Source organism: Ciconia boyciana, chromosome 16, assembly GCF_034638445.1.
Source record: "Ciconia boyciana chromosome 16, ASM3463844v1, whole genome shotgun sequence".
Classification (NCBI taxonomy): domain Eukaryota; kingdom Metazoa; phylum Chordata; class Aves; order Ciconiiformes; family Ciconiidae; genus Ciconia; species Ciconia boyciana.
Genome location: NC_132949.1, coordinates 14,498,714 through 14,568,647, shown reverse-complemented (window position 1 = coordinate 14,568,647; position 69,934 = coordinate 14,498,714). Strand labels below are relative to the sequence as shown.

Below are 69,934 nucleotides of genomic sequence, written 5' to 3'. Positions count from 1 at the left end.
CAGCTGTCTTGACTCGTGCCCCATGCCACTTCTCTCTCCGCTGAGCTCCCAGGCACTGCCTGTTCTCAGAGGAGCCAAGCTGGAGGTCTGAAAGGGCCTGACAGCTGATGCCCTCTGCTCCCTCCCGGTCTTGCAGGGTCTCCTCCCTCCGCGAGACATGGCGTGCTACAGCCCGTGCCTGCCAGCTGCCTGCGGCCCAACCCCGCTTGCCAACAGCTGCAACGAGCCCTGCGTCATCCGGTGCGCCGACTCCAGCGTTGCCATCCAGCCCTCGCCGGTCCTGGTGACGCTGCCGGGCCCAATCCTCAGCTCCTTCCCTCAGAGCACAGCCGTGGGATCCACCGCGTCGGCTGCCGTGGGGAGCTCTCTCAGCGCTGCCAGTGTGCCCATCGCTTCTGGGGGCTCCCTGGGGCTGGGGGGCTTTGGGTGGTCCGGTCTGGGTCGTGGGCTCTGCGGGCCTCTGGGACGGGGCAATCTCTTATGCTGAAGGCCGTATATTGCCTTCCCGTGGCTGAGCACCGGGAGCCTCGAGGAAAGCCCTGGAGCCAGCCCTGAGAGCGTGGCCATGATCCGCAGAGGACCCCAGCTCCCACCGCTCCCACTGCCTGGAGGAAGGGGCCTGCGCTGGCCTTCCGTCTCTTCCCAAGGAAGCCTCTCTCTTTCCCCTCTTGCTCTGCTTTGCCTCACGCTCCCCACCAAATAGCTCCTCCTTCCTTCCGTAGCAATGGCTCTAGGAGATACACGACTGCCAGAGCCTTGAAGGGGAATTGGAAAAGAAGCATCCCTGGCGTGGAGGTTTTCCTTCAGATGGCAGCACTTCTCTGAGCTTTACTCAGCCTCCAAAATGCATTGCTCAATCTCTCGCCTTTTCCATTGTGCCTTGATTTTCTCATTAAAGACATTGGGCATCAGCTTTGCAAGAGAGTCATGTTTCATTCTCCCCTCTTCTCCAATCCCAGCCAGCTGAGCGTCCAAAGAGTTCCTCGCTTGCTAAAACTAGGGCTTTCTCCCTAGTTCCTGGCTTTGAGAGAGCCTCGTCTTTCGCCCCTGACATCCCATAGCAATGGAGACAAGGCCAGCTTGGGGTGAGAGCTCTTGTGGAAGGAGCCCCATTACTCATCGGCACCCCTCGAAAGCCACAAAACACAGAATGAAGGAAGCCCGAATATTGATAGAATCAGAGAATCGCCCGAGTGGCAGGGACCTCCAAAGATCATCTGGTCCAAGCTTTTGTGGGAAAGGGAGCCTAGATGAGATTATCTAGCACCCTGTCCAAGCGCATCTTGAAAACCTCCCAGTCATGGGGACTCTACCACGTCCCTGGGGAGGCTGTTGCAGTGAATGATTGTTCTCACTGTAGAAGATGTCTTTCTTATATCAAGGTAAAAGCTCTCCCAGTTGCTCCCTGTCCTCTCCATGTGGCTCTTTGTTAAGAGAGAGTCTCCGTCCTCTTTGTAGTGGCCTTTAAGTACTGGAAAACTGTGATGAGCGCAGGGGAAGAGCATGATAGGACAGCAGGAGACTCGGTATGGAATGTTTGGGGAGAGGAAGCAGAGGTGGGGGAAGGGAGGGTTCAGGGTGGTCCTGGGAGGAAGAAACGTGAGAAAACTAGAGGGAAGATGGGACAACATGGCTGTCACTCAAGAATTGGTTGCTGTTCGGGATGCTTGCCTGGCCATGCCCTGCTTCGGATCAGCGCAGCCTGTCCTGTGTTCTTCTTAAGTTCTATTCCTAACTCTTCTCCCTGGTGAGGGGCTCTCTATTCTGTGCGTATGTGTGTGTATGGAAGCCTAGGGGCCAGCAACTGGAGTCAAACCACAGGTCGCCGTGGTTCCTGTCTGGGTGGTGCCAGTCACTGGAGTGGGACCAGAGGTCATTGGGACTGTTTGTCTGGGGTGCCGGCACCTGGACAGACCGGGGTGAGTGGAAATAACGTGCCAGCAAGTGGAGCGTGTGAGGGTCTGCAAGTCAGTGTGTGATTGCTCTCGAGTATCAAGCCAGATGCTGCAGCGAGTGGGTAGAGCCGCTTGGGAGCCACGTATGGGCGTGTGCCTCTAAGGGTGAGGTCACAGAAGGAGTAGGCTACAGGAGGCACCAGAGGGTCCTGGCCAACTGCCAGAGACCCCATAGGGCCTGTTTGTGTCTGTGTGCGAGCCTCTAGGGGCGAGAGAACCGGAGGAGCTGGCTACCAGAAGGACCAGGGTGTCCAGGCCAACTGGAGCCAGGCACCAGCTACAGGGTAGAGGGGCTACAGTCTCAGCCCAGCTGATGGAGGGATCCACGTTGTACAGGTGTGTAGTATTTTCCCACTCACAGACCTTCCTTGTCATCAGCCAGGAAGGGGACCTGGACGAGGCTCTCGGTGCCCATTGTTGAGTGCTGAGTGTTTCTGCCTGGCTTGGATGGGTGTGGTCGGCCATGTGTATCGGGGTTGTATGCATGGATCTGTGTGTGTGTGCCTCGTGGGAGGCACGCTCAGCCTGGCTGCTGGCCGGGCCTGGGGGCATGGAGCTGTGGCAGCCTGAGCTCTGCTGGGCTGCTGGGTTCAGCAGCCACCGAACAGAAAGGGATCCTTCTGGGCCGTCCAAACCGCCAGGCTCGCTTGTCGATGAGAAAGCGTTCTGCTCTTCTTCTCTTCCCTGAGGCTGGCCAGGGAGATTAAGGTGCTAATGAAGAAGCTGACCTCTCCACAGCAGGCGGCCCCTTTCTCGTCTCCCACGGCCTCTCCCTCTGGATTCAGACCCAAGTGGGCTGGCAGTGGGGGCAGTGGTCCCCTCTACCTGGCTCGCAGGCCTTAGGGATATGCGAGGCTGGCGGGGAGGTGGGTAGGGGGGTGGGGTCAGCAGCATTGTGAGCTCTGAGCCCCTTGGCCAAACCCCAGTCTCTTCTTCTCTCATCTTGTTTGCATGCTGCTGTGTCCAGGCACGCTGCTCGCAGGTGCTGATCGCCGTGAGCCACGAGGCATCCTTGGAAGTGCAAAAGTACTGGGCAGCACGTCCAGAGGAGAGCAGGGTGGGGAGAGCAAGAGGCCTGGTTAAGGGCTTAGTGTGTCTGAAATATGAGGGGAGGCTGTGAGAGCTGGGGTTCTTCCCATACCTGATGGCAGGGAAGGAAGAGGGAGCCAGCCTCTTCTCAGTAGTACCAACTGCCAGCGCAAGAGGCAGTGGGCACAAATTAAAACACCTGAAATTCCATCTCAAGGCAAGAAACCGCTTTCTTGCCGTCAGGGGTGTGACACAGTGGACCAGGTTGCGCAGAGAGGTTGTGGAGTCTCCATCCCTGGAGATACTCAAAACCAACTGGACTATGTCCTAAGCAACCAGCTCAAGTTGACCCTGCTGGAGCAGTTGGCTTGCACTAAAGGATCTCAGGAGGTCCCTTCCGACCCCAACGATTCGGAGATTCTGTGAAGAGACGAGAGCAATGCCTCCCATAAAAGAATATCTTGCTTGAAATGTTCTGTGACAGAAAGTGGTTTACGCGTATTTTGTTTTTCGTTCCGCGGCTGGTTGAGCCTTCCTGAAGGCAAGGTAAACAGCATCCACTGCTCTTCCCTTCTCCGCCAAGCTCGTCACCTCACTGCAGAAGGCTACCAGCTTGGTTAAGCATGACTTCTCCTTTGGAAATCATAAATGCTTACTACTCCCAGCCGCTTTCCTGTGGTACCTGTGTTTGGAAACTGCTTCCAGGATGGTTTGCTCTATCATCTTCCCAGGGGTTGAGGAGAGGCTGACCATCCTGTGAGTTCCCTGGATCTTCCTTCTTGCCCTTTTTGTTCCTCTTGCCTATGTGGAGACAGAAGAGGTTGAGGTGTGTCCTGAGCCACTTCAAAACCTTGCAAGTTCTTTTCAGGCAACTCTCATCTCAAAACAAAGGCTTACTTGGGGGCACACATGGAGCTGCTCACACTCAGAAACTCATAAACTCTGACCATCGTTGGCCTGGCCGACGAGGATGGGATTCGAACCCACGCGTGCAGAGCACAATGGATTAGCAGTCCATCGCCTTCACCACTCGGCCACCTCGTCAGCATGTGGCTACTGCTGCTCCTGCCACTGCTGCCGCTGTTGCTGCCACTGCTGCTCATCTTGCTGCTCCTGCTGCTGCTGCTGCTGCTGCTGCTGCTCCTGCTCCGGCTCCAGTTCCAACTCCAGCTCCAGCTCCAACTCCAGCTCCAGCTCCAACTCCAGGTGCTGCTTCTGATGCCTACAGCTTTTTATACTCTTTGACATGGGAGAGAGGAGCCAGCCTCCAGCTTTTGCCTTTTGGGACTGGTCCACTCTCCTGACAGCTGGGCTGAGCTCCGGGGACTTTGGGAAATAGGTCTCGGCGTTCACATCAGAAACCGACTGAACAGCAGAGCCCCACGCTCCTTCCCGGGAAGGAACACCAGAGAGTGACCGCAGAGCAGCCCAGCACCTCCAAAAGACGTGAGCCTGACTTTGAGATTAATTTGTCACCAGCCACCTTCCCCTCACATTCTGGAAGGATACCACCAGCTCATATGGACAGGAGTCACTCACACTTGACTGGTGGACTTTTCACCAGGACAGAGCACGTGCCTCAGGCTTGGCCATGGCACCTCTGTGCTGTTCCCCCGGCGCTCACCCAGGATCTCATCACAGGCTGCTTCTCTCCCAGCACAGCTAACAGTCAGGAATGAAGAGGGAGCTGAGGGACACCAGCCCCACTGCACACAGCTCCTCTTACCTGCCAGAGCTCCAGTGCTGCAGAGAGTTGAAACAACTGAGCCCAGACCTCTCTGTGCCTTGAAGGTCAGACCTTGAGCTGGGGGAAATGGTGCCGAGGCCAGGCTTGCTGCCCCTGCTGGATAACAGAAAGGTGGGTACGGGATTGCGCACCGTGGGATGGACACCGATGGCAGGGCCCTGGCAGCCTCTCTTTCTCCTCCGCCTGGTTAATTCCTGTCCTGGACAAAGGGGAGCAGTGCACAGCCTTGGGGGCTGGGGCCAGAACCACTTGCACCCTGGTCACCCCAAGTAGTTTCTCCTAGCCCCAGCCCACCCCGTGGGCCCGCAATTGCGGAGACATGTGAACAAGGAGAACTGACAGATTCAGGATGGCCTCCAGGGCAGGAGCCCATGGCAGGAGGGAGGCCAGGCCTGGGAAATGCCATGCTGTGCCGAGCTGCTTCCCCCGACTGCTGGCGCTCCCGTTGTGGATATGAAAAGTTCCTGGGATTCACTTTCTGGGTTCTTAACAAAGACTTTCCTAGGAAAGTAGCCACGCCCATCATTGGCTCTCATTAATGCAGCATTTGGTTGAGCCCCTGCTGTAATCAATGCAGCACAGGGACATTCAACAGAAAATAGGGGCTTCCTTCATTCTGTGTTTTGTGGCTTTCGGGGCGTGCCGACGAGTAATGGGGCTCCTTCCACAAGAGCTCTCACCCCAAGCTGGCCTTGTCTCCATTGCTATGGGATGTCAGGGGCGAAAGACGAGGCTCTCTCAAAGCCAGGAACTAGGGAGAAAGCCCTAGTTTTAGCAAGCGAGGAACTCTTTTGGACACTCAGCTGGCTGGGATTGGAGAAGAGGGGAGAATGAAACATGACTCTCTTGCAAAGCTGATGCCCAGTGTCTTTAATGAGAAAATCAAAGGACAATGGAAAAGGCGAGAGATTGAGCAATGCATTTTGGAGGCTGAGTAAAGCTCAGAGAAGTGCTGCCATCTGAAGGAAAACCTCCACGCCAGGGATGCTTCTTATCCAATTCCCCTTCAAGGCTCTGGCAGTCGTGTATCTCCTAGAGCCATTGCTACGGAAGGAAGGAGGAGCTATTTGGTGGGGAGCGTGAGGCAAAGCAGAGCAAGAGGGGGAAAGAGAGAGGCTTCCTTGGGAAGAGACGGAAGGCCAGCGCAGGCCCCTTCCTCCAGGCAGACCATGGCCGCGCTCTCAGGGCTGGCTCCAGGGCTTTCCTGGAGGCTCCTGGTGCTCAGCCACGGGAGGCAATATATGGCCTTCAGCATAAGAGATTGCCCCGTCCCAGAGGCCCGCAGAGCCCACGACCCAGACCGGACCACCCAAAGCCCCCAGCCCCAGGGAGCCCCCAGAAGCGATGGGCACACTGGCAGCGCTGAGAGAGCTCCCCACGGCAGCCGACGCGGTGGATCCCACGGCTGTGCTCTGAGGGAAGGAGCTGAGGATTGGGCCCGGCAGGGTCACCAGGACCGGCGAGGGCTGGATGGCAACGCTGGAGTCGGCGCACCGGATGACGCAGGGCTCGTTGCAGCTGTTGGCAAGCGGGGTTGGGCCGCAGGCAGCTGGCAGGCAGGGGCTGTAGCACGCCATGTCTTGTGGAGGGAGGCGACCCTGCAAGACCGGGAGGGAGCAGAGGGCATCAGCTGTCGGGCCCTTTCAGACCTCCAGCTTGGCTCCTCTGAGAACGGGCAGTGCCTGGGTCAGGTCAGATCTCCCTGGCAAGTTCCTTTCTGTGCCAAGAGTGACCAAGGCAGGTTGCTGCACTACGGATGGGGGGAAGCACGTCGTGTCCGGTTAGACGGTACTGGTCGTCCAGCCTCAGACTTCAGCAGAGCCACTGCTCCAGAGGAGCCGAACTGACTCCCTCTCGGAAGGGAACAAAGCCTTCCCTCTTCCCTCACCACCTCACCTCCCAGAAGAGGGAAGCACAGTGTATTTTCAAGCCTGGACCACGTATCAGAAGGACCACGCGCAGAAGGGAAGCAGTCCCCCTGCCAGAAATCCTCCCAGCAGGAAGAGAAGGAGTGAGTTCAGACTTACCAAGTTCACCGTGGAGAGCAAGGGAAGAGATATGGATGGAAGGGCCTGGAGTGGCACGGGCTTTTTATATGGTGAGCCGGCGCCTCAGGAGACCTGGAACACACCTTCTTTGTGAAGCACGTCAACAAAGAGCAATTTGAGGCTTGCAAAGCACAGCCAAGAGATGAAGAACTTGTCTCTTTCATCTGAAAGGTCTGGCTTGCATTTCCCTGTTGGGTGAGAGCACAGTGATTCATTAGATGCTGGCTCCTCAAAGCAGCGGTCATTTGGGGTCCCATGCCAGTTCCCAGGAAAGGGTTTCCTTAGCTCCAGGCCCTGTGTGTGGCTTGTGCACATCTTTGTTGGGCACGTGACTACCACGCTCAGTCAGGCCTTCAGCTGTGGAGCACTCCTGATGAAGGCCACTCACGTGGGCCTCCTGTTGAAGGGCTGAGGCTGACCTTGAGAAACACCAGGCCCCACAGGGCCATGGAAGGACTCAGCAATCAGCCAAGCCCCGGCTGGATGCCTGTCCGGCTGAGAGACACGAAGAGGAGGGGACTCAGACCCCCAGAGGTGGTTGGAAGGTGAAGGACAAAGAAGGAGATGGGAGATGCAGAGAAGCACCACTGTGTGAAGGGATGGGGGCACTGGGACCATTCCTAGAGGTGGCCAGGTAGCTCTGTGGGGGCCTCAAAACAAAGGAAAAAAGGGGAAGAGAGGAAAAACAAGGTCTCGTTCTGTGGAAATCTGTCAATGCTCATTCTCAGAATTCTCATGCTCAAAGTGGGTAGTCAGCCCCAAGGGTGCAAGGTCAAAGTGGCTGAGGAGTAAACTCATAGCATTTGCCCGAGGGTGCTTTTCACTTTTGGTTGCCTTGCCAGGCCTGGGAAGGACATGTCCTCTTGTGGCTGCAGTTCAAAGCAGAAGGCATCTTGCGGAGCAAGGATGGGCCTGTGCTGTCCGCTTCCTGCCCTCAGGTGTTACCACATGCCTGCTGAGGCAGGTGGATGCACGTGCCCTCTCCCGCTGCCTCAGCTTTGCTCAGGCGCAGCAAAGGCCGGGCTCCTCATGCAGTAGAGGAATGCCTCCCCACCCTTCCCGCATCCAGCAGCGGGGCAGGATGGCAGGCCAAGGAGGAGAGTAGCCCAGCGATGGTAGTCACTGCCTGCTGTAGCGGAGCTGTGATGGGCTGTGTCATGCTCCTGCCTGGTGGCAAAGGAGGCTACGTGAGGAGCAGAGTGTCTGTCCTGGCGTCTGCTCCTCTTTGCACGACCTCTCAATTGCCAGAAGGGAGAGCAGAGAGGGAGGAGCAGCAAGGCTGTACATCAGGAGTTTGAGCGCTCAGCCATTAGTGCACTGGCCGGGAACAGAGCAGCCATAGGGCAGGTCATGCCATCTGGGGAGTTTCCCTCGGGGTTGGTTCCTGCTGGCAGCTTCCCCTGCGCAGATTGCTGTGGGCACCCCGCGCCTCTTCTGCGGGGCTGGGCCACGTCGCAAAAGGCCACATCTCAGGGCTTTGGGGGCTGGAAGAGATGGGCAGCCACTTCCCTGCCCTTCAGCTGGGGACACGCTGGGGCTCGAGTGCCTCGCAAATTCCTCTCAGAGCCTCAGAGCCTTTCAGGAGGGTGCCTCACTGGCTGCTTTGTCAGTGCACTTCCAGTTGCACCTGGAAAAGAGGCACGGGTGGCTGCCTCCCAGCCTGGTGCCGTAGTGACTCCTGGGACCTGTTTCTGCCTGTACGGAGTGAGCACGTTTCTGCCGTGAGCTGTGGCACTGGGTTGACTGTCCCGGCAGGACGGCACTACAGCCCAGGCAGCTCTTAGGGCCGGTGACACGCGCCTGGCCTTTGAGCTCCCCCCAGACCTTTCCAGACCGGCACAGTCTCCACCATGGCTCACACGGCAGCAGGGAGCACCATCTGGTGCCACTCAGTGGCTGCAGCCTCAGTCCGGTGCTCTGTCACACCGGCCTGTCAAAAAAAGCAGGCTCCCCAGGCCCTGGACACATCGTGTTGGCAACTTTCCTTGATTTGGTCTGCGCTCCACAAACGTCCGGGAGTGGGAACGTCAGGGCATGTCCGTGCTGTCCTCTTTTGGCTGCTGTTTCACCAAGGAGCCTGACAGGATTTCAAGGAGTCACCAAGTGGTTGGGCAAGACGCTAACAGCCATGACAACACTGTACAAAACCTGCATTTCTGCAGGAATGGGGACATGAGGTTGCGCCTAGGGTCCTCTGCACGCCTGAATCCCTTTCCCCCAGAGCCCCTGATGCCAGTGCCTGGATGATTCGCACCAAGGTGGAGCTGAGGTGTCTCATAGTGCCTCAGCACTTTTTGGTGACTCCGAGGTGGTCTGCTGGTGCCACCTCGCAATTCAAGGGCCCTGAATGTGCCAATCCATCCCTGAGGCAGGGAAAACAAGCCAGACCCTCTGGGTCAGTGACCTGAACAAGCCACCCGGCCATGATGCAAAGGTGAGTGTTGTTTGGGAAGACTGTGCCAAAGCAGACGGGTCCACTTGGTGATGGCTCACTTTCGGGCATGAGTCAGCAGGCTCCTTCATCGCTGTCCAGGGCCACGTTGAGCCTTTGCTTCTCCTCGGGACAGTAATGAGTAAAGTCCTGGCAGGCAAGGCAAGGGCTGTGCAGTTCCCAAAGAAAACACTCTGGCCTTTCCTGACCGAAGCAACAGCTGAACTGCTGGGCTCCCTTTGCATGGCTGGAAAGTGTGTGCCTCACCGAGGCCTTGGGGGAGCAGAGATCTGCCACCGAGAAGCCTGATCCTCTCCAGCAATGGCCTGTGTCCCCGTCCCTGTACACAGCGGGGTTTCTCTCCAGATCGCAGGAGGGCCTTGTTTGACGACCACCTTCCAATCAGCCTGGGGATCTGAGTCTCCTCCGTTCTCTGTCCTCAGCAGAACAGCCATCCTGCAGAAGCTTGGCTGGGCTCTGAGCAGGCACAGGTATTGCTCAGGGTCGGCCTCAGCCCGCCAAAGAGAGACCCTTCTGAGCGGCCTTCAGGCGTGCTCCACAGGCAAAGTCCTAAGTAAGTGGTGGCCATGTTCCCCAGGAAGGGCAGGACGCGCACAACACCTACTCCTGGCCTGAATCTGCTGCAAGGCTTCACCAGCAACTGGCATGAGACCTCCAACGAGCGTTGGTCTGGGGAAGAAACATAATTGCTATCAACCAAATCACTTCAGTGCTGCCCAGGATGAAAAGGGAGCCAAGCATTTCTGGCAAAGGAGGCATGTCTTTCGTCGACCAGCAGAGCTTTGAGAAGCCAAAATTGCTGTTTCTCAACATGCTTCATGTTTGTGTCATTTTTCAGCTCCCCTGGGGCTCTGGGCCACAGTATAAAAGCGTGCCCAGCTCCCAGCTCCTCCATCCTCTCCTCGTGCCTTCCTCCGCTCTGTGAAGGTGGTAAGTCTCAGTTCATTTTGCCTCTTGTCTCCTCGGTTGGCAGGACAGTTTTTGTGGAGAGGGCTGCATGCATTTTGCCTCCCTCATCCTGGGTGAACAGTCTAGGATGTGAAACAGGGCATTGGTTGGTTTCTTTGCCAGCTGTGGTTCTTTCCAAGGCGCAGGACGTACGGCCAGCACTCTCTAACCATCACCTGGGCACTTCCTCCGTCATCCGCAGTTTAGCAATGCTCCTTTGCATTATGGGCATGACGAGGAGCTTCCTCAGGAGAGCTTGTCCCACCATAGACATCTTCTTCCGTAGTGGCTGCTGTCTTCAGGCACCCTGTTGCGTTTACTCAGACATGTCCCCTCCTGAGAGAAGTGGGTGAGAGGAGCCTGCCCTGACAAGACCAGGGGTCTCGAGGGCGCGGGGTGGGGGAAGAAGGAGACCCATCTGGCTGAGTGAACAAATCGATGCTGGTACAAGGGCTGATGATCAGGAAGTACACAGCCTGATGCCAAGAAGAGGGAGCCTCTTGGTCTGCAGTCAAAAATCTTTCCCTGACTAAGGCCACAGCATCAAGGCTATGCTCAACCCGTCTGAAAACCTGGCATCCATTTCCTCATACTGGGAGGGGACTTACTGAGGACTCCCTCTGCGGCACCTTCCCTAGCAAGCCTTCAAGGCTGAGCAGAAGGGTTGTTGTGAAATATCCTCGTAGCCTGCAGACCTCGTAGCCCTTGGTAATGGAGCAACTGGAGGCAGCAGAGTGCCTCCATGGGGCAGGCGTGCCTGGGAGTGGCAAGGCTGGCTGAGGTATAGGCTGAGGTATAGGCTGCGAAGGAGCTTGACTTGCACAGGCGGAGCTTCCTTGCGTTTGGGCAGACCCTCTCGGATCACCCTTCAGTTGCAAACAAATAACCACCACAGGCCCACAACAGTCCCAGAAACCCCCTCTCTGCAGACACTGGCGGTCCATCCACTGTTGGGCCATGCCACTGCTTCTGCCTTTGAGAATGTTTACCAAGTGGGACCCTGCATTTCATGGGGCGTTGCAAGTAACTCCGGCCAGATGAGCCCGGCTCCTTGTGGGTGAGACATCCCAGGTGGGTGAGAGAAGAGGTCTTCAGTTACGGCAGGCTGTGACCAGGCAGTAGGGAGGTTAAGGCAGTGGAGAGGAGGCTGCATTGTGGTGTTCTGCCAAGAACATTGTGAGCCCTCCTGCCGGACACAGCTGTCTTGACTCGTGCCCCATGCCACTTCTCTCTCCGCTGAGCTCCCAGGCACTGCCTGTTCTCAGAGGAGCCAAGCTGGAGGTCTGAAAGGGCCTGACAGCTGATGCCCTCTGCTCCCTCCCGGTCTTGCAGGGTCTCCTCCCTCCGCGAGACATGGCGTGCTACAGCCCGTGCCTGCCAGCTGCCTGCGGCCCAACCCCGCTTGCCAACAGCTGCAACGAGCCCTGCGTCATCCGGTGCGCCGACTCCAGCGTTGCCATCCAGCCCTCGCCGGTCCTGGTGACGCTGCCGGGCCCAATCCTCAGCTCCTTCCCTCAGAGCACAGCCGTGGGATCCACCGCGTCGGCTGCCGTGGGGAGCTCTCTCAGCGCTGCCAGTGTGCCCATCGCTTCTGGGGGCTCCCTGGGGCTGGGGGGCTTTGGGTGGTCCGGTCTGGGTCGTGGGCTCTGCGGGCCTCTGGGACGGGGCAATCTCTTATGCTGAAGGCCGTATATTGCCTTCCCGTGGCTGAGCACCGGGAGCCTCGAGGAAAGCCCTGGAGCCAGCCCTGAGAGCGTGGCCATGATCCGCAGAGGACCCCAGCTCCCACCGCTCCCACTGCCTGGAGGAAGGGGCCTGCGCTGGCCTTCCGTCTCTTCCCAAGGAAGCCTCTCTCTTTCCCCCTCTTGCTCTGCTTTGCCTTACGCTCCCCACCAAATAGCTCCTCCTTCCTTCCGTAGCAATGGCTCTAGGAGATACACGACTGCCAGAGCCTTGAAGGGGAATTGGAAAAGAAGCATCCCTGGCGTGGAGGTTTTCCTTCAGATGGCAGCACTTCTCTGAGCTTTACTCAGCCTCCAAAATGCATTGCTCAATCTCTCGCCTTTTCCATTGTCCTTTGATTTTCTCATTAAAGACATTGGGCATCAGCTTTGCAAGAGAGTCATGTTTCATTCTCCCCTCTTCTCCAATCCCAGCCAGCTGAGCGTCCAAAGAGTTCCTCGCTTGCTAAAACTAGGGCTTTCTCCCTAGTTCCTGGCTTTGAGAGAGCCTCGTCTTTCGCCCCTGACATCCCATAGCAATGGAGACAAGGCCAGCTTGGGGTGAGAGCTCTTGTGGAAGGAGCCCCATTACTCATCGGCACCCCTCGAAAGCCACAAAACACAGAATGAAGGAAGCCCGAATATTGATAGAATCAGAGAATCGCCCCGAGTGGCAGGGCCCTCCAAAGATCATCTGGTCCAAGCTTTTGTGGGAAAGGGAGCCTAGATGAGATTATCTAGCACCCTGTCCAAGCGCATCTTGAAAACCTCCCAGTCATGGGGACTCTACCACGTCCCTGGGGAGGCTGTTGCAGTGAATGATTGTTCTCACTGTAGAAGATGTCTTTCTTATATCAAGGTAAAAGCTCTCCCAGTTGCTCCCTGTCCTCTCCATGTGGCTCTTTGTTAAGAGAGAGTCTCCGTCCTCTTTGTAGTGGCCTTTAAGTACTGGAAAACTGTGATGAGCGCAGGGGAAGAGCATGATAGGACAGCAGGAGACTCGGTATGGAATGTTTGGGGAGAGGAAGCAGAGGTGGGGGAAGGGAGGGTTCAGGGTGGTCCTGGGAGGAAGAAACGTGAGAAAACTAGAGGGAAGATGGGACAACATGGCTGTCACTCAAGAATTGGTTGCTGTTCGGGATGCTTGCCTGGCCATGCCCTGCTTCGGATCAGCGCAGCCTGTCCTGTGTTCTTCTTAAGTTCTATTCCTAACTCTTCTCCCTGGTGAGGGGCTCTCTATTCTGTGCGTATGTGTGTGTATGGAAGCCTAGGGGCCAGCAACTGGAGTCAAACCACAGGTCGCCGTGGTTCCTGTCTGGGTGGTGCCAGTCACTGGAGTGGGACCAGAGGTCATTGGGACTGTTTGTCTGGGGTGCCGGCACCCGGACAGACCGGGGTGAGTGGAAATAACGTGCCAGCAAGTGGAGCGTGTGAGGGTCTGCAAGTCAGTGTGTGATTGCTCTCGAGTATCAAGCCAGATGCTGCAGCGAGTGGGTAGAGCCGCTTGGGAGCCACGTATGGGCGTGTGCCTCTAAGGGTGAGGTCACAGAAGGAGTAGGCTACAGGAGGCACCAGAGGGTCCTGGCCAACTGCCAGAGACCCCATAGGGCCTGTTTGTGTCTGTGTGCGAGCCTCTAGGGGCGAGAGAACCGGAGGAGCTGGCTACCAGAAGGACCAGGGTGTCCAGACCAACTGGAGCCAGGCACCAGCTACAGGGTAGAGGGGCTACAGTCTCAGCCCAGCTGATGGAGGGATCCACGTTGTACAGGTGTGTAGTATTTTCCCACTCACAGACCTTCCTTGTCATCAGCCAGGAAGGGGACCTGGACGAGGCTCTCGGTGCCCATTGTTGAGTGCTGAGTGTTTCTGCCTGGCTTGATGGGTGTGGTCGGCCATGTGTATCGGGGTTGTATGCATGGATCTGTGTGTGTGTGCCTCGTGGGAGGCACGCTCAGCCTGGCTGCTGGCCGGGCCTGGGGGCATGGAGCTGTGGCAGCCTGAGCTCTGCTGGGCTGCTGGGTTCAGCAGCCACCGAACAGAAAGGGATCCTTCTGGGCCGTCCAAACCGCCAGGCTCGCTTGTCGATGAGAAAGCGTTCTGCTCTTCTTCTCTTCCCTGAGGCTGGCCAGGGGAGATTAAGGTGCTAATGAAGAAGCTGACCTCTCCACAGCAGGCGGCCCCTTTCTCGTCTCCCACGGCCTCTCCCTCTGGATTCAGACCCAAGTGGGCTGGCAGTGGGGGCAGTGGTCCCTCTACCTGGCTCGCAGGCCTTAGGGATATGCGAGGCTGGCGGGGAGGTGGGTAGGGGGGTGGGGTCAGCAGCATTGTGAGCTCTGAGCCCCTTGGCCAAACCCCAGTCTCTTCTTCTCTCATCTTGTTTGCATGCTGCTGTGTCCAGGCACGCTGCTCGCAGGTGCTGATCGCTGTGAGCCACGAGGCATCCTTGGAAGTGCAAAAGTACTGGGCAGCACGTCCAGAGGAGAGCAGGGTGGGGAGAGCAAGAGGCCTGGTTAAGGGCTTAGTGTGTCTGAAATATGAGGGGAGGCTGTGAGAGCTGGGGTTCTTCCCATACCTGATGGCAGGGAAGGAAGAGGGAGCCAGCCTCTTCTCAGTAGTACCAACTGCCAGCGCAAGAGGCAGTGGGCACAAATTAAAACACCTGAAATTCCATCTCAAGGCAAGAAACCGCTTTCTTGCCGTCAGGGGTGTGACACAGTGGACCAGGTTGCGCAGAGAGGTTGTGGAGTCTCCATCCCTGGAGATACTCAAAACCAACTGGACTATGTCCTAAGCAACCAGCTCAAGTTGACCCTGCTGGAGCAGTTGGCTTGCACTAAAGGATCTCAGGAGGTCCCTTCCGACCCCAACGATTCGGAGATTCTGTGAAGAGACGAGAGCAATGCCTCCCATAAAAGAATATCTTGCTTGAAATGTTCTGTGACAGAAAGTGGTTTACGCGTATTTTGTTTTTCGTTCCGCGGCTGGTTGAGCCTTCCTGAAGGCAAGGTAAACAGCATCCACTGCTCTTCCCTTCTCCGCCAAGCTCGTCACCTCACTGCAGAAGGCTACCAGCTTGGTTAAGCATGACTTCTCCTTTGGAAATCATAAATGCTTACTACTCCCAGCCGCTTTCCTGTGGTACCTGTGTTTGGAAACTGCTTCCAGGATGGTTTGCTCTATCATCTTCCCAGGGGTTGAGGAGAGGCTGACCATCCTGTGAGTTCCCTGGATCTTCCTTCTTGCCCTTTTTGTTCCTCTTGCCTATGTGGAGACAGAAGAGGTTGAGGTGTGTCCTGAGCCACTTCAAAACCTTGCAAGTTCTTTTCAGGCAACTCTCATCTCAAAACAAAGGCTTACTTGGGGGCACACATGGAGCTGCTCACACTCAGAAACTCATAAACTCTGACCATCGTTGGCCTGGCCGACGAGGATGGGATTCGAACCCACGCGTGCAGAGCACAATGGATTAGCAGTCCATCGCCTTCACCACTCGGCCACCTCGTCAGCATGTGGCTACTGCTGCTCCTGCCACTGCTGCCGCTGTTGCTGCCACTGCTGCTCATCTTGCTGCTCCTGCTGCTGCTGCTGCTGCTGCTGCTGCTCCTGCTCCGGCTCCAGTTCCAACTCCAGCTCCAGCTCCAACTCCAGCTCCAGCTCCAACTCCAGGTGCTGCTTCTGATGCCTACAGCTTTTTATACTCTTTGACATGGGAGAGAGGAGCCAGCCTCCAGCTTTTGCCTTTTGGGACTGGTCCACTCTCCTGACAGCTGGGCTGAGCTCCGGGGACTTTGGGAAATAGGTCTCGGCGTTCACATCAGAAACCGACTGAACAGCAGAGCCCCACGCTCCTTCCCGGGAAGGAACACCAGAGAGTGACCGCAGAGCAGCCCAGCACCTCCAAAAGACGTGAGCCTGACTTTGAGATTAATTTGTCACCAGCCACCTTCCCCTCACATTCTGGAAGGATACCACCAGCTCATATGGACAGGAGTCACTCACACTTGACTGGTGGACTTTTCACCAGGACAGAGCACGTGCCTCAGGCTTGGCCATGGCACCTCTGTGCTGTTCCCCCGGCGCTCACCCAGGATCTCATCACAGGCTGCTTCTCTCCCAGCACAGCTAACAGTCAGGAATGAAGAGGGAGCTGAGGGACACCAGCCCCACTGCACACAGCTCCTCTTTTTACCTGCCAGAGCTCCAGTGCTGCAGAGAGTTGAAACAACTGAGCCCAGACCTCTCTGTGCCTTGAAGGTCAGACCTTGAGCTGGGGAAATGGTGCCGAGGCCAGGCTTGCTGCCCCTGCTGGATAACAGAAAGGTGGGTACGGGATTGCGCACCGTGGGATGGACACCGATGGCAGGGCCCTGGCAGCCTCTCTTTCTCCTCCGCCTGGTTAATTCCTGTCCTGGACAAAGGGGAGCAGTGCACAGCCTTGGGGGCTGGGGCCAGAACCACTTGCACCCTGGTCACCCCAAGTAGTTTCTCCTAGCCCCAGCCCACCCCGTGGGCCCGCAATTGCGGAGACATGTGAACAAGGAGAACTGACAGATTCAGGATGGCCTCCAGGGCAGGAGCCCATGGCAGGAGGGAGGCCAGGCCTGGGAAATGCCATGCTGTGCCGAGCTGCTTCCCGACTGCTGGCGCTCCCCGTTGTGGATATGAAAAGTTCCTGGGATTCACTTTCTGGGTTCTTAACAAAGACTTTCCTAGGAAAGTAGCCAGGCCCATCATTGGCTCTCATTAATGCAGCATTTGGTTGAGCCCCTGCTGTAATCAATGCAGCACAGGGACATTCAACAGAAAATAGGGGCTTCCTTCATTCTGTGTTTTGTGGCTTTCGGGGCGTGCCGACGAGTAATGGGGCTCCTTCCACAAGAGCTCTCACCCCAAGCTGGCCTTGTCTCCATTGCTATGGGATGTCAGGGGCGAAAGACGAGGCTCTCTCAAAGCCAGGAACTAGGGAGAAAGCCCTAGTTTTAGCAAGCGAGGAACTCTTTTGGACACTCAGCTGGCTGGGATTGGAGAAGAGGGGAGAATGAAACATGACTCTCTTGCAAAGCTGATGCCCAGTGTCTTTAATGAGAAAATCAAAGGACAATGGAAAAGGCGAGAGATTGAGCAATGCATTTTGGAGGCTGAGTAAAGCTCAGAGAAGTGCTGCCATCTGAAGGAAAACCTCCACGCCAGGGATGCTTCTTATCCAATTCCCCTTCAAGGCTCTGGCAGTCGTGTATCTCCTAGAGCCATTGCTACGGAAGGAAGGAGGAGCTATTTGGTGGGGAGCGTGAGGCAAAGCAGAGCAAGAGGGGGAAAGAGAGAGGCTTCCTTGGGAAGAGACGGAAGGCCAGCGCAGGCCCCTTCCTCCAGGCAGACCATGGCCGCGCTCTCAGGGCTGGCTCCAGGGCTTTCCTGGAGGCTCCTGGTGCTCAGCCACGGGGAGGCAATATATGGCCTTCAGCATAAGAGATTGCCCCGTCCCAGAGGCCCGCAGAGCCCACGACCCAGACCGGACCACCCAAAGCCCCCCAGCCCCAGGGAGCCCCCAGAAGCGATGGGCACACTGGCAGCGCTGAGAGAGCTCCCCACGGCAGCCGACGCGGTGGATCCCACGGCTGTGCTCTGAGGGAAGGAGCTGAGGATTGGGCCCGGCAGGGTCACCAGGACCGGTGAGGGCTGGATGGCAACGCTGGAGTCGGCGCACCGGATGACGCAGGGCTCGTTGCAGCTGTTGGCAAGCGGGGTTGGGCCGCAGGCAGCTGGCAGGCAGGGGCTGTAGCACGCCATGTCTTGTGGAGGGAGGCGACCCTGCAAGACCGGGAGGGAGCAGAGGGCATCAGCTGTCGGGCCCTTTCAGACCTCCAGCTTGGCTCCTCTGAGAACGGGCAGTGCCTGGGTCAGGTCAGATCTCCCTGGCAAGTTCCTTTCTGTGCCAAGAGTGACCAAGGCAGGTTGCTGCACTACGGATGGGGGGAAGCACGTCGTGTCCGGTTAGACGGTACTGGTCGTCCAGCCTCAGACTTCAGCAGAGCCACTGCTCCAGAGGAGCCGAACTGACTCCCTCTCGGAAGGGAACAAAGCCTTCCCTCTTCCCTCACCACCTCACCTCCCAGAAGAGGGAAGCACAGTGTATTTTCAAGCCTGGACCACGTATCAGAAGGACCACGCGCAGAAGGGAAGCAGTCCCCTGCCAGAAATCCTCCCAGCAGGAAGAGAAGGAGTGAGTTCAGACTTACCAAGTTCACCGTGGAGAGCAAGGGAAGAGATATGGATGGAAGGGCCTGGAGTGGCACGGGCTTTTTATATGGTGAGCCGGCGCCTCAGGAGACCTGGAACACACCTTCTTTGTGAAGCACGTCAACAAAGAGCAATTTGAGGCTTGCAAAGCACAGCCAAGAGATGAAGAACTTGTCTCTTTCATCTGAAAGGTCTGGCTTGCATTTCCCTGTTGGGTGAGAGCACAGTGATTCATTAGATGCTGGCTCCTCAAAGCAGCGGTCATTTGGGGTCCCATGCCAGTTCCCAGGAAAGGGTTTCCTTAGCTCCAGGCCCTGTGTGTGGCTTGTGCACATCTTTGTTGGGCACGTGACTACCACGCTCAGTCAGGCCTTCAGCTGTGGAGCACTCCTGATGAAGGCCACTCACGTGGGCCTCCTGTTGAAGGGCTGAGGCTGACCTTGAGAAACACCAGGCCCCACAGGGCCATGGAAGGACTCAGCAATCAGCCAAGCCCCGGCTGGATGCCTGTCCGGCTGAGAGACACGAAGAGGAGGGACTCAGACCCCAGAGGTGGTTGGAAGGTGAAGGACAAAGAAGGAGATGGGAGATGCAGAGAAGCACCACTGTGTGAAGGGATGGGGGCACTGGGACCATTCCTAGAGGTGGCCAGGTAGCTCTGTGGGGGCCTCAAAACAAAGGAAAAAAGGGGAAGAGAGGAAAAACAAGGTCTCGTTCTGTGGAAATCTGTCAATGCTCATTCTCAGAATTCTCATGCTCAAAGTGGGTAGTCAGCCCCAAGGGTGCAAGGTCAAAGTGGCTGAGGAGTAAACTCATAGCATTTGCCCGAGGGTGCTTTTCACTTTTGGTTGCCTTGCCAGGCCTGGGAAGGACATGTCCTCTTGTGGCTGCAGTTCAAAGCAGAAGGCATCTTGCGGAGCAAGGATGGGCCTGTGCTGTCCGCTTCCTGCCCTCAGGTGTTACCACATGCCTGCTGAGGCAGGTGGATGCACGTGCCCTCTCCCGCTGCCTCAGCTTTGCTCAGGCGCAGCAAAGGCCGGGCTCCTCATGCAGTAGAGGAATGCCTCCCCACCCTTCCCGCATCCAGCAGCGGGGCAGGATGGCAGGCCAAGGAGGAGAGTAGCCCAGCGATGGTAGTCACTGCCTGCTGTAGCGGAGCTGTGATGGGCTGTGTCATGCTCCTGCCTGGTGGCAAAGGAGGCTACGTGAGGAGCAGAGTGTCTGTCCTGGCGTCTGCTCCTCTTTGCACGACCTCTCAATTGCCAGAAGGGAGAGCAGAGAGGGAGGAGCAGCAAGGCTGTACATCAGGAGTTTGAGCGCTCAGCCATTAGTGCACTGGCCGGGAACAGAGCAGCCATAGGGCAGGTCATGCCATCTGGGGAGTTTCCCTCGGGGTTGGTTCCTGCTGGCAGCTTCCCCTGCGCAGATTGCTGTGGGCACCCCGCGCCTCTTCTGCGGGGCTGGGCCACGTCGCAAAGGCCACATCTCAGGGCTTTGGGGGCTGGAAGAGATGGGCAGCCACTTCCCTGCCCTTCAGCTGGGGACACGCTGGGGCTCGAGTGCCTCGCAAATTCCTCTCAGAGCCTCAGAGCCTTTCAGGAGGGTGCCTCACTGGCTGCTTTGTCAGTGCACTTCCAGTTGCACCTGGAAAAGAGGCACGGGTGGCTGCCTCCCAGCCTGGTGCCGTAGTGACTCCTGGGACCTGTTTCTGCCTGTACGGAGTGAGCACGTTTCTGCCGTGAGCTGTGGCACTGGGTTGACTGTCCCGGCAGGACGGCACTACAGCCCAGGCAGCTCTTAGGGCCGGTGACACGCGCCTGGCCTTTGAGCTCCCCCAGACCTTTCCAGACCGGCACAGTCTCCACCATGGCTCACACGGCAGCAGGGAGCACCATCTGGTGCCACTCAGTGGCTGCAGCCTCAGTCCGGTGCTCTGTCACACCGGCCTGTCAAAAAAAGCAGGCTCCCCAGGCCCTGGACACATCGTGTTGGCAACTTTCCTTGATTTGGTCTGCGCTCCACAAACGTCCGGGAGTGGGAACGTCAGGGCATGTCCGTGCTGTCCTCTTTTGGCTGCTGTTTCACCAAGGAGCCTGACAGGATTTCAAGGAGTCACCAAGTGGTTGGGCAAGACGCTAACAGCCATGACAACACTGTACAAAACCTGCATTTCTGCAGGAATGGGGACATGAGGTTGCGCCTAGGGTCCTCTGCACGCCTGAATCCCTTTCCCCCAGAGCCCCTGATGCCAGTGCCTGGATGATTCGCACCAAGGTGGAGCTGAGGTGTCTCATAGTGCCTCAGCACTTTTTGGTGACTCCCAGGTGGTCTGCTGGTGCCACCTCGCAATTCAAGGGCCCTGAATGTGCCAATCCATCCCTGAGGCAGGGAAAACAAGCCAGACCCTCTGGGTCAGTGACCTGAACAAGCCACCCGGCCATGATGCAAAGGTGAGTGTTGTTTGGGAAGACTGTGCCAAAGCAGACGGGTCCACTTGGTGATGGCTCACTTTCGGGCATGAGTCAGCAGGCTCCTTCATCGCTGTCCAGGGCCACGTTGAGCCTTTGCTTCTCCTCGGGACAGTAATGAGTAAAGTCCTGGCAGGCAAGGCAAGGGCTGTGCAGTTCCCAAAGAAAACACTCTGGCCTTTCCTGACCGAAGCAACAGCTGAACTGCTGGGCTCCCTTTGCATGGCTGGAAAGTGTGTGCCTCACCGAGGCCTTGGGGAGCAGAGATCTGCCACCGAGAAGCCTGATCCTCTCCAGCAATGGCCTGTGTCCCCGTCCCTGTACACAGCGGGGTTTCTCTCCAGATCGCAGGAGGGCCTTGTTTGACGACCACCTTCCAATCAGCCTGGGGATCTGAGTCTCCTCCGTTCTCTGTCCCTCAGCAGAACAGCCATCCTGCAGAAGCTTGGCTGGGCTCTGAGCAGGCACAGGTATTGCTCAGGGTCGGCCTCAGCCCGCCAAAGAGAGACCCTTCTGAGCGGCCTTCAGGCGTGCTCCACAGGCAAAGTCCTAAGTAAGTGGTGGCCATGTTCCCCAGGAAGGGCAGGACGCGCACAACACCTACTCCTGGCCTGAATCTGCTGCAAGGCTTCACCAGCAACTGGCACGAGACCTCCAACGAGCGTTGGTCTGGGGAAGAAACATAATTGCTATCAACCAAATCACTTCAGTGCTGCCCAGGATGAAAAGGGAGCCAAGCATTTCTGGCAAAGGAGGCATGTCTTTCGTCGACCAGCAGAGCTTTGAGAAGCCAAAATTGCTGTTTCTCAACATGCTTCATGTTTGTGTCATTTTTCAGCTCCCCTGGGGCTCTGGGCCACAGTATAAAAGCGTGCCCAGCTCCCAGCTCCTCCATCCTCTCCTCGTGCCTTCCTCCGCTCTGTGAAGGTGGTAAGTCTCAGTTCATTTTGCCTCTTGTCTCCTCGGTTGGCAGGACAGTTTTTGTGGAGAGGGCTGCATGCATTTTGCCTCCCTCATCCTGGGTGAACAGTCTAGGATGTGAAACAGGGCATTGGTTGGTTTCTTTGCCAGCTGTGGTTCTTTCCAAGGCGCAGGACGTACGGCCAGCACTCTCTAACCATCACCTGGGCACTTCCTCCGTCATCCGCAGTTTAGCAATGCTCCTTTTGCATTATGGGCATGACGAGGAGCTTCCTCAGGAGAGCTTGTCCCACCATAGACATCTTCTTCCATAGTGGCTGCTGTCTTCAGGCACCCTGTTGCGTTTTACTCAGACATGTCCCCTCCTGAGAGAAGTGGGTGAGAGGAGCCTGCCCTGACAAGACCAGGGGTCTCGAGGGCGGGGGTAGGGGGAAGAAGGAGACCCATCTGGCTGAGTGAACAAATCGATGCTGGTACAAGGGCTGATGATCAGGAAGTACACAGCCTGATGCCAAGAAGAGGGAGCCTCTTGGTCTGCAGTCAAAAATCTTTCCCTGACTAAGGCCACAGCATCAAGGCTATGCTCAACCCGTCTGAAAAACCTGGCATCCATTTCCTCATACTGGGAGGGGACTTACTGAGGACTCCCTCTGCGGCACCTTCCCTAGCAAGCCTTCAAGGCTGAGCAGAAGGGTTGTTGTGAAATATCCTCGTAGCCTGCAGACCTCGTAGCCCTTGGTAATGGAGCAACTGGAGGCAGCAGAGTGCCTCCATGGGGCAGGCGTGCCTGGGAGTGGCAAGGCTGGCTGAGGTATAGGCTGAGGTATAGGCTGCGAAGGAGCTTGACTTGGACAGGGGGAGCTTCCTTGCGTTTGGGCAGACCCTCTCGGATCACCCTTCAGTTGCAAACAAATAACCACCACAGGCCCACAACAGTCCCAGAAACCCCCTCTCTGCAGACATTGGCGGTCCATCCACTGTTGGGCCATGCCACTGCTTCTGCCTTTGAGAATGTTTACCAAGTGGGACCCTGCATTTCATGGGGGCGTTGCAAGTAACTCTGGCCAGATGAGCCCGGCTCCTTGTGGGTGAGACATCCCAGGTGGGTGAGAGAAGAGGTCTTCAGTTACGGCAGGCTGTGACCAGGCAGTAGGGAGGTTAAGGCAGTGGAGAGGAGGCTGCATTGTGGTGTTCTGCCAAGAACATTGTGAGCCCTCCTGCCGGACACAGCTTTCTTGACTCGTGCCCCATGCCACTTCTCTCTCCGCTGAGCTCCCAGGCACTGCCTGTTCTCAGAGGAGCCAAGCTGGAGGTCTGAAAGGGCCCGACAGCTGATGCCCTCTGCTCCCTCCCGGTCTTGCAGGGTCTCCTCCCTCCGCGAGACATGGCGTGCTACAGCCCGTGCCTGCCAGCTGCCTGCGGCCCAACCCCGCTTGCCAACAGCTGCAACGAGCCCTGCGTCATCCGGTGCGCCGACTCCAGCGTTGCCATCCAGCCCTCGCCGGTCCTGGTGACGCTGCCGGGCCCAATCCTCAGCTCCTTCCCTCAGAGCACAGCCGTGGGATCCACCGCGTCGGCTGCCGTGGGGAGCTCTCTCAGCGCTGCCAGTGTGCCCATCGCTTCTGGGGGCTCCCTGGGGCTGGGGCGGTTTGGGTGGTCCGGTCTGGGTCGTGGGCTCTGCGGGCCTCTGGGACGGGGCAATCTCTTATGCTGAAGGCCGTATATTGCCTTCCCGTGGCTGAGCACCGGGAGCCTCGAGGAAAGCCCTGGAGCCAGCCCTGAGAGCGTGGCCATGATCCGCAGAGGACCCCAGCTCCCACTGCTCCCACTGCCTGGAGGAAGGGGCCTGCGCTGGCCTTCCGTCTCTTCCCAAGGAAGCCTCTCTCTTTCCCCCTCTTGCTCTGCTTTGCCTTACGCTCCCCACCAAATAGCTCCTCCTTCCTTCCGTAGCAATGGCTCTAGGAGATACACGACTGCCAGAGCCTTGAAGGGGAATTGGAAAAGAAGCATGCCTGGCGTGGAGGTTTTCCTTCAGATGGCAGCACTTCTCTGAGCTTTACTCAGCCTCCAAAATGCATTGCTCAATCTCTCGCCTTTTCCATTGTCCTTTGATTTTCTCATTAAAGACACTGGGCATCAGCTTTGCAAGAGAGTCATGTTTCATTCTCCCCTCTTCTCCAATCCCAACCAGCTGAGCGTCCAAAAGAGTTCCTCGCTTGCTAAAACTAGGGCTTTCTCCCTAGTTCCTGGCTTTGAGAGAGCCTCGTCTTTCGCCCCTGACATCCCATAGCAATGGAGACAAGGCCAGCTTGGGGTGAGAGCTCTTGTGGAAGGAGCCCCATTACTCATCGGCACCCCTCGAAAGCCACAAAACACAGAATGAAGGAAGCCCGAATATTGATAGAATCAGAGAATCGCCCCGAGTGGCAGGGACCTCCAAAGATCATCTGGTCCAAGCTTTTGTGGGAAAGGGAGCCTAGATGAGATTATCTAGCACCCTTTCCAAGCGCATCTTGAAAACCTCCCAGTCATGGGGACTCTACCACGTCCCTGGGGAGGCTGTTGCAGTGAATGATTGTTCTCACTGTAGAAGATGTCTTTCTTATATCAAGGTAAAAGCTCTCCCAGTTGCTCCCTGTCCTCTCCATGTGGCTCTTTGTTAAGAGAGAGTCTCCGTCCTCTTTGTAGTGGCCTTTAAGTACTGGAAAACTGTGATGAGTGCAGGGGAAGAGCATGACAGGACAGCAGGAGACTCGGTATGGAATGTTTGGGGAGAGGAAGCAGAGGTGGGGGAAGGGAGGGTTCAGGGTGGTCCTGGGAGGAAGAAACGTGAGAAAACTAGAGGGAAGATGGGACAACATGGCTGTCACTCAAGAATTGGTTGCTGTTTGGGATGCTTGCCTGGCCATGCCCTGCTTTGGATCAGTGCAGCCTGTCCTGTGTTCTTCTTAAGTTCTGTTCCTAACTCTTCTCCCTGGTGAGGGGCTCTCTATTCTGTGCGTATGTGTGTGTATGGAAGCCTAGGGGCCAGCAACTGGAGTCAAGCCACAGGTCGCCGTGGTTCCTGTCTGGGTGGTGCCAGTCACTGGAGTGGGACCAGAGGTCATTGGGACTGTTTGTCTGGGGTGCCGGCACCTGGACAGACCAGGGTGAGTGGAAATAACGTGCCAGCAAGTGGAGCGTGTGAGGGTCTGCAAGTCAGTGTGTGATTGCTCTCGAGTATCAAGCCAGATGCTGCAGCGAGTGGGTAGAGCCGCTTGGGAGCCACGTATGGGCGTGTGCCTCTAAGGGTGAGGTCACAGAAGGAGTAGGCTACAGGAGGCACCAGAGGGTCCTGGCCAACTGCCAGAGAACCCATAGGGCCTGTTTGCGTCTGTGTGTGTGTCTCTAGGGGCGAGAAAAACCATCCTGCCTATCGCTATCCTGGAAAATCCAAACTCCTGTTGAAGTTTGAAACTTGAAGCTTCAAGGCTGTCATGAGCTCCCAGTTTCATCATTCTGCTGCTTAGTCTCCTATGACCATGTCCTCCTCTTGACTGGGTGCCCTCCCCTCCAGTCCTGAGGAACAGACTGTTGAGGGGATCGTCACCATCTCCATGGGAAAGCTTTGTGCATTGTGGCCAGTTCCTTGCAGGAAGCACAACCACCCCTCCTCTGTCTTCTCTCATTGTCCTTTCTAAAAAGCTTCTCCACATCCATGGCAGCACTCCACTCATGCCCAATATCCCTCTCCACCTCTGTGAACCGTCTAAGACTGCAACAATGCAGCTGTGCAGGAACTTCACACTTCTCCTTTGTGTCTCCATGATGTGTGAATTTATGTTGCGAATGGTCTATTCGAGAGAATGGTCTATTCGAGAATGGTCTATTCTGAGAACTAGAGAAGTTCTTGGCTCAATTAGGGCTTAGGCCTTTACCTCCTTTGGAGCCTGTACGTACCAAACTACTGCTAGTTTGGTTAAGGAGTCAAGCACCTCCATCACAATCTGATGCTGTAGGCACAACAAAGCTGTTGGCACTACAAAGCTGCCGTGCCTACAGAAAGCTGTGCTGGTGTGGAAAGGTGAGAAGGGAAATTCCAGCCCAGAAGGCAGAGCTGTCCCTTCAAAGCAGCGAGTAAAAGGCCTCCCACTTTGCTCCCCTTTGCTCCTGCACCAGAAAGGTCAAGTCCTTACTGGAGGGAGTGGCAGCTCAGGGCACTTTGGGCTAGGAGGGATGGTTGGTCTCAAAGGTTTTTGCTTTTGCAAAAGGAAAGGGAACCTCCTTGCCGTTGGGGAATCCAGCACGCATCTCCCACAGCACTGGCGGGACACACCCCGTTGTGCTCCCAAGGAGAGGCCTGAGGGGGTCCGTTGTTCACTCATGCACAGTCCAGCCAAGGGCAAGTCAGAGGTGCTGGCCTAAGGTCAAAGTCTCTCGGAGGGGTTGGTTTGAATCCCACCCCTGACAAGCACTGGAAGTAGATGAGCCTTGAGACCTTAATTTTTGCTGTGAACATTTCTGCTCACAAGGCATTTCTGGTCCCTGGGGACACAGGGAATAACACATGGGAGGTTAGAGGGCAGGACACAAAAGCTCAGTGCCCTCCTGGGCTTCTTTACTGGAGCACATGAAGGAGAGACAGGCAGGCTGGAGGAGGAGGAGAGAAGGCCGGGTCCTTCCTGGTAGCTGAGGCCTGTAGCACGGTGGGGTGGCACCAGGACCTGTTTAGTGAGGCAGGCAAGGGATTTGCAGTGCAGAGCAGGAAGCATGCAGTGAGGGCCAAGATGCAGCCAAGAGGAGGCAGCAGCCAGGTGGGCCTCCAAGGGGGGACTGAAGTGAAGGCAGGTCATGGTAGGGGCCAGAGAGGATCGGCCGAGTTGGGTGCTGCTCTTCAAGGTGCCTTTAGCAGGGTCCCACTTGCGAGAGCCATGTGGGCAGGGCAGAACCTTTCCCAGGCTGAATCCTGACACACATGCTCCCCCACTGCACCAAGCCCCTTGTGGGGAAGGTGCGGAGGCCTCCCCCAGTCTGTCCCAGCCCAAAGACCAAAAACCTGGGAAGCTGCTTTTCTTGTGTGTCGGAGCAGGAGACCGATCTGCAGCCAACAGTGCTAAAAGGCTGCTGACACCAGGGGCAGGGCTGTGACACCTGAGCCAAATTTGGACAGCACCGCTCACAGAGGAGAAAGGTGAAATCCTGCATGGCAGAAGGACCCTTTTCCCTGGCTGGGACTGAAGCTCAGGCTGGTGCAGAGGGAGTGCAAATCCTGAGCACTGGAGCACCAAGATGGGGGGAGACCAGACCTTCCCACTCCCAGGGATGGAGAGCCACCTAGCCCCAGAGGGAGCAGACTCCAGCAAAAACACGCCAGGAGAAGCTGAAAAGGGACAAGTGCCAGTGCCTTTCTAGAGCACTCAACAATGACTCAGGTCACAGCCTGAGAGCACCAGACGGGGAGAGGGCTCCTGCCTGGGGAGCTCAGGAGCCTGATTGAGGGGGAAGGAGATGGGTACCACAGGCATGTAGACACTCACAGCAAATGGTACTGAGCCCTTCCCTGGGCTTGGAGACTCACTCCCCAAGAGCCCAAAGGAAGTAGGGAAGGAGGACTGAGGATGGTACAGGAAAGGCCTGGCTGTCCTGCCCCCATGATTGAGCTGCGGCTCTGCCACAATTGGGGCTGTATCAGCCCCTCCTGTAAACACCCTCCCATCTCCTTTCCTGTTTCCAGGGATCATGCACGTGACCTAGGGGAGGGTTAGGACTCTCCTTGTAGAGAGTCGGATCACTCTTCCAAAACACCCAGATGTGCCCTCTCCCCTTGCTCTCCCCACAGAGGCCTCTGGCCCCCCCAGCAACCTGCAGGGAGCAGTTCCACAGGTGCTTTGTGCATGGCGTGACTCTGCCTGATGGTCTCACCAGCTGCCCTGAGAAATCGGGGCTGGTTACTGCTGCTGCACTTCTGCACACAGTTCCAGCTTTCCAGGCCAAGTTACAGGTGTCATTCCTCAGGTGTCGAGCCTGACGCTGATCCCTTTCGTGTCTCCATCAGCAGCCTGGACAGCGGAGCAGACAACACTCTCGGCAAGTTCATGGACAACAGCAAGCTGGGGCAGATCTAAAGGGGGAGAAGATATGCTGGAGGGGAAGGCTGCCCTTCAGGGGGCCTTTGAGAACCCAAAAGAGAGGGCTGACAGGACACCTGCAAAGTTCAACTACACAGATGTGACATCCTGCAGGCTACTTAAAGCAATCCCATGGAATGGTGCAGGACAAAGCCAGACTGACCAGGCTGCAGCCCCACAGGAAAGGATCTGAGTCGTCCTGGTGAACACAGAGATGAGCTGGAGTCAGCAGTACAGCCTCACAGCAATGAAGGCCACTCACAGAGTGGCTGCAAAAGGGAGAGCACAACCAGCAGGTCAAGGGAGGTGATCATTGGCCCCTTTTGCCGCTCTGGGTTTTCTCAGCGTGACGTTCAGTGTCTTGTGTCTGCTCTGTTACCACCAGTATAAGAAGGACACTGACAAAGTGGTCAGCCACTAGAGGAGGCCATCAAGATGGCTAAGGGTCTGGAGCACATGGCATGCACCAAAAGGCTGTTTGGGCAGACCCTCCGGGATCACCCCTAAGTTACAAACACCCACCAGGTTATTTGTTGAGCCTTGAAAGAGAAAGCTGAGGAGGGGACACTGTGGTCTCCCTCAGGTGCCCACAGGGAGGCAGAGAGAAGGTGGAACCCAACTCTTCTCGGACGTGCACAGCAAAGGGACAAGAAGCAATGATTGCAAGTTGCAGGACGGGCAGGAGAAAATAAGTGCTCTTACCACAAGAGCAGATCAATAAGAGTGCAAGCTTCCCAGAGAGACTTGCAGCGTCTCCATCCTGGGAAACGTTCACAGCTTAGCTGGACAAGGCCTTCGGCAACCTGATTAAGCTTCCTTGGCCTTCCAAGGTATTGATTGGCCTTCCTTTGAGTAGGACTGATGTCCAGATGACCTCCAGAGGCCATTGCCAACCTGACTTCTGCTCTCAGTGCTGTGATACACAGGTGCCAGTTCACGCTTTGGCTGGAGTGCAGAATTTGTTACCTACCTTTCCCTGTCGCTTTGGCTCTGTGCAGTAGAGGATGCAGCAGCAGCAGCCCTGTGAGTACCACGGGCTCACGGCTTCACAGGTATCGCCACTGTCATCTCCTGATTGATCATGGCAGGGGCCAGAGTTGTATTTTCAGCCATAACTGAAAAAGTAAGCACATGAAATGCCTCTTTTGTTGCTCAGAGTTTAGTCCCCTTCATAGATGTGATGGGGGGTGTCCTTCCCCATCCCCAAAGAGCACAACCTCTTTGCTCACTCTAGATTTGACAAGGCAAGTTTTAAACAGATGAGCTTTAACTGCTCCCATTAGACACTGACCTCATTCTGTGCCTCCCTGCTGGAATACTACTGCATGCAAGGAAGGGGACATATTCAACACACACACACACACACGCACACACATGCATGTGCACACACACGCACACACATGCACAAACACACACACCTGAAGCAGGAAAATTTCTGCATGTAATGAGAGCAGGTCTGCGTGACAAAAGAACTTTTTTCACAGCAAAGGTAGACTGTATAGAAGTTATCAGGTTGACAATACCTGTGAAGAAGCCAGGGAAATACCTGCCAGTGCTCTGCGCTGCTGGTTACTCCAAGTGCCCTAAAGCAGTTGAAGTAGAAAACCAGACAATAAATCCAAAGTGCTGGGGAGTGCAATCTTCCTGATTTGGGCTTTTCTGTTCTTGTTTTAAAGGTATGAAATTGCTCCAATTGATTTGACAAGGAGGTGGCTGAGGAGAAGCATGCATAAACTTGCAATCCACTTTTGTTCTTCAGACCTGCCCCTCTCACAGAATACTCCTGCCAAGTCTCACTGAAGACCCTCTCACTGAAGATTCCTGCCAAGTCTCAACGCCAAGGGGAAGGTGTCTGGGAACTCAGTCAGGCCTTTGCTGGCTGCCTCCTGCCCTCAAGGGTTTCCAGGCATGTGCCCAGAGCTGGCACTCCAAGCCTGCTGAGTTAGGTAGAGAGGCATGCTCTCTCCTTTCCCCTCAGCTTTGCTCAGCCTCAGCAAAACCCAAGCTTCTCTGAGGCATCTCTTGGGCAGTTTGACCTTGGACAGCCAGTCTGAGCTTGTGTCAGCATGGATACCACACTGCCTTCCTGCTGGCCTTGCACACTGCCTGCCTGCTGGCCTTGAGGTAGAAGGAGTTGTGTTATGCTCTCATCTCATGGGAAAGGAGGCGGAGGGGCGAGAAAGGGTGTCTCTGTCCTGGCTTTTATCTCTTTGCGAGGTTCCTGAATTGCACTTTGCAGGGAGGGCAGAGGGAGAGAGGAGCAGAAGGGCTATACTCAACTTCCACTCTTACCCACAGCTTTTTTGGCACTGGGTGCTTGGTGAACATCATTGGTTAGAGCATGTAATAGGATGCAATAGGATGCAGGCTTTAATGGGACTTGAATTCTTGGCCAGTGGTTACGGGATGAGTGCTCTAACAAGTAGTCTGCACAGACTGAAGCTGCGGAGCAGCACACGAGCAAAGTGCAGCCTTTCTTCTCCTCTCTCTCTGCTGTCCCTTCCAGCAACTGATCTACCATCCTGTTGGAGAGCATAGACACACTTTTTCTCTTTTCCTCTTCTTCCCCATCAGGTAAGAGCATAATACAGGTCTTTCCAGCTGAAGAACAGCAGGCTTGCTGGCCCCCAGCTCGGCTGGTCACCCTGCGAGACCCAGCAGTGTGTTGCCCAGTCACCTCCAGGCTCACAGCCAAGGACTTGGCTCCCTAGGAGGACGTGCCACAGCAGGAACCTGAATTTTGCAGCAAGCAAGCAAGGGTGAAAGGAATGGAGAAGGCAGGCACGTACCCCTGACTGAACAGGTTTTTCTTGCCCATTTGGGGTTTGTGCCTGGGAACACTTTAGGGCAGGAAGCAGTGGCCACAGCCCTAACAATGCTTCGTGGCCTAAAAAGGCCTTGGGGTTTTTTATGATGGTTTCCATAACCATTTGCCTCTTCTCTCCTCCTCTCTCCTTCCCTCCCCTCCCCTCCTCTCCCCCTGTGATCTTATATGCAGGACCCCTTCTCTGGCCCCAGCCCATGGACACATTCCAATATTTCACACTAGAAAAGACAGAAAGCAAGCTGGGAAAGCTGCTGGGGCACCACATTCTGTGAGTGAAGATAGCTTGTCTGGGAGACATTGTTGCTCCTTGCCCTTCACTTCCCCACCACACTTCACCCTGGAGGAGGAGAGACTTTGACTGCTTTAACATGGCGTTGCTTCATTTCGTTTGGGTTTCAGCTAAAACTTCTGCTGGAGCTCCTAAGCTGTCAACACCTTGAGGCAATCATGGCCACAGTTTGCTCTCATGCTTTTCTTTTTATCCATAGAGAACATGTGGGTGTTTAGTTTAGTCTGAGGGGTTGGTGGGCACACCTGAGTGGCACAATTCTTGGCCGGTGACTCCACAACAAGCTTCTGGCCTGTGCTGAAATTTCTTCACATGTTTTAACCTCTTTGACACCCTAATCCACACCTCTGGTAAGGCCAGGGTGATTCTGCTCCTCATGTTCTCCACAGACCCCTGTGCTGCCACACCACCAGCCCTCCACCCTGTCTTCTCCACAGGCATCTACCCTGCTCATACCTGGCAGAGTATGAGCACTCAGCACAGAGCTGAGCCATGCAGCATAGCCCAGGAATACAATATTGCCATTGCTGGTGAAGGGCCACCGACCTGGCACTGACTGTGCCAGGCTCAGCCTTGTCAAGCTTGCTTTGCATGAAATTGTCTCAACCTGCCCAGGGCTCTGTTTTCACATGGCTTAGCGATAACAGCAATTTTTCTAATGACCAGGTGGCTGTCCAATTTTGTTTTACTTTCGCTTTGTATGGTACAACCCTCTTTTTTGTTAGGGAGTTGTATTACTGCAAGAATGATTGAAAGTGGCTGGTGAAAGTGGCTTCTGCCAGCCCCCTCAGTACCCTTGGGTGGATCCCATCCAGCCCCATAGACTTGCATATTGTCTAAGTGGTGTAGCAGGGTGCTAACCATTTCCCCTTGGATTATGGGGGCTTCATTCTGCTTGCCATATCTGTCTGCTGCCATACCCAGCTCAGCGGTCTGGGTACCCCAAGAACAATTGGTCTTACTATTTAAAAAGCCTGTGCCGCTCCAGGCCCTCCCACCCTTGTCTCCTCCCTGGTGAACTTGGTTAGTCTGAACTCGCTCCTCTTTCTGCTGGCAGGATTCCTGTCAGGGTGACTGCTTCTCTTCTGTTTGTGATACCTCTGACATATGTTCTAGAACAAAAAAACCAGTGTATTTCCCTCTTCTGGGAGGTGAGTCCAAACGAATTTTGTATTCCTTCCAAGAAGTAGTTAGCTGGTTTCTTTTTTGTCAGTGGCTCTGTTGAAGCCAGGGCATAGTCCTGGTATTCTCTAATTGGTTACCAGGTGCTTCTCTCTCATTGATAGTGCAGTAACCTGTCTTGGTCACTCTTGACACAGAGAAGAGTTTTCCTGGGAGATCTGGTCCCACCACTGGTGTCTCCTCCCAAAGTGGGTTTCCTCAGCTTTCCTGTTCTGTTTTACTCGGAGGTGTGATCTCCTTCAAGTGGGAAATAGGTGATTAAAATGACTGGGGTCGGTCCAAGGTGGAAGGAAACACAATGGGAAGAGACACTGGTGCTGAAGAAATTGGCCAGTGTCTGCTGGGATAAATGGGCATTCGTGGGAGTTACACACTCAACACTTGTGAGCTTGTGGGGTTCCAAGAGGAGCACCTTTCCATATTTAAAGAAAAAATATATATACTTTACCCTTTGGAGACCAAAGTATTGCATTATGTGTGAGGCAGGTGAGGGTCTGTAACAACAGCAGCATTTGAGGGTGTCCTCCATCCTTTCTGTTGAAACTCAAACTTCACACCAGGAGGTGGGTTATTAATTATTCTCTTTGGTGCACCTTTCCTACTGACGTCTTATCTGCGGCCTTCAAGGTCAGGAGGGTTAAACATTGCAGGTTGTGAGGAACCAGTAACAACAAGTTTCAGGACATACAACAAAAACTGGATCAGAGGCAGGAGAGTTCTTACATGAGGAGTACTGGGAATAGCAAGGCTGGCTGATATTCTGACTGTAAAGAAGCTGGAGGTAGAACAAGGGACTCCTGAGTTCCAAGCCCTCCCACACACTGCCTCCAAGTGTGTGGAGAGGTCCTCTGGGATTAGATAAAAATTAGAAATTAGAGGAATTTCTGCTAGAGCTGACCCTGTTTTCAGCAGATGGTTGGACCAGATGACCTCCAAGAGGTCTCTTCCAACCTCAGCCATTCTGTGATTCTGTGATTACTCGGTTTCCCACCACTTCTTTGCTGCTCCCCACTGGCACCAGCCAGCTGCTCAGTTAGTCATCACTGTCTCCATTGCTGCCCTTTGGGCATGGGTCTGAGGGAAGGGTCTATAGCTTTGAAAAATCCTCTTCTCTTTACACTTGTCCCAAATGTGTCCCAACACCTACTATTCTTAAAGTCTTCCTCTGAAACCAAGGACAGCCTTCAATTAAATTCTAAAATAAAATAAACACTATGCCTTAGCAAGGGCTTAAGTCCTAAGCTAAGCAGAGTCATTATTTGAAGAAAGTAGGGCTGTAATTTTCACATGTCCTGTATTTTCTGCAACTAAGGGTCAGAGAAATGAAGATGAGAAAGCCCTGTTCACTAACTCAGCTCATCTACTCCCATAGCCTTTCCATTACTGCTCTGAAGTGATTTAATGTCCTTAGGGGCATTTCCTTTGGAAACAATTCATTTTAGTGACTCAGTCTGAAGTCACTCAGACAGCTCCTATTCTTTTTCAGATGATAAACCAACTAGGTTTGTGTTTTATGACACAATTATGCAATGACACAGAGATCTGGACTCCAGCATCATTTCTCTGTTGAGTGACCTTGGGCAAGTTCACCTCTTTGTTTTCCCTCTAAAGTTAAAGGGTTGGTTGGGATATGATCCAACAGTCATCCCATGGGCCAAGTCTCAGTACTGAGATGCTTCCATCCATATTCATATTTTTTCCTGGAGAAAAAGGGGAGTGGTTGCCTCAGTGTGTGTAGAGGTTGTGTGAGTTTCTGCAATAGAGGAATATGGCCAGTGGAGGAATCCCAAAATTCAGCTCTCACCCAGAGAAGTTGTGTTTGCAGCACCAGATCTACACTGTTAGCTCTTTGGGTAAAAGCTGTTCCCTGAGATGTGTTTTACAGTGTCCAGTCCAGTCCAGCTGCAGCTCATGTGAAGTCTACTCAAAATCTGAAATTCTGATCAGGTGCAATTTCTGGAACAATCAGACTCATCTAAAGCTGGGTTTGTAGCTGTTCAGTAGACACTAACATAGGCCAAACACAACTGTCACTCTTGAAGACTTCTACTAGCTGTTTCTAGGTCCTGAAAAAAGAAGAGCTGACAGTGGAAGTTAGTTTGAAGTACATTAAAGGTCCTATAGAGCTTCAGCATGATAAATGTCAGTCTATGAACCATATTCTGAAACTTCAGTGGGCAAAACTATGTCTGCTCAGCCCTGCACTGAGGCAATGACCAAATGTTTGCATCAAAATGAGCAGAAGAATAATATATGAGAGTTTGTTGAGGTTGAGTTTTGTTAAAGATGTTGTGAAGTTAAGTAGATACTTTGTGTAAATCATGGGAAGGACTGACGATTTTCTGGAGTTTGGGTTTTGTTCATAAACAGCCCTTCAATTTTTAAGGAATAAAAAAAAAAAGGATTTTGCCTGCCAGAGTGTTTTAAACACCAGTTTTCAGTTCTCAGTTAAAAATTCCAAGGCTATGCTTTCCTGTGAAGTGCTGAGAAAAGATTAGCAAAGAGAGCTGGAGAGTTGGCACCTGAAAAAATCTGTTTCCTAGTCTGTTCCAGTGAGTGCTTAATAGGGGGTAATATCCACATTGGCCTTGAAAATAATCTGTTTGAAGAGTCCCTTCAGCACACAAATTAATTTTTAATGAGGCTAAGGTCTCTAAAATGTCCAGAACAGAACTGTATTCATGGCAGGTTAAGTCTCTGCGGTGCTCCCCTAATGCAGATTCTGCCTTTTCCTGGCTTTGCACTTCAGGGACTCAGAAAAAGAAGGTCATTCTTCTATTTAGGGTAGGTGTCCCAAACTCTGCAAACACAATCTGTGCTTAAATAGGTATTTCTGCACTGCTACCATTTGAAAAAAACATTTTAAAAGGGTGTGGGGGAAAAAAAGTTTTTTTCTACTTTTTCAGTTTTTAGCTCCTTTTCCAGCAGGGAATGGATAGGTTCATGAAAGAGAGAGAAAGAAGGGTTTCTGCCACTTGCCCAAATTGAAAACTGATGCATTTCACCTTTGAAAACAGCAACAAATTCTGTCATGTGCAAAGAAAAGGACAGTCCTGTGAGCTGTACTCAGAGGCCCCTGCATCTGGTCCCAGCCCTACAGGATGACCACAGGGTATTGCTGGGGCAGACTTCGGGCTTTGCAGAGTGCTGCAAGGAACAGGCAACGCTGTCTGCAAAAATGGAAAACCAAAGCAAAATGCCAACTTCAGAAGAACACGCATGTGGGGAAAATAAGGAAAAGACCCAGAAGGAATCTGAAAAAAAAAACTGGCCGATGGGTCTGTGAACCCTAAACTGGATTTTGAGGTCAGTGTCACATAGAGAGGGCTGGTGGTGGTGGGGGAGCTCCCCTTCCCTGTGGTTGTGGGGCATCTTACAGCTACCTGTAACATCATTATGGGTGCAGGCTGCTGCTATTTATATTTCCTTATCCTTAGGTTGATGACCTTATAGAACATTTCAGAAAGCTCTGGCTGACTGACCGATGGAGAAGTCAGGAATGTGCTGGGACTTTTCTGCCTTACCATGTGGGCTGGCAGCAGCTCAATAAAGAAGATGGGCACAGAAGTGACAGTGGTGTTCAAGGAAAAAAGGGAAAAGGTCTGGAAAAGTCTAAGTAGCAACCAACTCTGTCAGTAAATTTTCTTTGTGTTTCGTTTTGTATGAAAGTAGCAGTGTGTCAGTAGAGATGTCTATGCCACCGCTTCTGTTAAATGAAATATACAGTGCTCCTGGGAGGTGGGGAAGCTTTGGAGATATAAATTCTCTTTTTGAAGCTGCTAAAAGGTAAATTGCCAATCTGAACAGAAGCCAAGTGGCAACCTGGCTTGCAATCCAGGATGCTTACAGCTTACACAAGGCTGCAAGAGAGCACTTAGAAAGAAACAAGGTGATTGTGGCAGATGGTGGATACACAATGCCAGGCAGACTTGGTGGATATGCAACAGTTTTCCAAACACAATGATGGTGTTAAGTACGTTGTAACAGTGCTAGACGTATTATCCAAGCATGCATGGGCCATTGGTCTAAAAGGCAAAACTAGTTCTGAAATTGTCAGGGCTTTTAAAGCAATTTTTAGCAGACTGACCATGGAAAAGAATTTTTAAACCAGCCTTTTAAAGAAGCTGTTAAAGCAGTGTAATGTTCACTGTTTTGTTACTAATAGCAAAGTAAAGCCTCTGTCACTGAGCATCTGTAACAGGATGCTCAAAACCAAGATATGGAGATATTTTACAACACACAACACTTTTCACTACATTGATGTGTTGTCAGAGTTTATAAAAAGCTATAATGAGAGCTTCCACAGAGCTGTCAGAGCCAAGCCTGCAGATGTGAACACTTTGAACACTGTAAGAGTTTGGAAAACTGCATCTGGGGGTGTGTTTAAAATTAAATAATCTGCTTCTGATGCTTTGCCCCCGACACCATGTCCCTTGACCAACATCAGCAGCATATGCAGGATGCTGCCCACATTGTCCGTGTAAGGTAAGGTTCTCTCAAACCACACTGCTATTGTCGGAGCCAAGGGGTGGCACAACGCTTGCCCGCATTCAAAAGGCATTTGCATGATTGGCTGTTGCTGCCAGATGACCCGGACACTAAGTGTCCCTGGCAGTCCGATGGAGCGATGGCATCGCTTATGATCCTGTGTTTGCTATTGGTGATCAGATGAGTCACCGTACAGGTGTGTTGTTGCACACCTTTCTTAGTGCCTCAGTAAAGCTTTGTTTTATAATGTATTCTCAGACTGCATTACTGTTCGGTCCACAGAGCCCATGGCAATTTCTCCAGTGGAAGCTTTCTAATCAAATCCTAAATGGGGTCATTAAATGCAGATACCCTCTAGCACAGGGTGAAATTTGTTCAGACCCTCTGTGTCAAGACTCTCATTTAAGAACTTTTTGTGGTGCTTTTGCTGTTTCTGGAGATGTAATTTAACAAGGGAGAAAGGGGAGGAATATTTTGAGTTTATTCTTAGTTATTCAGGTCTCCCACATGGGAGCTAAGTGGATGGGAAGGAACCAGAAGTCTCCCCTGTGCTGTGGTGTTAAGCAGCTTGGCACACACCTGGTCTCTGCAGCACCTGCAGGGCTGTGCTAAGGCAAACTCTTCTTCCTTTGCCATCTACAGCCACCTTTCAACACAGGATACTCAGTGCTCACAGACGTAACCCAAAGGCTTTCTGGGCCAACACCCAAGGGCTCCGAGCGGTGCCATAAGAAGGCCTTTATGCCTGTTGTCAGTCACTAAGAGAGGGTGTCTCCATAGCCAGGGATGTCAAGGAACTGTTTCGTGCCCAACTGATACATTTGTCAACATGCATGACTGAGGATGAGGCCCCCTTTCTACCTTCTACATGGACAGTGTACACTGGAAAAGCCAGCCATGAGAATATGTCAGATCCAATGAGTTACTTAGGCAAACAGAAAGTGTTAGGTCAATTTGATGCGAAGACTTTCAGGCCAGAATAGTACTATTGACATTTTCTTCTTACTGAATCAATAACTCCTAAAGGATTATTAATTAATTTTTAAAGGGAAAAAAATCTTAAAAATTATTAATTAAAAAAGTAATAAAAACATTTATTAATTCAAAAAATAATTTGGAAGCACAGGGCATTCTTAAAATTAAACTTTACGCAGATTTATGTATTATTTTAAATTGTACTTGCAGAAAAAAAGACAAAAAAATTTCCAGCTGTAGCCAGTCCCAGGAACAGGGCCTCTGCAGGATAACTGGAGCACTGAGAAGGTAATGCAACCAAAAAGCCACAATGTTTGCCCCCAGAATCACAGCTCAGGACTGCACAAGAGCTGATTTCAGTTAGTTAAGGACCTGCTTGGACTGTCCTTGAGGGCAAAAGGGCTGTGGGGCCCTCTTGGATCTTGAGGGACAACATCCCCAAAGCCAACGGACACACCAGTCCAATGTGCCGGGAGTCGAGCAAGGCCTGGCAGGAAGCTGGCATGGATGAACAGGGACTCCTGAACTGCTGAGTTCAGACTCCAGAAGGATGTGCACAGTGTGGAAGGGTGAACAGGCTACTCAGGAGGCATATAAGACATGGCCTTTGGGTGTGGGGATGGAGCCAGGAAAGCCAAAGCTCAGCTGAAGCTGGAAGTAAGTGAAGGATGGAGAAGGCAACAAAAAGGGCTTCTGTACAGGCATTGGCAGCACAAGGAAGGCTTGGAGAGCTAAGGGAAACGTGGTCCCCTGCCTGAGGGGAGGATGCAAAGAGGACGGAGCCAGGCTCTTTTCAGTGGTGCTCAGTGATGGGACCAGAGGCAAATGGTACAAACTAAAAACGCAGGAGGTTCCATCTGAACATCAGGAAACCCATTTTCACTGTAAGGGTGAATGAGCAGAATGAGCACTGGCACACGTTGTCCAGGGACGTTGTGGAATCTCCATCCATGCAGCTATTCAAAAGCCATCCAGGCACGGTTCTGGGCAACTGGCTCTAGATTTCCTTGTGTGAGCAGGGGGGTTGGAGCAGGTGACCTCCAAAGGTCCCTTCCAACCTCAACCATTCTGTGATTTGGTGAAATTTTCTAGCAGTATCTGTGGTAATGAAGCCTCAACCACAGTGGAGACTGATGCAGCTGGGAAGCATTGTTGCCAGCTGGACACACACCATAGACCTGATGGGATTCACCCCAGGGTGCTAGGGGAGTTGGCTGGTATCATTGCAAGGCTGCTCTTGATCATCTTAGAAACGTGTAATAGGTTGACCCTGGCCAGCAGCCAAGCCACACAGCTGCTTGCTCACCTCCTCCCTCCGCGCACTCCTGCAGTGACAGGGGGGAAGACAAGAGGAAAAGCAAAAGTGAGAAAACTCTTGGGTTGAGATAAAAATAGTTTAATAGGTGAAGGAAAGAGGGAAAAAACCCAAGTGATACAAAAGGAATCACTCACCATCTCCCACAGTAAGAATGAGGTCCAGCCAGTCTCTTGAGCAACAGCCAGCCTGGAAGACAACACACACCCCCACCCCCCCAGCTTCTCCTTCCTCTACCCTAGTTTTTATTGCTGAGCATGACACCATACGGTATGCAATATTCCTTTGGCCAGTTTGGGTCAGCTGTCATGGCTGTCTCCTTCCAGTTTCTTGCCCACCCCCAGCCTGCTTGCTGGGTTAGCAGAGTGTGACAAAGAGAAAGCCTCATGCTGTCCAAGCACTGTGCAGCAGTAGACAAAACACTGGTGTGTTATCAATGATGTTTTAGTCACACATCCAAAGCATAGCACCCTGGCTCCTATGAAGAAAATTAACTCCATCCCAGCCAGACTTAGTACACTCCCTTCCCTTGTCAACAAGGGAAGCTTGAGGGGTCAAAGACACCCTGATGCGAATTCTTAGAACAGATGAATCATCTATCTGCTTATGAGAGTTATACAGAGGAATAAACCTCACAGAGGGCTTACACTAAAAATATTATTCCAGACTACCATATACACCCCATTGTAGCCTACCCAGAAGAAACTTGTTTTATAGCTCTACACTTTTTACAGAAGGATGCATGGGAAAGTTAATAGTAACTTCCAGTTAGAGACACTGGAACAGACTGCCCAGAGAAGCTGTGGATGTCCCAAACCCAGGAGTGTTCAAGGGCAGGCTGGATGGGGCTTTGAGCAACCTAATTAGTGAAAGATTTGCAGGAAGTCTGTTAGATTATTCACAATGAATTCTGGGCACTTACAGGACAATGTTCATGGGCATCCTATCTCAGGTTGAGTCACTGCAGGTTGCCATTCTTACCAGTGGCAAAAGAAAAGTGTTTCAGAAGGGTGGTCAGACTTGAGATGGACTGCACTCCATCTATAAAGGCAGCTTTTGGCATGAGCATTCAAATTCACTCATGTCCATTAACTGTGAAATTTAAGCAAGGTGACAAAGTTTAAGACAAACAGGTCCTGGGCATGTGAAAGGGAAAGGTGGCTGGTGCCTTTGGGAATAAAGGCATCCAAATGGAAGGTAGAGTGCGTGATGTTGCTGCCTTTATGGTGGTACCTGCATGTGTAGAGGACTTGCAAGTCTCCTTAGCACAGGAGAGGTGAGCCCTATCACTTCAAAACCTAGAGCAGCGGGACTGTTAGCCCTTTTTTAATCAGACTCCCCACATCTATCCAAAAAGCAGTATCCACTTAATTTTCCTCTTTATACACATCACATCATACTCACGCATGTCATCATACACTTTCCTGTTTTTGTCCTTCAATCATGCACTTGTCAGGAAAGCAATCGGCTAATTACTTTCTCCATGTGCTAAGATACGTTCAAACCTCATTTCGCCATCAGCAGCTGATGATGGAACTCATCACACAGCCTAAGGCCTGTACAATACAGATGTCTTGTAGTCATCCTTTATACTCAGTGAAAATGAAAACAAATTGCTAAGGCATGGTTTCACCATGTCTAAAACAGGTTACCTAAATCATGTCCTAGCAGTTCTTATTCCTCTTTGCTAAGGAGAGTCTAGAAAAGTATATCAGATATAGGCAGCCAGGGAGAAGTTCAGTTGCCTGAACATAAGGGCCATTTTAGACACTTCATGGTGTGAGAGGCATCTGCATGGGACTGGGAGGTATAATACAGGGCCTACAGGAGACCTTCATTGTAATGAAACAGAGCCACAGGCCAGGTCAGATATCACAGGGTCTCACCAGCTTTGTTTTGTGGAATGGTGTTTCTTGTCTTGAAGCAAGCCCTGAGCACAGGGGAATGTAAAAACTGCATGACAGTAAATATATTTATTTTTTCTTTTCTAGTGAAAAATACTTCTTTATGATCACCAGATTTTTCTGTTAGAGAACACATCTATTTGTAAACTTCACTGATCCCAAAATCTATAACTGGGTCATTCTCAGAGAACCCAATCCAGCAAAGTACCAAGCACCTAGCATACTGTATAGATTCCCAGGAAGATTCCAAAACCAGTGATGGTGACGACGAATGACTGAAGGAGGATTGAGAAAGAACGCAAGGAACTGATAAGGAGTGAGTAAAAGTTAATACAGCAACCCTGAAGAGACAACATTGTAAATCTAAGATAAGGGAAGCATCTGCTAACCCACCAGTCGATGAAGCAAACTACCTAAAAGTAACCTATCCTCACCTTAATACAATTATAACATTAAAATACACACTGCTAGGGAAAAGAAACGTAAGTTGGGCTGCCCCCCCAGTTAGCGAGCACATGTAGTTGAATAAAAAGGTAATACAACTTTAAGATGAGTATGTAGCGCAATGAACCAATCAGAATGTAATGTATAACATTACCTTGTTTTGTAAAATTATATAAATGTTGTAACTTTGCAAGGAGGATGTGCTAGATTTGTGGAGTTACCACCTAGCACCCATCTCTGCGCAGACATGAAATAAAGAAATATGTCGGCTCTGTGTGTTTTTCGGGTTCTTGCACACCAGGTAAAGAACCCAGATTTGGGACAACAATGGCATCACTAGGCCAGAGAGCCTGGCTGCAGAGAGCCCTGCTCAAGAAACGTAGCATTTATTCCATCTGGTCTTCTCTTCTCTCAGGGAGCTAGCTTCTGTTGTGTTTCTTCATTTAATCAAGATCTGATCCACCTTTGGAGAGAAGTAGGAAAGAAGAACTGTTAAGTGTACCCCAAATATTGACTACTGCCTGACACCCAAGAGCACTGCACAACTAGAGACAAATACCATTCCTGCTTCACAGCATCATGCTCCTGAGCTTGCCAGACCCCAGCCTTGCTGTCATCCCCATTCCCCAGCTGCTGCTCTCATAGCCCAGAAGCATGATGTGGAAGGCAGTGGGGATCAGAAAGCCTGGTCTAAGCCTTTGTGCTTCCATGAAGGCCCTTCACCAAGGCAATTTCTCCTTGTTCAGAGCACACAAATCCCCTTCAGCACATGCTTAACTACAAGTAATTCAAACCTAACTGTGTTTCAGTCAGAAGAAACAAATGGGCTGCCTATCTTAGCTGCCTCCTCAGCTACAGAGCACAGTGCGAGACCTGTGGTCTTCAGAAAAGCACCTCACTAGACCTAGGAATGATCCAGCTCTCTACAGTCCCTGGTCTCTGCAGGGTCTCCTTCAGCATGAGGACCTTCTTTATAAAACACTCCTTCCACTGAAAGGACACACAATCCACCAAAAACTGCAGCATGAGGATCTCCAAGGGTTTAAGAGATGGAGTCCTAGCTCCTTGGAGGCTGTGAAGGAATAGCCATATAATTCTAACCCCAGATCTTATATCATGAGAAAGCAAAGCAGTAATTCTAACCAGTTCAACTCCTATATCATCAACAACCTTGAGGAAGGGATTGATATCTGACTGGTAATTTTAGAAATGGGATATGATTCTCCAGAGAGGGTAAGTAACAAGGCCTGAAGCAGACAGCTGGACAAAAGCAATGATAGGTATCAGAAAAGTCCATTAGGAATCAAGGGAGAATTAATCTTCTTCATAAGGTACATCTGGCACTTAGCCAGACTGTAGGACTCAGGGCTAGGAAAGAAGATGCCTGCAGGGGCACCCTTTTCACAGACTATTCTTGCTCTCCAAGGAGGGCAGGCAGGGACCATGGGATGACCAGGGACCCAGTGCTGCAAACAAACCTCGCTTACAGCCTTCTCTGAAAGAAGCAGCCACACAGTCCCAGTGACACACCCCACTGCGTACTGCCCACAGGGCAGCTGGAAAAATGCCCCATGGACCCCTATGTCCTCACCGCGGTCCCTGCAGCTGCCAGTCAGGATGTTTCAGCTTCTCATGCAGCAGCAGCATTCCAGAGTCTCCCAGGCTGTTAAAACCAAGGTCCAGGTGTCTCATGCTCAGTTTGGTGCTGAGCACTGTGGCCAGGTACTCGCAGCAGGCGTTGGTGAGCATGCAGATCCTCAGCCTGCAGAAGACATATCGAAAAGAGGTGTGAGGCTCACCATAGCTGTGATGACCAATGCACCCTCCTACCAGGCCCCTGACTGTAAGCTATACCTACCCTACTCCATGCCCCACCCACACGGACTACATGCCAACCACTCTGTCAATGAGGGACCAGCATTGGAGCCATCACCCATTCCCAGTCCACCCTCAGCCAGCCCGTTCTCAGAGATGCACAGTGGAAGGATGAGAGCCAATGGGCACAAGCGACGTAACACAGGAAACTCTAATTAGATTTGAGAAAAGTTTCTTAACCAGGAGTGTGGTCACCAAGGGTCCAGAGAGGCTCCAACCTAAATCATGTTATGATTCTGGGTATGGGCAATACCCTGCTGGTTGACAGCCCTTCTAGCAATGGGTGGAGCCATGGATAGTCTGGAACGTGGAGACACTGCTACAGTCCTTCGAACCCACCCTGCATTCATGATATAAACCCAAGGATGCACTACTCCAACAGAAAACATGGTAACAGTAACTCCACTTTTGCCAATCTAATGCTTACTGCAGGACCTGCTCATTCGTGGCAACATTTCAAATCTCTGACAAAGACCTTCACTAGCTTCTGCCCCGCATCCTTCCGCTGCCCAGCTACTCTCCTGGCTCAGGTGGGAGAGCTGACAAGACTATGTTAATTGCCCAGTTCACCCGTGTGTGTGTTTCAGGATCCACTTCCTCCTGCATTGGCTCCACATATCCTTACATCACCCCTTCAAACTTCCACAGTATCGCTCCCGAATCCCACTATAAAAGTGGGGACCAAAAGTTTAGCAGCAATTTCCTCTGCTTGATGACCTTGAAAAAGTGATATATGGCTTCCCCCGCTTCATCAGTTCTGCCTATCTGATAATGCCCCTCTCTGCTGAGAGGCTTTAGATCTTCCCCACTCTCTTCTCTGGTATAAGCCTTGCCCACCTTTGCCCCTCAGCATGAGCAGATGGGCATCAGGGCATCCTGCAGGTCATCTCAGCTGGCACAGGCTGTCTCTGTGCAGGATCTCAGTCAAGCACATCCAGGGAGCCCTGTGGCAGTTGTCTTTCCTCTTTCAGAGGATCTCAATAAGCAGCTTCCCAAGCACTTTCAGTGCTCAGACTCCTTCCACACCCCCCCTCAGTCCATGCTGACCTTGCCCATTCTGATGAGTGCTGGAGATCGCTTGAGAAAAGGCATGCTTCATGGTTTTTCAGACTGTGATTTCTGGGTGGGAGCTCAGTGCTACTGCTCTCACTTCAGTCATGAAAAATGTTTGGCTGAATCCCATTGCCATAACAAAGGGATCCAGTCTCATTTAAGAAAAAGGGGATATTTGGATAGCAATCTGGAGCTTGCAGACTAAACACAGGGCCAACACACACAGGTAACTGGAGGGCTATGTGAGAAAATCAAAACCCTAAAAAGAGAGCTGAGTGACCCAGCTCATACTGACTCGCAAGCACGGCCGCAGTGAGCTAATGCGGACACTGTGCATGCAGGGAGTCCAGGACTGACTCTCCAGCTCAGTCCCATGGGACTAGTCCCAGAAGAGATCCTTACATTTCAGTTGGTCACACAGAGGCCTCTGCGCTACTGCCAGATATAGAAACACCCCAAAGGGGTGGACATCCCCCTAGGGTGCCACAGATTCACACACTGGAGGGAGGAGTCAGCCCTGACAGAAGAGACCTTTCATGGCAAGGGACGCTCTGCCCTCTTCCACTGCTCGCTCACTTGGGCCTGCGTGCCCGAGTGACCAGAGACCTGGGCCAGAGCAGGAGGTGGCTGGAGGGGCACCTCTTTCACACACTCTTCTTGTTCTCCAGGCATGGCAGGCAGGGAGCAGGGGGTGAGCACGGACCCAGTGCTGAGGATATCTTGGTCTTAGCATCTTCTTTGCAGGTCTTTGCAGGAAGCAGCCAGCCAGCCCCAGTCCCATTGAGTGCTGTGCATAGTGCAGCTGAGGAAAAGCCCCGAGGAGCCCTGTGTCCCTCACCCCAGCGTCTGCAGCTGGCAGGAAGGATGTTTCAGCCCCTCACACAGCAACTGCAATCCATGGTCTCCCAGCTCATTAGCACCAAGGTCCAGCTCCCTCAGGCTCTGGCTGGTGCTGAGCACTGCAGCCAGGTCCCCACAGACAGTGCTGGTGAGCTGACAATGCCACAACCTGCAGAGGACAAAAATGGAGAAGATCCACAGAGTTGTCACAACCACCAGGACAGATGCTCTCACCCACCTGCCCAGCACCAAGCCAATGACCATAAGCTGTGGCCACAAACCCTGCTCACACTCACCACATGCCCACCCCATGGCCAATGAGGGGCCACCACCGCAGCCACCGCCTGCTCCCAGACCACCCCACAGCCTCCTCTCAACCAACGCCCTCCCAGGAAGCACTGAAGGGCCCCTTGGCCCCACAGCTCTGCCCCAGACATGCAGGACATGCCCAGGGGAGGGCTCTCCATGCCTCCACCCGCCAATGCCAGCCAGCCATGGCACCACATAGCCCATCCAGTCCTGCCCACTCAGGACTGGGCCAATTGGAGCAGCAGACACTGATAGCTCAGTGCCACGCCCACTGCCTGTAGGCCTCAGCTGCAGCCGTTTCCTCGCAGGTAACTGGAAGTCTCATTCCCCCAAAGGTGAGCCAAAGGGAAAGCACCCAAAAATATCCAGAGTGTGAACATCACACCCTCCACATCAGCACTTCTGCCCTGTGCATCTGTCCTCGTGGCTCAACGCTATTTACAAAGGTGAATACAGCCTTTCAGTCCACCAAACTTCTCAACTAATTCCCACCAGTTCCTGTCCCTGACCTTCTTCCCCACTGACTGGGTACCCCCAAAGGCTAGAGACAACAAGTGGGAATTTCTCTGAACTCTCTTTTCTCCCCAGACACAGTCACATCAGTGCGCACACGAGTGCTCCCACTGCCCCACAGGGACGTGCACAGCTGGATTTCACCGTCTGCCTCGAGGGTCCCAGTGCCGTGGGACATACCCCACACGACTCAAACATCCACCTGGAGCTCGCTGTGATGAGACAGCGTCTATGCAAGAACCCTGACATTGGGAATGGCAGCTCAGACGGCCATGTGAGTAAAAGGGAATGACTGGAATGGCAGCTGAGTGACCCAGGATGCGTGTTGACACATGGCTGGGGGCACAGTGTGCAAAGGCAGACACTGTGCACCTGGAAGATCAGGACTGACTCTCCAGCTCAGCCCCACTGGAAACGTCAAAAGGATAGCCCTGCCTTTGCACTGGTTGCCCACAAGCCTCTCTACTGCAGTAGAAGAGGGAAGCATGCCCAGAGAGGCTTGCATCCCCCTGGGGTACTACAGAGACCAGGGCTGGGGCAGAAGGGCCGTAGGGCAAGACATCTGTCACAGCTATTATTGCTGTCCTGGCAGGGCAGCCAACAATCACAGGATGAGCAGGGACCCCACCCTGCCCCACCCACAAGCTACACTGAGTGCTACCCATGGGGCAGCTGGGAAAAGCCCCGAGGAGCCCTGTGTCCCTCACCTCAGCGTCTGCAGCTGGCAGGAAGGATGTTTCAGTCCCTCACACAGCAACTGCAATCCATGGTCTCCCAGCTCATTAGCACCAAGGTCCAGCTTCTTCAGGCTCTGGCTGGTGCTGAGCACTGCAGCCAGGTGCCCACAGACAGCACTGGTGAGTTTACAATGCCACAACCTGCAGAGGACAAAAATGGAGAAGATCCACCGAGTTGTCACAACCACCAGGACAGATGCTCTCACCCACCTGCCCAGCACCAAGCCGATGACCATAAGCCATGGCCACAAATCCTGCCCACACTCACCACCCACCCACCCCATGCTCCTGACATCTGGCCACAGGCCACCTTGTCCATTTAGGCCCTTCGGTTTTTGCTCAAGACCTTTCAGGTACTGCCAGCAGCTTTTCAGAACAGGCTGCCTTGGTTATGCTTTGAGAGCTCATACATGTTTTGTTCTGCCATAAGCAAGAAAACCTTCCCTTGGCAGGGCCTTTCCCAGTGCCATGCCTCCTTTTAACTTTGCTCTGATCTAGGGAAAAGCAGCACTTCCCGCCTCAATTCACAGTGAACTGCCCCTCATGTGTTTAAAGAGTGGATAGGGAAATAACCGTCCGTATGGCTTAACAATGAATCCATGAAAAAGGAGCTTTCTCATTTCAACACCAAAACAAAACATTATGCAAATTGCCTGAAAAATCAAAAGAAATGTTGAATGGGGGTCTGAGGTATACAATTGCAGGGAGGAAAAGTGCAGGAGAAAGCACAGCCCCAGCTAGGAGAAAGACAGAGAGCCCACTTCTGTTGCACTACAGAGAGCCCACTGTGGGATAAGGACACCCATGAGAAGTCAGAGATGAGGGGCAAGTACAGGAGAGAGGGGAGAGGGGGCTAGAGCTTTAGAGAAGGAAAAGCTAGAGAAGAAGAAATGTAAGTTCTTGCTTAACTAAGTCTGAAAAGTAGAAGGGAGAGCAAATACCCTGAGCATTGAGGGAACACTGATAGCAGTTGGAAGAAAGAGGCATCCTCAGTAATAATGTTCTCTGGAAAGACAATGTGACCATGAAACATGGCATAATTCCACACAACAGGACAGGCTGGGCCTAAGTAGCTAGAAAGCAGATTAGCTTGGCAAAAGATGACCTAAGGCCTGGTTAACCACCCTTCTGCAAATGTGAAGAGCGATAGGCATTCTGGAAAACAGGTCTGTGGAGACTTTCAGACACTTCTTCAGACCCTCCTTGCATTCAGAATTTAAACCCAAGGATGTAAACTTTTGACAGAGAAAACAGCATCAGTAACTACTACTTCGTCAATCTAATCTTTGCTGCTCATTCCTGGCAGCATTTCAAAGTCTCCAGGCAAAGGCAGATATAAAGATCCCTGCTAATCTCTGCCCTGCACTGTTCTGCTGCCCAGCTGCTCTCCACATGCACAGGTGGGAGAGCAGGCAAGACCATTTTAATAGCCTAGTCCAACTGCACGTGTTTCACGATCCATTTCCTCCTGCATGGCTCCACACATTCTTACTCAACCCTCCCAGCTTCCACAGTATTGCTCCTATGCTCTAGTATAACAGGAGGGACCACAAGCTTAGTACCACTTTCATGTGCACAATGACCTTGGAAAAGCAGGTACCACTCCTTCCGCTTCACAAATTTTGCCCAGCTCCTCCCTCTGATGAGTGCCATTTGCAATATCAAAGTTCCTTGGATAGCCACCCAGGGCTTAAGAGATTAAAAAGGCCCAACAGAGCTGGATGCCAGAGGATTCTGAGGGTAAAAACACACTCTGACTGTGTTACATAAGAAAAAGCTACAATGTAAAGATGGCATTGAAGACATGCACAATACAACTTGACTGACAGTGACCTCGCATATACAGGTGGGTTTGCTGCTAGAATAAACCAGACCACACTGGCTGCAGGCAACAAAGTTGCAACAAAATCATGCAAACTCAACTAATAATTATGCATTAAGCACGCTTGCACAGGGGGTTTGTGTGTACAAATACTCAAAAGTGAATGGTAACAGATGATATCATGGCCAAAGCCAATAGGTTATGTAAAATGTAAAAATGAATATGTAAATAGTCTTAAGATTGCATATAAGGAATCAAGAGTTGTAACATGGGGTCCTACCCATGCTCCCAGCCAAGAGGCATCTTTATTGCTAGCAATAAAAAGGAGTTTTAGCTAGTGCATATTTCTGCTGCCTTCTTTCCAGTACCCACGCACTAACTAGAAGAAAAATGCAACCAAATGCATTTCAGTAACACTGGAAAGGGACCTGAGTGACCCAACAAAGGTCTTGACGACCATGGCCACCCTGTGGTAATGCAGACATTATGCATGCTGGGAGATCAGGACTGACTCTCCAGCTCAGCCCCACTGGAAACGTCAAAAGGATAGCCCTGCCTTTGCACTGGTTGCCCACAAGCCTCTCTACTGCAGTAGAAGAGGGAAGCATGCCCAGAGAGGCTTGCATCCCCCTGGGGTACTACAGAGACCAGGGCTGGGGCAGAAGGGCCGTAGGGCAAGACATCTGTCACAGCTATTATTGCTGTCCTGGCAGGGCAGGCAACAAGCACAGGATGAGCAGGGACCCCACCCTGCCCCACCCACAAGCTACACTGAGTGCTACCCATGGGGCAGCTGGGAAAAGCCCCGAGGAGCCCTGTGTCCCTCACCCCAGCGTCTGCAGCTGGCAGGAAGGATGTTTCAGCCCCTCACACAGCAACTGCAATCCATGGTCTCCCAGCTCATTAGCACCAAGGTCCAGCTCCCTCAGGCTCTGGCTGGTGCTGAGCACTGCAGCCAGGTCCCCACAGACAGCGCTGGTGAGCTGACAATGCCACAACCTGCAGAGGACAAAAATGGAGAAGATCCACCGAGTTGTCACAACCACCAGGACAGATGCTCTCACCCACCCGCCCAGCACCAAGCCAATGACCATAAGCCATGGCCACAAACCCTGCTCACACTCACCACATGCCCACCCCACGACCAATGAGGGACCACCACTGCAGCCACCGCCTGCTCCCAGCCCACCCCACAGCCTCCCCTCAACCAACCCCCTCCCAGGAGGCACTGAAGGGCCCCTTGGCCCCACAGCTCTGCCCCAGACATGCAGGACCCGCCCAGGGGAGGGGTCTCCATGGCTCCACCCTCTCCACCCACCAATGCCAGCCAGCCATGGCACCACATAGCCCATCCAGTCCCACCCACTTGATGCTGGACCAATCAAGGCAGCAGTGATGAAGCAAGGATCATCTGGCCCTCAGACTGTTATTTTCTACTGCTTTTCCTTGTGATCACCAATTGTACAGACAGGGGTGAACTCAAAAGTATCAAACATGACTCTGCGGGCAATAGTCAGGGGCATGGAAGCCCAGGTGATCTTCTCCTTGATCCTTTAGTGAGGGGGAAGGATTGAGGAGGTGTGGAGGAATCCCATGGGTCAACAATGGGTTGCAAAACTGGAGTTGACAACAGTGTTTCAGTTTTTATGATCATGGGATCATCTTTGAGAACTGAAAAGAGATGTGATCCAGTTGCCTAAGTGGGAAAAAACCATTCTTGCCAACAGGCTGGTCAAGGACAGCTTTAAACTAGGAACAATTGTGAACGGACAGGATGATTAAAAAAAAAAAATCAAGTGAGGAAGTGCTGGACAAGGTTGGCAAGCAAAGTATTTGGGATGAAGTAAACTCAGAGGCCTCCTAATCAAGAAAACAGGGCTGAGGGAAGCCCACCCCAAGCGTATCCACATACATAAGGAATTGCCTACAAGGCACAACTATGGGGAAAGCTCTCAAATCCTTTCTTGGAAATCAGCATGGCTGGGTGGGTCTCTGAAGTGCATGTACACTAATGCATGACCACAGGGAACAAACAAGATTAATTAGCTATATGTGTACAGTAGCTGGTCTATGATCTCACTGGAGTCGGAGACACATGCTTGAATTCCTCACATGACTGGACTGCTGCAGTTGATGGATACAGGCTCTTTAGGAACAAGCCTGGAAGGTGAGAAGAGGGACTTGTGCTTTATGTGAGACCAGCAGAGAGTTTTGCCTAGAGATGGACAATGAGCCAGCTAAGAGCTTATGGTTAAGGATTAAAGGGCAGACCAAGAGGGGTGAGACTGTGGTGGGTGACCATCTGATCAGCAATTGGAAGCCCCTGGTCCTCAGGAGGAACTTGAACAAACCTGGTATGTGCTAGAAGGACAACACAGCAAGAAACAAACAAGGTGAGAGGTTTCTGGAGTGCATTGACAACAACTTTCTGATACAAGTGATGGATGAGCTGACGAGGGGAGGCACTCTGCTGGACTTCATGCTTACAAACAAGGAAGAACTGATCAGGGATGTAAAGACTGGGGACAGCCTTTGCTGTAGTGACTGTGAGATGATGGAAGTCAGGATCCTGAAAGGACTGGTTAAAAAAATTTAAAAAACAATTACAAAAAAAAAAAAGCAAGATCATAACCCTGGACTTCAGGACAGACGACTTTTGCCTGTTCACAGATCTGCAAGGAAGAATTTTATGTCTTGGAAAGGAACAGGATCCAGGAGAGCTGGCTGATATTTAAGGATCGCCTCCTCCAAGCTCAAGAATGGTCCATCCTGACAAGGAAGAAAACAAGCAAAGGTGGCAGAAGGCTTGCATGGATGAATAAGGTGTCCTGTCAAAACTCAGTCATAAAAAGGAGGTGGAAGCAGGGGCAAGTGACTTGGGAAGAATATAGAGACGCTGTTCAAGTGTGCAGGGATGGAGTTCGGACAGCCAAAGGTAAGCTGGAGTTGAATCTGGCAAGATTCGGACATGAAGGGCAACAAGGAAAGTTTCTACAGGTACATCAGCAGCAAAAGGAAGACCAGGGAAAATGTGGACCTACTGCTAAATGGGAATGGGGACCTGGTCACAACGGACATGCAGAAGGCCAAGGTACTGAATGCTTTCTTCACCTTGGTCTTCACTGATAAGACTGGCCTTCAGCAATCCCAGCTCCTTGAGAGCAGTGGAAAAGTCCAGGGCAAGGGTCGACTCATCCTCTGTGGAAAGGATCACATTGCAGCATATGTAAACAAACTGGACATAAACAAGTCCATGGAGCCTGGTGGGATGCATCCGTGAGCACTGAGGAAGCTAGTCATTGTCACTGCAAGGCTTCTCTCAACTATCTTTGAAAGGTCAAGGTTATCAGGCTTTCTTCCCATAGACAGGAAGAAAGCAAATGTCACCCTTAACTTCAAGAAAGCCAAGAAGAAGGATCCAGGGAACTACAGGCTGGTCAGCCTCACCTCCATTGTGGGAAGGTAATGAAGAAAATAATCTTGGAAACCATTTCCAAACATACAAAGGACAAAAAGGTGACTGGGAGTAGTCAGCACAAATTTACGAAGGGCAAATCATGTCTGACCAATCTGTCAATGATGAAATGATTGGATGGAAGGATGAGGGGAGATCAGTGGATGTTGTTTATCTCAATTGGTTTTTGACATTGCCTCCCCTAACACCCTCACAGAAAAAATGATGAGTAGTGTCTAGAAAAGTGGCCAGCAAGGAGGACTGAGAAGTGGTTGAACATCCAGGCTTGAAAGATTTTGATCAGTCGCACAAAGTTCACCTGGAGGCCAGTAACCAGTGGTGTACCTCCAGGGCCAATACTAGACAAATGCTATTTAACATCTTCATTAATGACCTGGAAAATGGGACCGAGCACACTCTCAGTGAGATTCCACATGATACAAACTTGAAGGGGTGGTTGATAGACCAGATGAGTAAGCTGCAATTCAGAGAGACCTAGACAGGCTGGAGAAATGGGTAAACAGGAACCTCAAAGGCCAACAAGGGAAATCCAAAGTCCTTCATGTGACGATGAGTAATTCCATACATCAGTACAGACTGGGGGCTGACCTGCTGGAAAGCAGCTTGGCTGAAAAGGACCCGAGTCTCTTGGTGGACACCAAGCTGAACATAAGCCAGTGATGTGCCCTTGCGGCAAAGGCAGCCAACATCAACCTCAGCAGCATGAGGAAGAGTGTTACAAGATATTCAGAGGAGGCAAGTATTCACCCTTTACTCAACACTGGTGAGGCCACATCTAGAGTGCTGTGTTCACTTCTGGGCTTCCCAGTACAAGACAGACAAGACCAGACTGAAGAAAATCCAGAAGGACCACAAGCATGATTAGTGGATTGAAGGATCTGTCATACAAGGGGAGGCCGTGAGAGCTGAGACTGTTTAGCCAATAGAAGAGAAGGCTTAAGGGCATCTCATCAGAGTAAGGAAGAGTGACAGACTCTTCTCAGCAATTTCCAGTGAACAGAGAATGGGCAATGGGCACAAACTGAAACACAGTAAATTCCACTTAAATATATATATTAAAAAACCCTTTTTAATGGTGACAGTGGTGAAACCTTCTAGGTTTTTTTTGTCCATAGAGGTTGTGGAGTCTCCATCTTCAGAGATACTGAAAACCTGATGGGGTAGTGCCTGAACAACCTGCCCTAGTGACCCTGCTTTGAGCAGAAAGACTAGACTACAACATCTGCAGAAATCCATTCCAAATTCAACTACTCTGTCATTCTACGATTCCGTGAACGTGAGCAATGCTGGAACAGCAGCTAGAGGCAGAGATGGCTCTGGGGGAAAAAGGACTGACTGGAAAGAAAGCTGAGTGAACCAGCATATGTGCAAACAGCAGCCAGTGAAACAACCCTAGAAGCCCTGTGTCCCTCACCCCAGCATCTGCAGCTGGCAGGAAGGATGTTTCAGCCCCTCGCACAGCAGCCGCACTCCAGGGTCTCCCAGCTCATTATCACCAAGGTCCAGCTCCCTCAGGCTCTGGTTGATGCCGAGCATTGTGGCCAGGTCCCCACAGCAGGCACCGGTGAGTTCGCACTGCAACACTCTGCAGGGGAGACACGTGGAAGGGGTAAGTGCTGTGGAGCTCATCACAACCTCAATGGCAGATGCAAGCACCCACCAGTGCCTCACTGGGCCAATGACCATAAGCCATGGCCACACACCCTTCCCACACTTCCCACGTGCCCAATGAGGAGCCAGTGCTGCAGCCACTGCCAAATCCAAGGACAGCCCTGTGGCCTCCCCTCAGCCAATCCCCTCCCAGGAGGCACCAAAGAGCCCCTTGGCCCCACAGCTCCATCCCAGCCATGCAGGAGCCATCCCTGGGAAGGGATCCACACAGCCGTACACCCCATCATTTGCTGCCCACAAAGATTCTGGAGAACTTCCCCAAGAAGTCCTGTGTTCCTCACCACAGCATCTGCAGCTGGCAGGAAGGATGTTTCAGTCCCTCACACAGCAGCCGCAATCCAGGGTCCTCCAGCTCATTTCCATGCATGTCTAGCTCCCTCAGGCTCTGGCTGGTGCTAAGCACTGCAGCTAGGTCCCCACAGCAGGTGCTGTCAAGTTGACACCACTGCAACCTGCAGGGGAGACACATGGAAAAGAGCTGCAGGGCTTATCACTGCCAAGATGACAGATGTACTGTCTGCCAGCCCCTTACCAGACCAATGACCATAAGCCATTGCCACAAATCCTACCCCACGCTTCCCCAGCAGCAGGGAGCTGAGAAGACACACACCAGGCAGGGAGCCCTGTGACCAGGGTGCCTGGAAGAGCTGGGGGAGGAGCACTGCGGAGGGCATGGCCACCAGCTCCACCTGCACAGTGCTCCTTTCTCAGAATGAGCAGGGACCCAACACTGCAGACTCACCTTGCTTATGGTCTCCCCTCATTCTTGCAGGAAGCAGTCTCTCAGCCCCAGCCTCATTGAGTGCTACCCATGGGGCAGCTGAAGAAAAACCCGAGGACCCTCCCGTCCCTCACCACAGTTTCTGCAGCTGGCAGGAAGGATGTTTCAGCCCCTCACACAGCAGCCGCACTCTAGGGTCTCGCAGGTCATCAATAAGCTCCAGCTCCCTCAGGCTCTGGTTTGTGCTGAGCGCTGCACCCAGATCCCCATAGCAGGTGCTGCTGATTTTGGAATTCAACAACCTGCAGTAGAGACACATGGACACGTGGAGATGAGCCAAGAGGCTTGTCACTGCTGTAATAACAGATGGACCCACTCACTGGCCTGTCACCAGGCCAATACTCATGAACAATGGGCAGAAACACTGCCCCGCACTGTCTAGGATACCAGTGCCCATCATCACCCCCCACTTCAGCTAAGGGGACCAAAAGATCTCAGAAACCAGAGGGCTGCCTCTTCTGCCTCTCTCCACAGGCCAGGAGAAAAGCCTGGAGAACTGCATTGCTACCCTTTCTCATGGCATACAGAGGAACAGCTTCACCCAAAGGGGTGGGAAGTCTTCTTTACAAGCCAGGACACAGCAAACAGCAGGAAAGCCAACAGTATCTGTGACATGCTCCCTCACAACCAGGAGCAGTCCCAGAGAGCACATATGGCCAAGAACTATGGGAACTGAATGGAGAGCACTTCAGGCAGGACAATGAGAGGTGAGCATCACTTGGCAGATGAAAATGGAGGAGAGGAATCGTGGTTGAGGAAGAGACAGAGGCCTGACACTGTGCAGCAGTAGGTCACCCTAGAACTGTGTTCACTGCCAGCAGCACATAAAGACAAGCCACATGGCATCTGGAGGGGAAGCCCACAATAGTCCTTCCCTGCATCCCTTCACCTGGCAGCAGCCCTGGCAAAGAGACTGAAGCAACATTACAACAAAGCCTTCAACATGCTAAGCAGGGCTTGGCGATACCTGCCAATGTTATACGCTTCTGGAAGGGAAACCTTTCTTCTGGGCTGGCTTTTGCAGCTCCCCACACCAAAGGGTCCCAAAAGACTATTCTCTCAGCAGGGACTCTGACAGGGAGGTGTATCAGGAAATGAGGGCTTGGAGTGTTTAAAGTGTTCTTCATTCCTGCTGAAGGTGCTGCTGTGTGATTGGAGCCGGCTAACTGAAGCCGATGTAGCAGGGAGTCACATACTGGCCTACAGAGGACTTGGCAAGGACTGGAAGGAAACAGCAATGGCTAGCTCTTTTCGCTAGGGCATTTACACAAGACTTCTCATCAGGATCATGCTTTTGAAGTAGACCCCTAGAATGCACCCAGTTCTTGTGTGCTGGTCGCACTGTGGAGAAGTCTCTTCTCAGTAGGTTTCTTTGAGATGAGCTGGGCACAGAAGTTGCACTCCAGAAGCACAACTGCTATGCTACAGCTCTCAGAGGCTTATGATCCAGGGAACCGAACCACGAGTGAGCCAAAGGGAAAGTATCCAAAAATATCCAGAGTGTGAACATCACACCCTCCACATCAGCACTTCTGCCCTGTGCATCTGTCCTCGTGGCTCAACGCTATTTACAAAGGTGAATACAGCCTTTCAGTCCACCAAACTTCTCAACTAATTCCCACCAGTTCCTGTCCCTGACCTTCTTCCCCACTGACTGGGTACCCCAAAGGCTAGAGACAACAAGTGGGAATTTCTCTGAACTCTCTTTTCTCCCCAGACACAGTCACATCAGTGCGCACACGAGTGCTCCCACTGCCCCACAGGGACGTGCACAGCTGGATTTCACCGTCTGCCTCGAGGGTCCCAGTGCCGTGGGACATACCCCACACGACTTGAACATCCACCTGGAGCTCGCTGTGATGAGACAGCATCTATGCAAGAACCCTGACATTGGGAATGGCAGCTCAGACGGCCATGTGAGTAAAAGGGAATGACTGGAATGGCAGCTGAGTGACCCAGGATGCGTGTTGACACATGGCTGGGGGCACAGTGTGCAAAGGCAGACACTGTGCACCTGGAAGATCAGGACTGACTCTCCAGCTCAGCCCCACTGGAAACGTCAAAAGGATAGCCCTGCCTTTGCACTGGTTGCCCACAAGCCTCTCTACTGCAGTAGAAGAGGGAAGCATGCCCAGAGAGGCTTGCATCCCCCTGGGGTACTACAGAGACCAGGGCTGGGGCAGAAGGGCCGTAGGGCAAGACATCTGTCACAGCTATTATTGCTGTCCTGGCAGGGCAGGCAACAAGCACAGGATGAGCAGGGACCCCACCCTGCCCCACCCACAAGCTACACTGAGTGCTACCCATGGGGCAGCTGGGAAAAGCCCCGAGGAGCCCTGTGTCCCTCACCTCAGCATCTGCAGCTGGCAGGAAGGATGTTTCAGTCCCTCACACAGCAACTGCAATCCATGGTCTCCCAGCTCATTAGCACCAAGGTCCAGCTCCCTCAGGCTCTGCTTGGTGCTGAGCAACACGGCCAGGTCCCCACAGCTGCTGGCAAGTTGACATCTAACCAATCTGAAAAAGATCCACCGAGTTGTCACAGCCACCAGGACAGATGCTCTTGCCCACCAGGCCCTCACCGGGCAGATGACCATATGCCATGGCCACAAACCCCACCTACGTCCACCCCACAACCAATCCCCTCCCAGGAGGTAGCCCTCAACCCCACAGCTCTGCCCGAGCCAGAGGGAAGCTGCCAGGCCCTGTCCCAGCAGCCTCATTCCTGCCTCCCCCAAAAGTGGGGGCTGAGAAGATGCACACCAGCCAGGCAGCCCTGCAACTAGGATTCCTGGAAGAGCTGGGTGAGGAGCACGGCAAGGGCATGGCCACCAGCTCTGCCTGCACAGTGCTCCTCTTGGGGCTAGAGCCAGGAGCAGCTCCCATTTCCTCTGCTCACCTCCTGATGGGACCTCTCCCTCAATATGTCAGTTGGAAGGAACAAAGCCACCTTTTAAACAGAGCGGGCTCAGCTCACTGTAAACTGAAGTGGGAAGTGCTGCCTTCCCACAGAGCCAAGAAAAGTTAAAGGAGACCTTGGAGTGGGAAAGGCTCTGGGAAAAGCCCCGAGGAGCCCATGTTCCTCACCGCAGCGTCTGCAGCTGGCAGGAAGGATGTTTCAGTCCCTCACACAGCAGCTGCAATCCATGGTCTCCCAGCTCATTAGCACCAAGGTCCAGCTCCCTCAGGCTCTGGCTGGTGCTGAGCACTGTGGCCAGGTCCCCACAGAAGGTGTTGGTGAGTTGGCACCACCACAACCTGCAGGGGAGACACAGGGAGAAGAGCAGTGGGGTCATCACAGTCACCAGGCCCTCACCAAGCCAATGACCACAAGTCATGGCCACAAACCCTGCCCACACTCACCACACGCCCACCCCATGGCCAATGTGGAGCCAGCACCATAGCCACTGCCTGCTCCCCTCAGTCAGTCCCCTCCTAGGAGGCACCCAATGGCCCCTCAGCCCTGCTCTGGCCACACAGGTCCCAGCCCAGGGGAGGGTTCCCCACAGCCCCAGCCCCACCCTCTCCACCCACCAGTCCCAGCCAGCCATGGCACCACACAGCCCCTCCAGCCCCACCACTCACTGCAGGGAGAATCAGAGCCATGCTGATGGGACAGGGACAGGGACATGCCCACTCCCAGCTGGCCATGCCTGCAGGCGGCCATGGGCCTGCCCTGGCACTGGGCCTGGCTCCCTACAGGCTGCTGGGCATCCAGCTGCCCCCAGCCCCACACTTGCTCTGCGGGACGACCCAGCCCTCTCCTGCAAAGACCAGCTCTGCCTTCAGGCCTGGGCAGGGGGCAGCTGCCAGGCCTTCCCTCAGCCCCCACAGCCCTGCCTTTGGACTGTGCTCCTGGGGAGGAACGGAAACCCACAAGAATCTGTGGGATTCACTAGAGCCTGATCTTGGGCCTAAGTGTTACTGTGGATGCCCCTCCATGGATGTACAATTTGCACTCTGCTATCCCCTCGTCGGGTGGGAAACAGCTTGGATGTCTCTGATGTGGTTTCATCCTGTCTCTAATGAAGTAAAGAAGAGCAGAGGAAGAGCAAGTCTCCTCCTCACTTCCTAAGCATCTTGACTCCTGATCTGACATCAAGGTCTCTTTCTCCATCCCCTCCCCATCCCTGGTTGAAGTTCCCAGATGGACACTGCCAGGTTCCAGTGGAGCCATGGAAAATCCCCTTCCCTAAATGCCCCATTGCAGGGCCCTTGGATATTAGTCTATGGTATGAGGGTTGTGAACACAAGCTGTATCAGGCTGTGAAAGGACTCCACCTCTCCAACACCTGGTCACAGGCAGTAGGCTTAACAGCATCAAAGGGTTTTCCTCATCAGCAGGATTCAGGTAAACAGAGTGAGCTGCCTATTTGAGAGAAGAGTTACCACTTTTGTTTGTTTGTCTCTAAGGAACAGAACAGTTTTCTCACTTGACTGTTTTTAATTTGCTCCTTGGATTTCCTAAAGCTTGACAGAGCAGGGACACAGGCTGTAAACTGGACTCCTCTGCCTGGGGTGCGTGCCTAGAAAAGTCAGAGAAGACATGATCTGCATTACAGGATGCAAGCTGAATTTGTTACTAATTCACAAACATCAAGATAGCATGTTAGGGAGCATAACACCCCACTCAAAGCGCAACTATGTGTACTTCCAGTTTACTGCAAAGAAAAAAACCCACAAAACACAGATGTGTCTCATACTGTACAATGCTAGATCAGATTTACATGAAATTCACAGTAATCACAAATGCTGCACTGTACGTGGCTACCTGAGACATGTCTAGTTTTGCTGTCCATGCACACAGATTATGTTAGCTGTGGCCAAGTCTATTAAGCATTGCCAGGGAAGATGGGCTGGTGCCATTTACTCTCATCTGCAAACCTTCAAGGAGCAATGCACTGGGCTGCCTCAACAGAAGTCTCCAAAACTGCCTCAGCTCTGATCAGATCAAAAGACTCCTACAGCATTCAAGGAACAGAGATTCCTTTGAGAATTCAGGGGCTGAAGAAGAAAAACTGCCCCAGCTGTGAAGGCAAGAGAGAGCTAACAATGTCCCCAAGCAGGAGAGAGGAACAGGAGCACATTCACAGCCTTCACTTCTGGTGTTAACCCCTTCTTATAGCCGTTTTCCTTCTCTGTGCATTAACCAATACTGTTTGGAAAAGGGTGATTGTACTCCCCACTGAACACCAAACTCCTAAAGACAGGAGCCAAATGACCAAGTCCAGCTGGGCCCATTGGGTAATGCCAGCTGTACTATAAGCAGGAGCCCATGCCCCAGTATAAGAGCAAGAACCTACCTCAGGGCTGTAACTGCACAGATCTAGAAAGAAGTCAGAGCTACAGCTAGCCCAGGGTCCAGAGAGACATCCTGCGTGGGGGTACCTTTTGAGGAGTGGGCCCATGCAAACCTCATGACATGCAACAAGACCAAGTGCAAGTTCCTGCACCTGGGCCAGGGCAATTCCCAACATCAGTCCAGACTGGGGGATGAATGGATTGAGAGCAGCACTGCAGAGAAGGACTTTGGGATACTGGCGGAAGAAAAACTGGGTATGAGCTGACAATGTGCGCTTGCAGCCCAGAAAGCCAATCGTATCATCGGCTGCATAAAAAGAAGCGTGGCCAGCAGGTTGAGGAAGCTGATTCTGCCCTTCTTTTCTGCTCTCACGAGACCCCACCTGTAGCACTGCATCCAGTACAAGAAACAGATCGACCTGTTAGAGTGCATCCAGAGGAAGGCCATGAAAATGATCCGAGGACTGGAACACCTCTCTTATGAAGAAAGGCTGAGAGAGCTAGGATTGTTCAGCCTGGAGAAGAGAAGGCTCTGGGGAGACATTATTGCAGCCTTTCAATACTTAGAGGGGCTTATAAGAAGGAGAAAGACTTTTCACCAGGGACAGTAGTGACAGGACAAGGGGCAACAGCATTAAACTGAAAGAGGGTAGATTCAGAATGGACATAAGGAAGGAATGTTGCACGATGAGGGTGGTGAAACACTGGAACAGACTGCCCAGAGAAGCTGTGGATGTCCCATCGTTGGAAGTGTTCAAGGGCAGGCTGGATGGGGCTTTGAGCAACCTGATGTAGTGAAAAATGTCCCTGTCCATGGCAGAGGGGGTTGGACCAGATGATCTTTAAAAGGTCCCTTTCAACCCAAACTATTCTATGATTTTGCCTGTTGGGCAGCCAGGCTCTTCATCAGTGTCAGTTGGAACAGGACAATAAACTTGCTCTTTCCACTCTACTTGTGCCAGACTTGTGCTGCCAGAAGCTTCCTCACATATTTTCCTTAGTTGTGGTGAGGGAACATCAGGAGTTCTTTTCCTAACATTGATGGGGAAACACCTAGAGGGTACCACCACCACCACCCCTTTCCAAACGCCTTACCATTCACACTACTGACAGTGGAAATACAGATACAGAAAAGAGACCCATGCATCACCCCAAGTCACAGGTATAGGGTTGTTTTGAGAGATAAAACACAGGCTGGGCCACCACAGCAGGTGTCCAGATGCCACTGGTGGGTCCTACAGCACAGATCAACTCTGGCATGGTCACATTACCTATCAGAGCTTTTAGCAGGAAGACAGCACCCCTAGGGAGAAGTGGAGAGCATGTAATCATGGGCTGCAGAAGGCCATATCTTGGGCTCTTGCATCAAAAGGGCAGGGGGTGAATTGGATACATCTGTACAGTATCTTATTGAGCCTCAGGATCTCTCCAGCACAGTCTGGCTTTGCATGGCCTCTCACTTAAGCTTAGCTCTCACAGTGAGAAGGAGGAGTTTATGACAGGCAGAGGCAAGATAGGGGCTCAGCACCTAAAGCTTATGAGGTCATCTTTTGCACAGAGCTTTCTTTTTGAACGCTGTTACTTATATGAGCACTTTAGTTGCACAGAAGTTTACTTCTGAAGAAAAACTCCCCTCTGAGGCACTCTCTTCCAGTGCAGCAGTCCCAATGCCAGGCCCCAAATTACAGCAGCTTCTCCAATTTAAGACACTTTCACTGAAAGAAACCTTGAAAATCAGCAAAAAACATCCATTGAATATGTTTAGGTTCTGACACAAACCATCAATTTGATGTCTAGTAGCTGGAACCTGGATGAAAGGAACAGAGCTGGAGCCTATGTGCTGGAAGGATTGAGAACACCCTTGGAGGACAGCCAGCAGGAAGAAAAGGCATATCTGCAAGAGTCTGCTTGCTGTTGGGCTCCACTGACTATAGATCTGCACTGCGAACTCAGTGCAAGATAGCCTGAGCAGAGTTTAGAGTTTAAAGTCTTCAGAAGACTTTAAAGGGCATCTTTAGCACAGATCATTTGTTTCAGAAATGCATTAGCTTTAGCTATGCTTTGCAACACAAATCTTTCTAGTTAGAATATGAGGTCTCTGAAGCACCCTATTCCAGTGGAAGACTAACAATGCCACAGCTAAAGCTGCAGCAGCTTTTCCAGTTTAACAGACACTTACCACCCTAATTTGAAAAATCTGGAAGAGTAGCAACAGTAAATCGTCTTCATTGAATGCAATCTCACACAATCAATCAATCTGATCCTCAAAGCGCAGAGTGAATGACAGGACCACACCTCTGTGATGGAAGGGCTGAGAACATCCCTGGGCACTACCACAAATCTCCTGCAAAAGGCAACATTTCAGCCAGAAGCAGGTGGTGGTGGAGAGACAGTGGGTCTCTGAAAGACCATAAATCACAGCATGGCTGAGGTTGGAAGGGACCTCTGGAGGTCATGTGATCCAATCCCCCTGCTCGGGCCACTTCAAGCAGGTTGGCCAGGACCATGTCCAGCAGCTTTTGAATATCTCCAAGGATGGAGACTCCATAACCTCCCTGGGCAACCTGTGCCAATGCTCAGTCACCCTCACAGTGAAAAAGGGTTTCCTGATGTTCAGAGGGGACCTCCTATGTTTCAGCTTGTGCTCATTGCCCCTGGTCCTGTCACTGCGCATCACTGAAAAGAACCTAGCTTTGTACTTTTTGCACCCTCCCTTCAGGTATTTATGTACATTGATGAGATCTCCCTAAGCCTTCTCTTCTCCAGGCTGCGCAGTCCCAGCTCTCTCAGTCTTTCCTCATATGCAAGATGTTGAAAAACCAAAGTTGAAAAACTTCTCAGCATTCGTCTTCAGTATCCCATTGACACTGCAGAAACTGGGTTGTGCGAGTCTAGGAAGGTGGGAGACTTCCTCTGTAACTGGCCTCAATATTAACTGTCCTTTAAAAAACTGTTACTTGAAATAGTGCACTCATGAAACAGCACACATCAAATAACTGTACCGCTCCTTTCTCTAATACAAGGCACACTACCTGCCTCTTTTCAGCTCTGTCTCAGTCCAAGTTCCACCTTTGGACAATTCTGAGCAAAGGTGTAATTTTCAGAGAAAGTTTCTATCCCCACACCGGGACCACTCCTCCTGGGCTGACAGCTCCACAGTCATAGGCCCCTCTCCTTTCAAAGCATAGAGGATTGTGCTTTGAGTCATCCAGTATCACAAGAAAGCCTCTCCACAATGAGAAGGTTGCACCCTACAGATGAGAAGGACATAGAGGAAAACTGCACTTTTACAGTGATGTTTTACCCAAGTCCTAACAAGCCCTCCACAGCGTGAGCCAAACTGGTTTGTATTTTAAGGACAGGCAAATGAAAATACCTTAAAAAACCTTTTCTGCAGAGGAGAAGGGGTCTCTATAAAAGTAGCACGGGGGAGAGACATGCTTCTATTTCCTGCAGAAAACCATCACTCCAGGCTGATACTTACCTTCACCTAGGAGCAAAGGCTTTGAAGAGAATACAGACATCTGAATTCACTACTCTCTTTTTCCTTTATGCAACTGCTCACACAGCAGGTTCTGCCTCCATACACGGTCTCCACAACAGGCTTGGTCAATCAGTAAAAAAATAAGTGACATGGATAGGGGATGGAGGCAGGGGAATTTTGTTAGTATGAGAGCAGGAAAATTCTCTTCACCACAGCATTAGCTTCACAGAGGTTTTCCTAATGGAAAGAATTCCAACCATTTTTAGTTTTTAAAACAGAGGAGAACACCAATTTATGTAATCGAGAAACTCCACCTGTGGTTGCCAGCAATACTTACTGATGTGACCTATCTGGAGGTCCTGGAACAAACTTGTTTTCATGGTCTTCCAGTGCAACTATGCACCATTCAAGATGAAAGTATTCCAGTCCAGTCCACTGTTTGACACAAAATGAAAGAACCATTTGATCATATTGGCTCAGGGTGCAGTCTTTCAGAACTATCCCAGTGGAATGTTCCAATGCATTGCTCACAAACGTTTCTTCTTGAATCTCAAACAAACAGTGAAATACATTCAAGTTGTTAATCACTGCACCGGAACACGAAGTTGATCCTTGGCCTATCTGAAGCCACTTCAATAAGTCTTCCTTAACTCTAGGTGAGATTTTACACGCAGTTCTTTCCATCAGGTACTCACCTGTTTCCTCATTTAACAAGCCAAACAGGAATTGTACCACTAATATCCAATTGGCATCATAATCACTATACTTTTCTAACACTTTCTTTATATCCTTCCCCGGTGTTCCCAATTCTTCTGTTTCCTCATTGTTCTCCAGTGCATAGAACAATGCTGCAAAAAACTTTTGAAAGCTCGGGTGAAGGAAGCTGTAGACACTCACACGCTTCATACGGTTTCTTAGAACACTCTCATTCAGAAAAAGGGAGAGGAGGACTGGGTGATTTAAGCCATACACCTCAATCTCCTTTTCATGAAACAGGATCTTCTTCTTCCAGATTCCATCAGCAGCCATGCAGCAAAGTCTGCTCAGGAAAGTCTTCATATCCTGCTTCAGATCATCACTCCCACGCTTGAATAAGCTGGAAAGGTACCACACGTACAGCTCTGTGGTTCTAAAAGTCCGGACAAGATCTTTCCCTTCATTAAGTTCTTGTTCAAGGGCAGTGCAGATGGTCCAACACATGATGGGTGCAAGGCACATGGCAAAGAGAGTGTCATTTCTTTTGACAAAGGTAATGGCTTTTATTGCTTTCTCTTCATCCCTGAAGAACTTGTAGAAATATTCCTCCTTCTCAGCATCTGAAAAGCCCATTAGTTTTGCATAACGCTCCTCCTTTAAACACCACTTCAGCCTTTGAAGAGCTGTTGGTCTTGTAGTGATGAGCAAGGAGGACTGAGAGAGGAGAGTTTTCTGAAATAAACTGCTCAGAATTATTTCCACTGGTTTCCTTTCGCCACAGTCAGAACAGAGTTTATTTTCTGGCTGATCCAAAGAAAACTTCAGTTCATCAAAGCCATCAATGATGAACAGGAGTTTTTCGGGACTAGCCAGGATTGCTTCAGGTGATGCTTTTCCATAAGGACAGCAAGCTGAGATCAGATCCACCAGACTCAGCATATCTGCCTGCTGGGAAAGGTTGATTTCTCTACAGTTTATGTAGAAAGCATAGTCAAATTGTGCATAAATGGCTCCTCTTGCCCAGTCTAGCATGATCTTTCTTGCTGTCACTGTCTTTCCAATCCCTGCGCCACCCACCAGCACAATGATCTGTGGCATTTGACCTCTTTCATCAGGCTGAAAAAGCGTTTCTACAGTAAGTGCAGGGTGAGCATCTTCCATTCCCACTTCTGCACGTCTTTCTCTTAGACTCAGGACTTCATATTCTTGTTCACTTATCCCCAGAGGGTTTGTAACCATCACCAGCTTCATATATGTACTGCTTAGAGTCACATTCTCACGCAGACAAGCGTTCACCTCTTTAAATGTACAGAAGTCTCTTGCTACATGGTCTCTGTATTTCTGCCTGTAATCTAAACCAGTAAGAAACATAAGTAGAAGTTCCTAATAAGTGCAGATTTCCCATTAGCTCTTTGTCATTAAAACTATTCCAACAACACACTACCATACACTGTGCTTGTTTCACATGACTTCCAAGGAGCTTAACAACGGCTCACGCTGAACACCCCTCTGAACAGGCATCTCTATGCTTTACTTAAGGAAGTTGGGGGGACACCAGCTCCTCTTTACATATCTCCATTAGGCACAGTCAGGTTGGGAGGATGGGACGCATTGGGGAAGAATGCTTTCATGGGAAAGATGGCTGAGGATTTAGTTGGAATGGAGTTGCTAAGCATACTCCTCTTTCCAGAAAGCATTGTGGCATCTCTCCTAAAGAAGGAGACTTCCAGTTTCATTTCTCAAACGCAAGATGAATGGTTAACAGTGCTCTAGCCAATCTCCACTGCAAAAAATAGGTGATAATGAAAGTTGCTTAGCTATGGCCCATCAAATCACCTCTCTTCTCTCAAACTCTGTGAGGGAAGGATAATCTGAAGTGTCCTTTGCATTCCCCTATGTGGACAGATTGTGCACTGCTGTCTCCTGGCTGAGACAGCAACACATAGCATAATGGTTTCTGCTGAAGCGGCACTTACCTTCAGCTGACGTTCCAGGACCCAGAGCTGAAACAGGAATTGAACACGCGTATTAACATTGTCATGCAGCAGCATCCTATGGACAATGCTCAGGGGCAGCAGATTCCTCCAGGGCCCAGTCCTTGCCTAAGCTTGCCTAAAATCCCAGAGGACACTGCAAAGTCAGTGATTTGCTACTTATGCTGGCACATCAGCACTGTGAATGCTGCCCGCCCCCTGAAAATCCAGGCAGATCCCACAGTTCTTCTTTCAACCTGCCAATATTTCCCTCCAAGAAACATCAGGCCTGACACCTCTGCTCCATGTTGCCTTTCCTGGAGGTCTCAGCTGAGACCTGCTCTAAGAGCTTTCTTAGTTCCATGAGCAACTCTCCACTCTCGCTGGCTCAGCATGAAGCCCTCCACACTGGCTCATTCAACAGGTCTTTGTAAAAGGTGCCTATGGAGGTGCACCTGTGTGCTGGACACACAGTGGGTACCCAAACTGCTCTGTGACTGAAGGTCTGGGCAAGGGTCTGGCCTCCAAGACTCACACAGCATGCAAGGCTGGCAGACACAACAGAATCAAAAGGAAGGCCAGTAAAAGGTACACTCTGCAGTCATTTATGGAAAGGGGCAGGAGAAAACATTGAGCAAAAATTCTTCCTCTCACATTGCTTAAGTCCTCCCTCCATGTCTTGGGCTGGGATTAGCCCCTAGACCTTTATTCTCCCTACCTGAGTTCTCTAGCTAAAACCAAGAGCACCAAATTCTGGTGTTTCAAAGAAAAACAAAAGTCTGAAAACATACTGTGTTGTCTTCCTACCTCACTCAGAACACAAAGGCCAGGTAACTTCTACTTCTCTCTTCCACAAGGCTGGGCTACTGAGACAAACAGGGTTCAAGCAGCACATCTTCTCATAAGCCATTCACCATGAGATACCCCATGAGGAGCTCCCACAGGCATCAAAGTCCTGGGTTTTAGGCCATAAAGGTTATAAAGACCTAAAAGCAGGAAGCCTGTTCCCTGTCTTGAAATTATATGAGGATCCACACCTATGCTGAGCACAATAGTCTAGGATCCCCTACGGCCTCTCTTTGCTCATGCTCCTGGAGCCAAAGGCATCATCCCTGGGTTTCTGCAGACTCCTGCAGCACAGGGCCCCAGGCAGGTACAACCAGAGCCTCCCTAGATACAACCAAAGGGAAAGCACATGGGTTCATGCCCTAACAGTTACTGTCCATGCCATATCCCAGTACCCTCTGACAGACAGGGGTGAAGGCAGCAGACACCCACTGCACTGCCCTCACATCAGAAGGGAACCCCTTTCCTACCAAGGAACCCCAGCTCCCACACGGGGCCACACTTCCTTCCTAGAGCAGGACAAGAGCCTGGGCTGTGGGCCACAACCCACCCGACCTAATCAAGAGGTTCTCCTGCTGACAAACACTGTCGGTCAGGCATGGGAGACCCCAGGGGGAAAGAGAAAAATCAGAACAGCAGTCCCTGAAAGGGGCAAGCAGAGCGGCAGCAGGAAGGAGTTCCTGCAGTTCTTCTCCCTAGGAAGGAATGCACTGGATTTCTCTCCTCCCACTTCCCCAGGACTTGAAAATTGTTCTCTCTCACCACTGCTAAGAAGTCACTTCCCCTTTTCCCAGGGACCAGTCAAAGAGAAAGAAAGAAAAAGTATTAATAACCTCCTGTTTCCTCCCCTTGCTGTTTCTTCTGCTTCAGTTTAGCTGCAGCGTCTCTTTGATTGATCCCTTCCAACACACAGATGGCTACCTCCACAGCAACGTCTGGTCCATAGTGCTCACGCATGTGGTCAGCAAGCCTGACTGAGTCATTTGTTTCTTCAAGCAAACCTCTGGACAGATTGTGCGTGCCTTCATAATCAATATGTGATAATTTAAGCTTGAACTCCTTGAACGTGTCCAACGCAAGATCCTCCACTGCTTCCAAAAGGATGTCCCACGAAGTCATCTCTCCTGCCATCACTCTATGCTAAAAATACCCTGGAAAAAAGTAATGTTTAAAGCTAAATGCTCTCCCTGAGACCACGGTACTTCTCTCAGCCTTTTCCTGCAACTCCTGCCTCAGGCATAGGGCTGACATATGAAGTCAGGCTGTTGGAGTATCCCCATATGCACCACACAGAAACAAAGGCAGCAACCAGGGCACCTGAGGAATGCCTGGGCTCCCTGCCACGCTAGTCACAGCAGCAGGGCTGGGGCTGCACCCTCTGTATTTCTGGAGACAGTGGCTAGCGTGGGTGGAGAGTGGCTATCTCTGCAGTACTAACACCTTCAGGACATCGCGCACCCACCCACAGCACCAGAGCCACCGCAGCTCTCACTGCATCCACAGCATTTGCCTGCTTGCAGCTCTGCATCTCACAGGAACAAGAGTGACATCTAGGGAATGCGAAGCCCCTTCCTGCAGGTACAATGCATCCGTACAGAAGCATTTCATCAGGAACTTGAATGAAAGAAGCGGAGTGAAACTGCACAAAAAGTGGGCTCTTTTTTTCCCTTTAAAGACCAGTTATACATCTCATCTACCTGTCAAGCCAATCAGAAGCCCCGCATAGTCTTGCCCCAGGAACTCGCTACGTGCCCTGTGAAAGAGACTTTCCAACACATCGCCTCATCCTTCAGTTTCTACAGGCTGCAAATATTTGGCTCTCTGCCCTGCAGCTCAGTCCTCTACTGCTACCCTCACAGGCCTGCGTGTTGTGTAAGGAGCAAACAGGGGTGAACGGAAGAGCTAGAGGCTCAGCTAGGAAGCAGGGAGGGGGACAGCAGCCGTTTCCCTTGCATGGCTCAGTTAACAGCACCTGCTCCTGTGCAGCCCCAGCCCCGGGGGACCATCTCTGCCCCCCCTCCCCTGCCCATGAGCATCTCCCTTGGGACCACAAGGACTGAGAAGAGACAGAAGCTGCTTGCACATCTGTGCCTCGGCACCAGGGCCAGCTTCTGCCCTACTGCAGCTGCTCTACAGCCCTGTGCCTTCCCGGGCACCCCTTCCAGCCAGCTGGGCAGCCCAGCGTCCCCCGGCCCAGCTCTGGCCCTTGCCTCCCTCCTCCAGAAAAAGGCTGCTTCGTCCCCACGGCAGCTGGTGGGGCTGCTCCCTGGGGCACCTCTCCACTGCTAAGGGCCGGGAGGGCCGTCCACAGGTGAAGCCCCGCTCTGCTCCCCCGAGTCCCAGGACCTCCCCAGCCCCACTCCACTTCCCTGAGCCCCAGGACCACACCAGCCCCACTCCCGGATCACCCCCCCCAGCCCTGCTCCACTTCCCCGAGCCCCCCTTCCCGGGTCAGAGCCCCAGCCCCGCTTCCCCGAGCTCCGGGACACCCCCCAGCCCCACTCTGCTCCCCCCAGTCCCAGGACCACACCAGCCCCGCTCCCCGGCTCAGCTCTCCAGCTTCCCTCCGCTTCCCCAAGTCCCCTCCAGCCCCGCTTCCCCGAGACCCGGGACACCCCCAGCCCCGCTCCGCTGCCCCCAGCCCCAGGACCACACCAGCCCCGCTCCCTGGGTCAACCCCCCAGCCTCCCTCCGCTTCCTTGAGCCCTGGGAGCCCCCCAGCCACGCTCTCCGGGACACCAGCCCAGCCCAGCCCAGCCCAGCCCAGCCCAGCCTCGCTCTCCCGGGACCCCCAGCCCCGGCCGCTCCCCTCGCCTGCGGCCCGCGCCCGGCCGGCAGCCGCTCACCGAGCAGTAGCGCGGGCCGCGCCGCCGCAGCACGGCCTCACTTCCGCGGGCGGGCGGACCGCACCGTCCCCCTGGCGATCCCACCGGGCTGGGGGGAGCTACGGGGCGCGGTTGGGGCCAGTCACAGCAGTAACCGCGCGACTGTTACCAGCCGGTGCTGAGGGGCTGCCCTAGATTTTTACTCCCTTCTGCACAAGGTAACTCATAAAAGTGAAGAGGTATACTCTAGGGGATGGCGTGCAGGGGCAAAACGTGCCTCAGCACTATCAGCTGCAGCCTGTGGCGCTGAGCTCTCCTGGAATCTTGTTCCAAAATGGGTCCCAGGGGTCTTACTGTGATGGATCAATGGAGGCACAGAAGGTGTACTCTAGTATCCCAGGCATCCCGTTGTGACTGGGGCTCTCAGCACCCGCCAGTAATGAAAAAAAGGAAAAGGCACAAACCTCTATCAAGAATCAGCAGTTAACGCTATCTTTTATGTTCACGCTCTCTCCATCACTCTCTTCTTCAAGCATCTCTCCCCCTGCAGAAGACTTCTTAGCTTTTCTTGGTACTGCCTTAACCTCAAACCTGGACATGGGAGGAAGACGTGACTTCAGAAAAATGGGTTCCTTTGCTAGATTAATGCTAAGGCATCCGTAAAGAGTCAGCTCCA

General features: G+C 52.3%; 1 protein-coding gene and 2 non-coding genes across 8 annotated transcripts; all 3 read right to left on the bottom strand.

The window, feature by feature from the left end:
- Window positions 1–3,946: 3,946 nt before the first annotated feature.
- Window positions 3,947–4,028, bottom strand: TRNAS-GCU (transfer RNA serine (anticodon GCU)). The gene has a single exon. It is a non-coding gene; the product is annotated as a tRNA-Ser (tRNA).
- An 11,294-nt stretch (window positions 4,029–15,322) lies between these two features.
- TRNAS-GCU (transfer RNA serine (anticodon GCU)) lies at window positions 15,323–15,404 on the bottom strand. Its single transcript has one exon. It is a non-coding gene; the product is annotated as a tRNA-Ser (tRNA).
- A 25,327-nt stretch (window positions 15,405–40,731) lies between these two features.
- On the bottom strand, window positions 40,732–69,353 carry LOC140660267 (NACHT, LRR and PYD domains-containing protein 12-like). 6 transcript variants are annotated; one of them, XM_072880965.1, is made up of 13 exons: window positions 69,280–69,353; window positions 67,267–67,584; window positions 65,591–65,617; window positions 64,911–64,966; window positions 63,256–63,353; window positions 58,567–58,659; window positions 57,221–57,391; window positions 56,483–56,650; window positions 49,035–49,205; window positions 46,355–46,525; window positions 44,824–44,994; window positions 42,649–42,819; window positions 40,732–41,520 (listed from the first exon to the last, which is right to left on the bottom strand). In XM_072880965.1, the coding sequence occupies exons 2-13, from the start codon at window positions 67,562–67,564 to the stop codon at window positions 41,505–41,507; spliced, it is 1,611 nt and encodes a 536-aa protein (XP_072737066.1). In that variant the 5' UTR covers window positions 67,565–67,584; window positions 69,280–69,353; the 3' UTR covers window positions 40,732–41,504. The 6 variants fall into 6 exon arrangements, with proteins under 6 accessions (XP_072737066.1, XP_072737062.1, XP_072737060.1 ...); XM_072880961.1 differs by lacking the exon at window positions 69,280–69,353 and adding exons at window positions 67,892–68,005; window positions 68,131–68,195 and having other exon boundaries at window positions 63,256–64,966; XM_072880959.1 differs by having other exon boundaries at window positions 63,256–64,966.
- Window positions 69,354–69,934: the final 581 nt, after the last annotated feature.

Bases quoted from the DNA above. Each gene is read 5' to 3' on its own strand.
- LOC140660267 (XM_072880959.1), bottom strand. From the start codon at position 67,564: ATGGCAGGAGAGATGACTTCGTGGGACATCCTTTTGGAAGCAGTGGAG. The intron at 65,618-67,266 runs GTTATTAATACT...TTCCTGTTTCAG, and splicing joins GCAAGGGGAGGAAACAGGAG to CTCTGGGTCCTGGAACGTCA. The intron at 49,206-56,482 runs GTGAGGGACACA...TGTCCTCTGCAG, and splicing joins TGCCAGCTGCAGATGCTGAG to GTTGTGGCATTGTCAGCTCA.